We start from the raw sequence: 72089 nt of genomic DNA on the forward strand, positions 1-72089 counted from the left end.
TTCCATGTCCCTGAGTGGGGAGGGAGCAGAGATATGGGTGATCCATCCAAAAGGCTCCTTCCCCTTCTAAAACTACTAACCTGTAATTAATTGAGATATTATAAAACACAGCACATTAACACTGCTGCTCCGCAAGCTGTTATTTTTATTAATCACAGGCAGCTCTTCCCCACACTCTGAGTTAATGGGCACTGACTGCAGGTTTAGAAATTCATTTAGAGGGACATTCAGAAGGGGGATGCCATATCAAAACCACATAAAACTTCTCATGAAGTTTAATTGCAATGCACTTCCCCAGAGAGGCAGAGCTGTTATCAAGTAAGAGCAATTCTCACACGCACGCCGAGTTTGAAAATAAAACATAACACTGCTCATAACCATGCTGATGATAGTAGGAAAACTCAATTGCTTGAACCATTCAGAGGTAAAGCTTTCCTCCTTGTCCATGGGAGGAGCACCTCCTCTGGGCTTAGCAGGCTCTGTGTCTCGCCCACATTAGGAAAACGGAATATGGCAGTTTGTCCCCAGGGTTAGGGTAAGGAAGGTGTATCTTAGGTGTCAGGAGCCTTTGCTTCGCCCCTCTAAAGAGGCTTGTATGAGGAGCAGAATTTATAGTGACTCACATCCAGAATTCTCTTCCCCATCGATTCTGCTTACCCAGTCCCAGGGCAGTCTCACTTTTAAGAAGACACTGCGTGCTCTGTGCCTCTCATATTTTGGGTTAGCCAGTCATGTGTCAACAAACTCTCTTGGAAGAAGCTGAGTGGGAGGCAGTTTCCAGCGGAAACTTGCCCTGGAAGAGGTTAAAGGGAAGTTCTTGGAAGAGAGAGACAAGAGTGGAAGGGAGCAAAGGCAGCCGTTACCTAAGGAAGTGGAAGGGTGGATGCACAGCCCACAGAGCACTTCCTCCCGCCGCTTCCAGCCAGCATCACACCCACCCCGTGGGGCCAACAGGACTGAGATGAGGAAGGAGGAGCCGAGGCACGCAAAAGTGATGTGACTTGCTGTGGACCACGTGTTTAATGTGTAGACGGTCTAAGTCTGGAACACAGGCTCCTGAAACAGGACGGGTGAGGAAGCATCGGGCTCCTGGTCACCCCACAGCCTGTGCCCCACTGCCCTGGTGTCGTCACGGTCACCGCCTCTCTCTGCTCCTCCCACCACGCCTCTGGCGCTGCTTCCTCTGCTCCTGCTTTTGCTGAGGCTGCCTTTGAGCTCCTGCTTCCCCTATCTCCCTTCTTCCTGCTACTCCTCTTCTTGCTATGACTTGGCCTTTGCTTCTCTTTGCGAGGGACTCTGATGGCCATGGGGGCTTCCCTTGTAGCTCAGTTGGTAGAGTCCGCCTGCAATGCAGGAGACTCAGGTTCGATTCCTGGGTCGAGACGATCCCCTGGAGAAGAAATGGCAGCCCACTGCAATATTCTTGCCTGGGAAAATCCCATGGATAGAGGAGCCTGGTGGGCCACAGTCCCTGGGGTCGCAAAGACTCAGACACGACTGAGCAGCTAAACCACCACCACCACCACCACCACCACCACCAGATGGGTATAACAATTTTGTTTAATCATCAGAGCAACCCTACAAAGACATTTTTGAACTATGGGTGATCCAACTGGCTTACATCACACAGCTTGTAAGTGACTCAGTGGGAATTTGATCTGAATTTAGAGACCGTTCTCTGATCTATAAAGCAGGTGCTTCTCTGAAGCCAAAAGGAGGGGGCTTTCGTTGGCTTTGTATGACAAAGACTCTTCCCCAGGGACAAGCTGTCTGGAGATGTAGAATTAGGACTAGACGGGGGAGGAGATAGGGTAATCAAAGTCCTGGGGTAAAAAGAAGAATGTGTAAAGGGTTCACACATCTTGTCACTCAGATCCCAGCAGTAGGAAGGGCAGGGCAGGAGGTGAGAGAAGAGCCAGTCTCAGGAGGCAAGAGTGTTCTGGGGGGAGCTGGAGATGAAAAGGAAGGGAAAGGGAAGGAAAAAGAAAGCATTCTTATCTTCTAGGGCATCCTTGGTGGCTCAGATGGTAAAGAGTCTGCCTGCCGTGCAGGAGACAGGTTTGATCCCTGGGTTGGGAAGATCCTCTGGAGAAGGGCAAGGCAACCCACTCCAATATTCTTGCCTGGAGAATCCCATGGACAGAGGAGCTTAGTCCATGGGGTCACAAAGAATTGGACAGGACTGAAGCGACCGAGCACTCTCATGCCCACATAAGAGTGGCTGTTTTCAGAAACGCGAAGCTTTGCTGGTGTTCAGGTGCTTTGCTGTGTCCGACTCTGTGATATCACAAACCGCTGCATGCCAGGCTTCCCTGTCCTTCAGTGTCTTCCAGGGTTGGCTCAAACTCATGTCTGTTGAGTCAATAATGCCATCCACCCATCTCATCCTCTGCTGCCCCCTTCTCCTCCTACCCCCAATTTTATGCATCCTCAGGGTCTTTTCCAATGAATCTATAAATCTGATATCCCAGAAAAGCTACAAAGATTTTGGGGGTTTTGAGGCAAGAGACACAAAATCCTGCCACCGAAGGGGTAGCACGTGCCAGCGGTCCTCAAAATGACTTCTTATTGCTAGCTGTCCTAGTCCTTGCCCCCCACCCCTCTGCCCGAGGGAGGGAGAAGATAGACTTAGGGACCACATCCTGGAATGCACACCCAGAGAAAGAAGTTAGGGACCTCCTCGCTAAGCTCACCTCTCCTTTCTATGCATCTGTGAGCAAGACCCGAGCCAGGGATCTCACATCATCCATGGAGGACGGGCAGCAGTGCTCTGAGGCTAAGGCCAGGCACCTGGGTCAGACGGCCCCTAGAGACCCAGGGGCCAGGTGTAGCTTCTCTCCAGAGTTCTCAAGGCTTTCCCACACACATTTCTATGTCCCTCATTGCAACAGTGCTGGGCTTTGGCTAGGGAGGGAGTATTTTATCCACGTGGAGATGGGATCACTATGGTGTCACTGAGGCTCAAATTGTGAAGTGACTTTCTCAATATCCCTCTCAAGAGACCAGGGCCAGGGCTGGGATTCACATACTCACGTCTTCTGCTTTGCTTGTATGATGTTGCGTCTTCAAAAGTCATTCCCAGGAAGGCAATCCCCACTTCTCATTAACCCCAGGGTTTTATCTTAGGGGACACCCAAATGTATTAATAAATGGGCCATCTTAGCATCTCTCTCTCTCTTTTTATTTTACTGTTTCTTGTAAACTATCCTTCCAAGTCTCAAGTTGTGCAAATTCTCAGGAAAAATGCAATTTGCGTCCTACATTTCGAGTTTTGAATAAACATCTCACATCAAAACCTGGCTGGAAATGAAGACTTTCCTTGCCGATAATGCAAAACAAAGCCCAAGTTTAAAAATAAACAGAGCGCTGAGATGACAGTGGTATTGACAAGAATACCATAAACAAGCCCAGCTCTGGATCAGATGCCTCTTGCATGGTGTGCTACCTCTCACATGTTGGGGTTGTACTTTGTCTCCCGGCTTAATTAAAATCATGTATCTACCAAGGGCCATATTGCAAAAAGAATTTGTTCCCGAGGTGAGCATTGCATGCAGCCATCAAAACATCTGTGTTTCAACTTATCTTCCTTGGCAGCTTGGCTATATTTTGTATTCCTATTTGCAGGTTTTTTTTTTTTTTTTTTTTGGTTTCCTGTAAGTTTTATTTGGGACCAAATATTTAATTCTGGCCCACTTTTTAAAACAGTATTCTCATCATAAATTTACCATGTGGGTGGACTTTTGCATGGTACTTAGTCCACTGGCCCCACCATCTCTGCCCTGACTGCTCTTAGATTTTCCAAATGTTAGGCAGAATTGCTATGGACCCCCCTGACCTGTTGAATTCATCCAGCACTTCCCTTTGTGCTTTCAAGGTCTTCTGCATGAGACTCCAGCCTTTGCATTCCAAGAAACATGTCACATACAGCCTACTAAGGCGTATTCATCTACTTCATAAGTAACTACCAAGTAGCTACTACATTCTAGACACTGTTTTATACGCTCCTGCTGCTGCTGCTACTAAGTCGCTTCAGTCACTATGTGCAAAATGCTGAGAGACAGTCCTTTTTAAACTTTATTTTGTTTTAATTGAAGTATAGTTGATTTACAATGTTGTGTTAGTTTCTAATGTATAGCAAAGTGATTTAATTATATTCATTGGAAAGATTGGTGCTGAAGCTGAAGCTCCGACACTTTGGCCACCTGATGTAAAGAGCCAACTCATTGGAGAAGACCTTGATGCTGGGGAAGGTTGAGGGTGGGAAGAGAAGCGGGTGACAGAGGATGAGATGGTGGCATGGCATCACTGACTCGGCGAAGATGAGTCTGAGCAAACTCTGGGAGACAGTGAAGGTCAGGGAAGCCTTGCATGTTGCAGTTCATGGGATCACAAAGAGTTGGCCATGACTTAGCAACTGAGCAACAAATACATATATATGTGTGTGTATGTGTGTGTGTGCATGCACACACGTGTACGTGTATTTCAGATTATATTCCATTATAGGTTATTACAAGATATTGATTATAGTTCCCTGTGTTACACAGTAAATCCTTGTTGCTTGTCTATTTTATATTATAATAGTTTGTATCTATTAATCCCATACTTGAATTTATCCTTCCCAGCCTCATTTTCCCTTTTGGCAACCATAAGTTTGCTTTCTATGTCTATAAGTTGGTTTCTATTTTTATATAGATTTATTGGTATTATTTTTCAGATTCATTATATAAGTGATTATCACATAATACTTGTCTTTTTCATCTGACTTACTTAGTATTATAATCTCTGGGTCCATTCATGTTGCTGAAAATGGCATTATTTAATTCTTTTTTATGGCTGAATAATATTCCATTGTATGTATGTACACAGTCTTTATCCATTCATCTGTTGATGGACATTTAGGTTGCTTCCATGTCTTGGCTTTTGTAACTACTGCTGCTATGAACCTTCAGGTACATGAATCTTTTTGAGTTAGGATCCAAAGTGCTAGGTTGGTATAGGAAAGAAATGATTCCTTCACAAAGTGGGTCCTTTGAAGCTGACTTCCTGAAGGGGTAACATATGGATGGAACTTGAAGATCTAGCCTTTCAAAGACAGAGGTATGAGGCGTGTCATCCCAAAGAGGGTACTGTATGAATCTAGAGTATACGGATTTTATAAAAATACTAACCAATGGGCTAGTCTACATGGGACACCAAGGGTAGTTGAGGAGATACACTGACAAATCAGATGTGAAGGAAATCCTGGGGACGGAGTGTGGGTGGCTGTAAATGGCAAATAGGGGACCCGGAATGTGGTTTCACTGATACAGAGGGGTGACTGTACTTAATTTCAGAGTATCTTACACACCGATCCATTTAGACACCTTGCTATTTTTTCAAACCTGCCTGTCCTTGCCTATGCCAGGGATTCAGTCATGCTTTCTTTTGATGGAACACATTTTTTTGCATTTCTGCTCATGAATTTCCCACATTCCTGTGTCTCCTGACTCCACACTTCAGTTCAGTTCAGCTGCTCACTCGTGTCTGACTCTTTGCGACCCCATGAATCATAGCACGCCAGGCCTTCCTGTCCATCACCAACTCCCAGAGTTCACTCAGACTCACATCCATCGAGTCCGTGATGCCATCCAGCCATCTCATCCTCTGTCATCCCCTTCTCCTCCTGCCTCCAATCCCTCCCAGCATCAGAGTCTTTTCCAATGAGTCACCTCTTCACATGAGGTGGCCAAAGTACTGGCGTTTCAGCTTTAGCATCATTCCTTCCAAAGAAATCCCAGGGCTGATCTCCTTCAGAATGGACTGGTTGGATCTCCTTGCAGTCCAAGGGACTCTCAAGAGTCTTCTCCAACACTACAGTTCAAAAGCATCAATTCTTCGGCTCTCAGCTTTCTTCACAGTCCAACTCTCGCATCCATACATGACCACTGGAAAAAACCATAGCCTTGACTAGACGGACCTTTGTTGGCAAAGTAATGTCTGTGCTTTTCAACATGCTATCTAGGTTGGTCATAACTTTTCTTCCAAGGAGTAAGTGTCTTTTAATTTAATGGCTGCAGTCACTATCTGCGGTGATTTTGGAGCCCCCCAAACTAAAGTCTGACACTGTTTCCCCATCTATTTGCCGTGAAGTGATGGAACCAGATGCCCTGATCTTCGTTTTCTGAATGTTGAGCTTTAAGCCAACCTTTTCGCTCTCCTCTTTCACTTTCATCAAGAGGCTCTTTACTTAGAGCTCCCCTAAAGTGCTTCTGCGTGCATGCACGTGAGTATATGTACCTGTGTGCATGTTCAGCCTTTTACTTCCTATATCTGCCTTCAGTCTTTGAGATTCTTCAACATTCCTAGTCTGCTAATGGCCCTCTGGCTCATTCTTATGGCTTTGTTCTGGTTTCTTGTTTGAAATATATTTTCTGGCCTCTTTTGGGATTTTTCATGAACAGTAGAACTATAAAGAAAGCTGAGTGCCAAAGAATCGATACTTTTGAGCTGTGGTGTTGGAGAAGACTCTTGAGAGTCCCTTGGACTGCAAGGAGATCCAACCAGTCCAGCCTAAAGGAGATCAATCCTGAATGTTCATTGGAAGGACTGATGCTGAAGCTGAAGCTCCAATACTTTGGCCACGTGATGGGAAGAACTGACTCATTGGAAAAGACCCTGATGCTGGGAGGGATTGAAGACAGGAGGAGAAGGGGACGACAGAGGATGAGATGGTTGGATGGCATCACAGACTCTATGGATATGAGTTTGAGTAGGCTCCAGGAGTCGGCAACGGGCAGGGATGCCTGGCGTGCTGCAGTCCATGGGGTCTCAGAGTCAGACACGACTGAGTGACTGAACTGAACTGAGAGCAGTGACCAGTTCAGCCTCCCATCTTGAATCCACCACACATGTGGGTCCTTTAAATAGTTTACAGTCACCATGCTACATCCTCCCTCTCATTACCTTTTAATTTTATTGTTTAAATTAATGTTTTGGGGGCTATAGTTGCTTTATAACATCGTGTTTGTTTCCACTGTACAGCAAAGTGAATCAGCTCTGATTGTGTGAAAGTGTGTGGATGTGTTAGTTGCTCAGTCATGTCCGACTATTATTTATATCACTCAAACTGGAAGGATTAGGAGTTTAGTATTTACTAAGGCTTTAACTAGTCCAAGAACATACACCTGAAAGTGGAGAGGTTGGGACTTGGTTCTTGATCTGCCTGTGTTTTCATCTCACACAGATCGCCCTGTAATGTCTGAAGATATTAGAGATTACTATATAACCGAGATGTTCTGGGGGGATCAGTCATCTTTTCCCAAGTTGCAATTCACGGATTATTAGTCTTTTTTTTTTTTAATCATTTGTGATAATCAGCAAATGGTAAAGCCAAAAGAATGTTGAGTTAAAATGAGTTCACTTGAGTCTAGTGTTTGACTTAAGGAATGATATTTGGTGGAGGATTCTCTGTCTTCATTGTACTGAAGCTTTCAGAGCCAGTAGACATGGTTGATCATGTAAGACTCTTCTCTTGACTACCTCTCATGATTATCATGTGCTTCTGTTTCCATCCCTCTATCATCCTGGCTTCTGCCTGCAGCTTCTTCTCTGAGTCATTCTCTTTCTGTTTAAAAGGTGATGTTGCTCAGGTCTCTGTCCTCAGCTCTTTCTATGTCTATTGTTGTTGTTTAGTCCCTAAGTTTTGTCCAACTGTTGTGTGATGCTGTGGACTGTAGGCCACTAGGCTCCTCTGTCCATGGGATTTCCCAGGGTGAGTTGCAATTTCCTTCTCCAGGGGATCTTCCCAACCCAGAGATCGAACCTGTATCTCCATCATTGGCAGGAAGATTCCTTATCACTGAGTCACCAGGGACGTGCTTCTGCTTGTACACCCTTTTCCCATTTGATTTATTCTACTGATCATGGTCTGTTAATATCTAACTGCTCATGAATTCCCAGTTTCTATCTCTGCCCCTTATCTCTAATCTGAACTTTAGACTCACTTACTCCAGTGTCTAGTTAGTATATCACAGAACTTCTTTTCTCATTCAACAAAAGCTTATTTATTTACTCATTATGTTCTTTTAGACATTGAGAAGATAACAAATAAAGGATTTACATAACTTATCCATCCATGACTTATCAAGGTGGAACTTGAATCTTCATCTATGAAAACGTTTCTCCAGTTTGTCCTAATAAATGAACCACCAACCATCCAATTATCCTGGATAAAGACCAAGGACTTGTCATGATTCCTTCATTTCTCTCACTTCTCAAATCCAGTTCACCCACAAATTCTGTCAATCCTGTTTCCCAGCCTTCTGTCAATTTCATGTACTTCTCTCCATGTCCCTCATAACCATAACTAGTCCAGGAAGATCACCATCATCTCTTGGCCAGAAGACCACAGTAGACTCCCAGCTTCCTCTCTTAGACTCCTTGGTCCATTCTCCACAGCATAGCAAGGGTGACCTTGAAATATCATCAGACCATGTCACTCTCTGATGATAGCAATTGGTGTCTTTCTATTGCCGTTGGAATAAAATTATTCAATGTATTTACGTGGAGTCTTCTATGTAATGTGATCCCTAGACTTTTCTTCAAACTTGCTTCATGTCATTCCTTTTTCATCTGCAACCACATTAATCCACATGCTGGCCCTTGAATATACTAACACTCACACCTTGCAGGCTTCTCATATACCATGTCCTCTTTCTAGAATGTTCTTCCTTCTTCTATTTATTGCCTGGCTCCCTCTACAATTTGCAAGCTGAACTTTTTATCTCCCCAAAGAGAACTTTGATTATACTTTTTACCATCTGCCAGAGTATGACATTCTTTGTAGAACTTTTCACAATCTGTAATAATTTTATTGACTTTTTTGCCAATTTTCTTCATTCCTTTCCACTATATATAAGCCCAGTGAAGGTAGACACCATCTGAAGACAGGCAAAAGAGACTTTTGCTCAAATTCAAATGAATATATTCAAGAATGTTGTTATTTTTCTCCAAATAAAAACATGGATGATAACTTAGTGTCACTGTTAATACTAACGAAATAATTTAAGTTAAATATAGAATAGATTTCATCTAAGTATACAGACAATAAAATATTAATGCTATTCTACTTCTAAACCACAGGGTTGCATGAAGTTTAGGGAGATGTTTTATATGGTTTCTGTGTTTATATTTGATGACATTTATCCTTGCTTATGCAAACTTGAGTTAATCTTAGCCACCGATTCTTTCTGAACCCTTACTCTAGACAGACTCCGTGGGAAAAGGGAGACATGTAGGTCTTGGAGGAGCGTTCATCTGCAAAGATAGACAATTCCAGGCTCAACTCAAGAAGACAATAAGGATGTGGTAGCATTTAGATAGCGTATTCAAAAGCAGAGACTTTCTCTGCCGACTAAGGTCCATCTAGTCAAGGCTATGGTTTTTCCAGTAGTCATGTATGGATGTGAGAGTTGGACTGTGAAGAAGGCTGAGTGCCGAAGAATTGATGCTTTTGAACCGTGGTGTTGGAGAAGACTCTTGAGAGTCCCTTGGACTCTGAAGGAGATCAACCCTGGGATTTCTTTGGAAGGAATGATGCTAAAGCTGAAACTCCAGTACTTTGGCCACCTCATGCGGAGAGTTGACTCATTGGAAAAGACTTTGATGCTGGGAGGGATTGGGGGCAGGAGGAGAAGGGGACGACAGAGGATGAGATGGCTGGATGGCATCACTGACTCGATGGACGCGAGTCTGAGTGAACTCCGGGAGTTGGACAGGGAGGCCTGGCGTGCTGCGATTCTTGGGGTTGCAAAAAGTCGGACACGACTGAGCGACTGAACTGAACTAAACTGACTGAGCATTTAGTAAAGATAAAGAAAAATGTATATTTTTTGAACATACAGAAGAAAAGGTGAATTTCCTGCTTAAGATGAGAAGAGACTTCATGGTGGTGGTATTTTGCTGGGATGAAATAAAAATGGGTGAAAATGATGGTAGAATGAGAAAAAGGGAGAAAAGGCAATGTGTGTGTATGTTCTAGTCATGTCCGACTCTTTTGTGACCCGGTGGACTGTAGCCTGTTGGATCCTCTGTCCATGAGATTTCCCAGGCAAGAATACTGGAGTGGGTTGCCATTTCCTTTTGCAGGGGATCTTCCTGCCTCAGGGATCAAACCCGAGGCTCTTGCATCTCTTGCACTGGCAGGCGGATTCTTTACCACTCTGCCACCTAGGAAGCAAGATGAGAAAAGACTTCATGGTGCCACTTCATGGTGGTGGCAGCATTTTGTTGGCCTCCCAGAGTGAAAATAGTAGCAGAATGAGACAAGGAAAGAAAAGGCAATAACAAGAAGCAGACTTCACTGGCGTCTGCTTTACAGATCGAAAAGCACATTTCATATCTTGTTTGACTTAATAATCCTGGGAGCCAATGGGGCAGGGATTGTAGACAATTTTGTTACCATTGTGGTCGTCTGTTTGCCCATTTTTAACAAAGGAATGAAGCATCAGAGATTAGGCATGTTTTTCCCAAGGACACTTGGTTAATAGCAGTGAGCAGTCTTGCACCATAGCCTGTGAATTCAGGATTTAGAGCTCAACTCCATGCTAGGCAGTCACATGGGCTACCCTGGTAGCTCAGATGATAAAGAATCCGCCTGCAATGTGGGAGACCTGGGTTCAATCCCTGGGTTGGGAAGATCCCATACAGAAGGGCATGGGAACCTACTCTAGTTTTCTTGACTGGAGAATCCCCCTGGACAGAGGAGCCTGGCGGACTACAGTCCATGAAGTCACAAAGAGTCAGACATGACTGTGACTAATTACACAAGGCTGTCACGTGTATTTTGAGCTAAATGTAGGGCCACAGATACCTCTTTATTCGTATACTCATCCCAAGTGGAGAAATACTCTGTGATGATTTATTTTCTGAAAGACTGCTAGTCCTGACTAGCCAAAGCTGTCACCTGTCGAGGAGTCCCCTAAACCCTAAGGGGAAAAAGTTTTAACTTTCCAAACATTCTTAAAAGCGGGAAAAACGTTCACAATTTTTTTGCCTCCTGGGCTCACTGGGGCTGTGGAGTGGAGTGTGGACCTTCTGGGACAACTGGCTATTTATAAAAATGCTCACCTTCCCTTCCAGAGCTCTGTATGCTGGGCAACCCTTCCTCTGGGATGGAATCTTTTCAGCGGAGACAAGGGTTCTGTCTCCTGATTTGTTGGTGACCGAGTGTTAGCAAGACAACAGCACAACCTAAGCAATGCCCGGGGCTCCCAGAGAGGAAGTGTGGGCAAAGGGTGGCGTCTAAGGCTGCTCACTGCTGTAGGCACTCAGGATTGAGAGCGGCCATTGCTTGGACCTGGGACTAGTGTTTCTGGCCGCAGCTAAAGTGCTAGCTCTAGGAGATGGTTGACGACATTGAAAACAACGTGACCAGAAGGGCAGCGCCAGTGGAAAGATGAGAGGGACCCCTATTTCACGCACATTCGACAATCAAAAGGGCCTCTGAGACCTTCTCTCCCCAATATATATATGCTCCATCCCATGTGTTACCCTAATCCTTACTCTAACCAACCAGCCACCACATATGCCTACTTCCCACTGAACTTCTGATGCAGGGAAATATGAGATGTCAAGGCTGTACAGGTCCTACTGATGCAAACCTATAACCTGTAACTAACTCATAACCCAATAGGTCAATTTCAGAAAGACCAATAAGTACAAGTGAGATAGGAGAGCTTGAGAGGCTAAGAAGAAAAATTACATTTCTCAGCATAAGAAAAGGCCAGGCTCTTTGAAAGGTTCTCTGTCTAGTGAAGGATCCTGAGTGTTGGGGTCCCAGGTTCTCAGAAAACTTGCCAGGAGACAGAGGTATCACCAGGAAGAGTCTTAAGAAGGGCAGATCATGTGAGTGTTTGAGCGATGGCTAAGATTGGGTTTGTTTCCTCTGTTAGTGTGACTGTCTCCTCCTTACACTGTTGCTAACCCTGTGTTAATCTTGACATCTAGACTACAACACACAATAGCTTTTTGCTAGTTGTCCTTCCGGGAACGAGAGCCGTGCAGTGCTGCAGAGCGAGGGACCAAGGGATGCGGTTAGGAGGTAGAGGTAAGTGGAAAGATGGGGAAACAGCAAGGGGCAAAAAAGAGATCATAGGAATGTAGGCCTCCAGTGCTCTTGACTCAGAAAGACGTAGAAAGATTGGAGGAGATGGGAAGACTTCATAGAGTCTAGGGGCTCAAGGACGGCATGTAGCCTAAAGGAGCAGGGGTGAGAGGGCCATGCAACCCACCTCCAGGAAACTGACCTAAAGGGCTCTTTGTGGACCAGCTCAGCAGAGCCTCAATTCCGCAAAGGAATCGGGAGCTGACCAGCGAGTCCTTGCTTGCATTGTGGCCCCGAGGCGCCCTGGAGGCCAGTGCTGGCCATATCTCAGCCTCTTCCCAGTCCATCTGCACTCTGATCATCAACCCTCTCTTCTTGGGTTCTCTGCTCACCCACCAGACCCTTTCCAGCTGAATCTGTTGTGGTCTCTGAATCTAGGCATCCACAGGGCAGAGGACATGAACATGCAGAAGCTTTCATGCTGATAGTAAATTGGGAGAAGAGATATCCAGAAAAAGGCGTACATGGTCTCCACAAACTTAGGGAAGAGGGAATGGCTACCCACTCCAGTATTCTTGCCTGGAGAATCCCATGGACTGAGGAGCCTGGCAGGCTACAGTCCACGGGGTTGCGAAGAGTTGGACATGACTGAGCAACTAAGAACCTTCATACAACCTAACAGAAGGCTGAGCGCCACACTCTCCGAGGCATGCATTCATTCATTCTTCATAACGCCTTCACTCCTTCGGTCCTCACCCCTCCCCTCTGCAAACCGACTCACAGCCTGTGCGTTTCAGTCAGACCTGACATCTCAACGGAGCTGTTTCTCTGGGGCTCTTTCCTCCTTCACCCCTAAATCTCTATCTGTCCCTTTCCTCCTCTCTTTTCCTTCCCGACGGCAGTTTTTTTATTTCAGAAGAAAACTTATGAAAATTGTTGAAACATGCACTACAAAGTGAAACCTTATTTTTTTTTTTTAACATTTGGCGGAGAGCTTCTCCCCACCTCCCCCCAAAAAAGGGAGCCATGTCAAAGACGCTGCCTCCCCCCTTTGACATTCATGCAGTGCTCAGAGTCAGCTGGGGTCTCGGCTCTGACAAATTTGCATCTCTTTGAATGTGACGCTTGAAAAAAGCCGGAGCCGCTAGATTAAATTTTTTTTTTTTTTCCGTCGAGAAAATGAGAAAAGCCTCTATCTCTCTGCAGAGTCTACTGGGAAGATCTTTATTCTGATTCTTGTTAGAATTGTTTATCACCCTGACAGGCCAGACTCGGACGAGATAAAGGCTGCGCTCCATCACGGGGCCTGACAGTGGTAGGACATGCAGAAAAATGAAAGGAGCAGGAGAAAATATTATTAATAGATGCCGACTTGCTTTGCCTGCATGGCACGTCAGGGAAGGGAGAGGGGAGCCATGGCTTGATTGCAGGCCTATGAAGTTCTGTCCAAAAAAGAAGCTATTTTTCATTAAGTGATAGAAGGGCCTTTTTCATGTTCTTTCCTGAGGAGCTGATAACTTATGCAGTTTATTCTAACCCTGCTGATTTCTGTCAGGGGAAGAAAACTCCTGAAAGATGGCTCCAACTTGTCCTTTTCAGGAAAGGAGGCTGGTTTGACAGACACACCAGCCAGGCCAAGGGGCCCGGGCTGGACAGGCTCAAGGCCCTGAGTCTGGTTGGGTGTGTTGGATGAGTCTAGGATGGATGGGGAAGGGAAAGAAAGGCTAAACTCAAAGTGCGTTCAGCCTGGAAGGGGGCTCTCTCTGCCTTGTAAATATAGGACTTCGGCATGGAGGGTCTGTGTATGGATTCTCTGCCTAAAAATACACACTGGTACTTATCTATGTGGCTCCTTTCCCAGCCACATGGCTATTAACTATTGTATGAAGAATCTCCCCAGATGGCTCAGCAGGTAAAGACCTGCCTGCAATGCATGAGACGCAGGAGACGCAGGTTTGATCTCAGGGTGGGGAAAATTCCCTGGAGGAGGGTATGGCAACCCACTCTAATATTCTTGCCTGGAAATCCCATGGCCAGAGGAGCCTGGCGGGCTATAGTCCAGTATCACAAAGGGTCATATGTGACTGAGCGACTCAGTAAGCTACAAGAGGCGGCTCAGGCTCCTATACCAGTACCACAGGCTGTAAGCCTTGAGAAACAGACTTACTGTGTGTTTTTATTTACTGTCTCACGGCTCTGGGGGCTGGAAGTCTGAGACCCAGGTGTCAGCAGGGTTGGTTTCTCTGAAGGCCTGTCTCCTTGGCTTGCAGACAGCTACGTTCTCCCTGTGTGTTCACGCTGTCTTTTCCATGTGTGTGTACGCCCTATGTCTCTTCCCCTCATCTCATTGGATAGGGCCCCACTCTCACAACCTCATTAGCCTTCAGTTCAGTTCAGTTCAGTCGCTCAGTCGTGTCTGACTCTTTGCAACCTTATTAGCCTTAATCCCCTCCTTAAAGACCCTGGCTCTAAATCTAGTCACCTTTTGAAACAGTGAGAGTTATGGGGCTTCCCAGGTGGCTCAGTGATAAAGAATCTGCCTGCCACTGCAGGAGACTAAGGTTCGATCCCTGGGTCAGGAAGATCCCCCTGGAAGAGGGCATGGAAACCCATCCCAGTACTCTTCCCTGGGAAATCCCGTGGACAGAGGAGCCTGGTGGGCTCTAATCCATGGGGTTGAAAAGAATCAGACATGACTGAGCGACTAAATGAAAACAGGACTTCAATATACAGATTTGAGTATATTGTGCATGTTCAATATGCAACTGAATCCACAAGAGCTACACAGCGATTGCTGCCATTTTAGCTTTGGTGGATTCAGGCAGCAGAATCTGTGCAGGACATGATGCCCATACAGTCTCTATTGTCCTTAAGGAAATGCTTTCTTTTAGGTAAGGGGGGTTTCTACAGATCTCTGTGCTGATGCACCTGGGCACAAGGGGGGGAAAGCTGGAGGAGATGCTGACACAGGGCTCTGGGAGGTGGTGCACCCAGTGCCCGATCCGGGCAGCTGAGTGCCCCAGGACAAGTGATGTAAGACTCTGTGCCTATGTTTCTTCTCCTGTAGAAATGATGGCATTTCTACTGCCGCCCAAACTGAATGAGGTCTGAATGAGATAAGGAACATGCAGACACCCTCACTTAGGCTTCCCTGTCAGCTCAGTTGGTAAAGAATCCGCCCGCAATGCAGGAGACCCCGGTTCGATTCCTGGGTAGGGAAGATTCCCTGGAGAAGGGAAAGGCTACCCACTCCAATGTTCTGGCCTGCACAATTCCATGAACTGCATAGTCCATGGGCTTGCACAGAGTCGAACGCAGCTGAGTGATTTTCACTTTCAGTTAGGCTGGAGGGCCATCCGAGTATAAGGGTTGATCACCATTGCTGAAGGATGGTCCTGTGGCGGGTGTTCCCTCCTGCGCATTCCTGAGAGTCTGGGCGTGTGGTTGTCCAGTCATATGCTAGAAATGTTCTGCCCCCCCCGCCACCCCGGTTGAGGGAGCAGTTGAGCTCCCTTTGTAAGCTGAGTTCTGACCCTGAATTTCTTCTCTCATTGACCTGACAGCCAGAAGCCTGGCCGAGGGCTCTGTGAAGGCTCAGCTGGAACATCTCATCAACACCAGGGAACTGCTGGAATGTTTTAACTTTTACAGTTTTCAGTGAAGGCTGGGGAAACAAACTCGGTTAAACTGGAGGTGAGTGAAGTGATATATCTCTGTAGGGTCTCTATGCGATCCTTGGGAAAGCCAACAGCCTTGAGTATCTGGGAATAGACTTTGCCATAGAAAGAGGTGACTCTTGTGCTTTCTCTGCATCATTACCTACTTCAGACCATGACCCTTTTAGCTTTAGGGCCCTTGTGTGCAGAACAGAAATGATAATACTAGAGTTGTGTTCAATAAAGTATTTTCATTGCTTGGCATACCCCCTAAAGTACGATAAATACTCAGTTTACAATAGCCATAATGTTATCACTGCTATTGGTGATAGTGAAAATGGTGATGATGACAGAGATGGTTGTTTCTTTGATAATCAAGGACACAGCTCTTAACACGTGGCAGGCATTGTTCTTGCTTAAGTTCATCTAATACTTCAGCAACCTTAAGGAGCAGTTATCGTTATCATCCTCATTTTAAAGACGAGGACCTTGATGCTTAAGAAAGGTTGGTAAGCTGGTTCAAGGTCCCATGATCAGTAAGAGACTCTTTGACGGGCCAAGATGATAGTGGTGTTCATCGGAGAGTTGTGGAAGGTCTTTTATCCTACTGTGTGAAGGAGGTACCCAAGCGAAGGGTTGAAGAATTAATAGCAATGAGCAAATGGCCAAATGGCCAAATGGCCAAATGGTCTGAGCAGGGTTAGTAGGATCTAAGTAGTGTGTGCTTACTCTAGCATCGAGGTATCAAATGTTACTAAAGGGGAAGGACTGCAGTTCTCGGCTCACTGGGGACAAAGCCATGGGGGTGAGTCAGACATATTGGTAGAAACCATTTCAGCCCTTGTTGACATAGCAGCTACAGGATGAGAAAGGGAATCAAAAAGAACTGAAGGATCACATGTGTGAAGGATCCCAGTAAGAGAGAGTAAATGGTTCCTGTAGGGCTTACAGAAGTCTCTTGCTCATTCTTCAAGCAACAAGCTAAAAGCATCTTCTGAATAATGTCTTCCTTAATGTTCCCAGCATAGGAGAATGTCTCCAGCATAGGTGTCACAGCACAACGGAGCCATGTATTTATTGATCTGTGTGACTTGTATCCTTTATTCTCACCTTGGACCATTGGAGACTCTGCAGAACCCAGGACTTTGTCTGACATTGAGATGGGATCTTTGAACAGAACCATGGAAAATAAACAGTCTATGAATTCCAAATACACTGACGATGAATCCTAAACCGTTGGGATGAAAGAGTCATATCAACAGAGAGCAGAGTTTAAAATTTGAGAAATTAATTTTGAAAAAACAGCTTAAGATCTTACAGCTATGTTTTTTATATTGTAACACACGCATAAGCCATGTTAGGCACTGGAGTGGTGGGTGTGGAAAAGAGTGGGATGAGAAGATGTGGGAGGATATAAGTTCAGACCAGAGGAATCTTCCTTCTAGAGAAATGTAGCCCTGCAGAGTTACTCTATCTGTTATCCCTGAGAAATTCAAGGGAGAGGATGAAGTGGGGAATTGAAGGATGGAAGACTAAGGAATTGAGGCTTTGAGCCACAGAAGTGGAGGTATAAAGGATGAATGGGATTAATTTTGGCCTCAAGGGAGGAAGAATCTTCCAGGAAGAAAGAATATGTAAGCAAAGACTAGGAGGTGCGAGTGAACATAGGCTTGATGCTAGAAGACAGGCATTCCAGTTGGGGCTTTGCCCCTTGTTCAGTGGAGCTCACTTGGGCTATCTGCCTTCAGATTCTTTATCTGTACAATGAAGGTGGCCAGGTAAGAAAGTGAAGAGTGTCTTCCCAGTTTATTGAGTCGCATGATCCACGGATTGTCTTTCTTGGATGATCTGAACTTGAAGTCTGCTGAGAACAGATTAATTTCCTTCAGACACTTTGCGGCATAGTGAAAAGAGCTTTGGAGTTGGGGCTGTGGCTACTTTCTAATTCTGACTTTTCTTTCCTTACTTTTGGCCCGTTCTGTTCAGCTCAAACAACATAAATATGGCACTCACTGGGAACCAGGCTTTGGGTAACCTGGATACATCTGGGAGTGAAAAGGCATGCTACTCACAATTACGTTCACATAACAGATTCCAGTTGAAAAGAAGGGCTGTGCTGGGCAAACTAGAACATGGGATAATCCTAGTTACATGCCACACTGAATACTTAAAAATAGAGCTGAGAAAGAAGATTCCATTTCTTCTCTCAGAGAGCCTGCAGTACAGTTGGAGAGACAGGCATATTTATTCTTCTGTTTATTAATTTGCTAAATATTTACTTATCCTCTCAAAGCCTCAGTTTATGCATTTCTAAATTGAGACTGATACGGATTCCACCTTCATAGGATTGCTCTGGATGCTAATGGATACTATTAAAGACAAAAAATGTAAAACTTGGCACAGCATTGTGCAATGTGAGCATGCAACATATACATTTTTTTATTATTTAGAGCAGCATTTGGCATGAAGAAGATGGTCAACAAGCATTTGCTGAGAGAGTGAATAAGTAAAAGTTTGCAGCTGTTGTAATTGTCTGCAATGGGACAGGTACTGTCCTGGGTCCTGATATCATTTTTATGATAAGGTTTAACATGTATTATGGTATAGACAAGGGAAGCCCCAGCGACTCAGTGGATAAACTATATGCCTGTAATGCAAGAGACACAGGAGACATAGATTCGATCCCTAGGTCAGGAAGATCCCCTAGAGAAGGAAATGGCAGCCTACTCCAGTATTCTTGCCTCAGAAATCCCATGGACAGAGGAGCCTGGTAGGCTATAGTCCAAAGAGTTGCAAAGAGTTGGACATGACAGAGGACAAGGGTAAGATACTCTCTGGACTCTAAGGAGAACACTTAAGGTCACCTGAAGATGTCAAGGGATGCTTTATGGAGAAGGAGGTACCTGAGCTAGGGGTTAAAAAATTAATAGCCATAACCAAGACAGTTGGGGTGGGGAAGACAGAAAAAGGTGAGTATGTTCCAGGCAGAGAACCCAGCATGGACAAAGTCACGGTGGTGTGACAGAGATGCTTGGCAAGCTACAAATATTCCTGAATTTTAAATGCAGGGTCATGAGAAGCAACTGAAGGTGCAGCTAGAGAAGGGGCAGACACTATTTACGGTAGCAAAAAGACTTAGTTTTTACTCTGTATGGTCTGGAGGGTCAATACAAGATTTTGAGCAGAGAAGTAAAATGGCTAGATTTACATCTTAGACCACTGTTGAGGCTCTCCTATATCATCTACTATTAACATCTTGGTTTGCATTTGCAGATAATACAGTTCCTCCATTTAAACTGAAGCTGGTTGGTCTCTTGTTGAGGATACTTGGACCTCCTGTATCCAAATATGGGCTGTACCTTGAGCTTAGCCAGTTGGTACAGTGTCCATGGACTGTGCATCTCCTAAGGAGTTGAGCCATTGAGAGTGAGGAGGCCAGTGCTGATCCATTGTTTTGGAAGAGTTGGGATAGCCTGTTAGCTCTTACTGCCTAGATCCAGAGGAGGGCCCATGAATTCCAATCACAGCTACAGCATCCCAGGAGCTTGCCACCATGCTGATCTTCTGGACTCAATGACACTGTTGCTGCTACCTGCTGTCATCCCCAAGCTCCCACCCTGCCTTTCAACCTTGTGCAAGACCCTCCCCTTGACAGAAAATAGTGGGATCCAGGTGATAAAGAGAGTGAGAAATGCAGTTTTTGGGTTTCCAGATCCCTGCAATAGAGGAGAATATGGAAGGACAAGCATGGGACAGAGAGGCTACATAAAAATATATGGCACATCGCCCCGGTCACTCTTTCCCACAGAGGTATTACAATGCAGACTTATAGCTGGAGGACTCACAGTGTTAACTATTAACAGTCTGGACCACAACCAATGAAGTGCAGAACCAGACGATCAGAACTAGTCAGACGCTTATCACTGGAATATAAGTTCTCTGAGTGCAATGATTCTTTCAGTGTTACTCATCCCTCTGATCTGACTCCCAAGGTCCTAAAATGAGTTCTCAATCATTGATATTTGTTGACTGACTGGCTAACAGTCACATTTTTTTCCAATATATAGCTGGAAGTTAGAAAACCTTTTCATTATGAATTCTTATATGTGATTTGAAGACCTTCCTACATTCAAAGACAAAGATCATGCATCTGGTCCCATCACTTCATGGGAAATAGAAGGGGAAACAGTGGAAACAGTGTCAGACTTTATTTTGGGGGGCTCCAAAATCACTGCAGATGGTGACTGCAGCCATGAAATTAAAGGACGCTTGCCCCTTGGAAGAAAAGCTATGACCAACCTAGACAGCATATTAAAAAGTAGAGACAGTACTTTGCCAACAAAGGCCCATCTAGCCAAAGCTATGGTTTTTCCAGTCATCATGTATGAATGTGAGAGTTGGACTGTAAAGAAGGCTGCTGAGTGCTGAAGGACTGATGCTTCTGAACTGTGGTTTGGTGAAGACTCTTGAGAATCCCTTGGACTGCAAGGAGATCAAACCAGTCAATTCTAAAAGGAGTCAGTCCTGAACATTCACTGGAAGGACTGATGCTAAAGCTGAAGCTCCAATACTTTGGCCACCTGGTGCAAAGAACTGACTCATTAGAAAAGACCCTGATGCTGGGAAAGATTGAAGGCAGGGGGAGAAGGGGATGCCAGAGGATGAGATGGTTGGATGGCATTGACTCAATGAACATGAGCTTGAGCAAGCTCCCGGAGGTGGTGAAGACCAGGGAAGCCTAGCATGCTGCAGTCCACGGGGTACAGAGTCAGATACTACTGAATGACTGAACAACAACTACATTATAAATGTTCTTTAATGGCCTTGGTGTTCTATAAGGAGCCCCAAACCTCATAAGTTATGTTCTTGTTTAAATTTTGTGGATGTCAGTTAGAACAAATTTAAATACCTAAACAAATAAGACCCAAAATATAATGGCTCACATGTGATAACCTCCATGGTAGGTCTATCCATGTGGTTGGCAAGCAACTTTCCTCCACGTTGTGACTCAGGAACCCATGTCTGTTTTATCTTGTAGTGTCACTATCTACTAGTGTCTTGCTGCCATCTGCATCCAGAAACCAGGAGAATGAGGAACGCCCAATATTTCTTTAAAAAAAAAAAAATCCACGGAAGTGGTGACCCCCACCACTTTGGTTTATTCCATTGGTAAGAACTAGCCTCGTGGTTACACCTCCGCAAAGGAGATGTGGAAGAGCTAAGTGCAAACGAACCTGACTTTTCGTGACCAGCTGTCTCTCTGTCCCACAATGGGTGTGTATTGGTTTAAAATTTCAGAGATGACAAGCATTAAAAAAATAATTTTAATAATAGTTGTTACATTTCTTGGAGCGTCATAAGATCTCCTGGTTGTTTTTCAGGTTAGGTGTCCCTTATGTGTATTTTTTCTTCCTGGTAGGAGAAGGAAATCATATTTTTGAGAGTTTATTATTTTTTATAGCGTATGTGTTTATTTTGGTTGCACTGGGTCTGTGTTACTCTGTTCAGGCTTTCCCCAGTTGCAATGAGTGGTGGCTACTCTTCATTTCAGTGTGCAAGCCTCTCACTGCAGTGGCTTTTCTCGTTGCAGAGCAGAGACACTAGGCACACGGGCTTCAGTATTTGCAGCACAAAGGCTCGGTACGTGTGGTGCGTGGGCTTTGGCTGCCCATGGCATGTGCAGTCTTCCAGGACCAGGGACAGAACCCATGTCCCCTGCATTGTCAGGTGTATTCTTATCCACTGTACCACCAGGGAAGCTCAGGACTTATTCAGTCAGTTCAGTTCAGCTGCTCAGTCGTGTCCGACTCCTTGCGACCCCATGAATTGCAGCATGCCAGGACTTCCTGTCCATCACCAACTCCCAGAGTTCACTCAGACTCACGTCCATCGAGTCCATGATGCCATCCAGCCATCTCATCCTCGGTCGTCCCCTTCTCCTCCTGCCCCCAATCCCTCCCAGCATCAGAGTCTTTTCCAATGAGTCACCTCTTCACATGAGGTGGCCAAAGTACTGGAGTTTCAGCTTCAGCATCATTCCTTCCAAAGAAATCTCAGGGCTGATCTCCCTCAGAATGGACTGATTGGATCTCCTTGCAGTCCAAGGGACTCTCAAGAGTTTTCTCCAACACTACAGTTCAAAAGCATCAATTTTCAGCGCTCAGCCTTCTTCACAGTCCAACTCTCAGATCCATACATGACCACTGGTAAAACCATAGCCTTGACTAGACGGACCTTAGTTGGCAAAGTAATGTCTCTGCTTTTGAATATGCTGTCTAGGTTGGTCATAACTTTTCTTCCAAGGAGTAAGCGTCTTATTAGTGAACCTAAATTTTGCTCCGCAGTTCACATATAGTCATTTCATGTTCCTCACAGTAACTCCGTAAAATATGTTCTGTACGTGTCCTTCATAGATAAGATCATTGAGACCAACAGAAGTTCTTTAACATTTCCAAGGTCTCAGAGCAGTGGGACTGCAAACAGAGGACTTGAGTCTAAGTTTGCCTGAAGCCAAAGTCTGCCCTACTCATCCCATGACCTGCCACCTGATGGGATCCAGAAGGGTCTTCATCAGTAAGAGGCCATGAAATTTCCTGAGGAGCAAGGACACTGGGGACGTCTGTACATTAGTCAGGTTGAAGTTTTCCATATTCAGTGCACGAGAAAGTCTTCATTTCTAAATTGAAATGTGTTTTTTTCCAGTGTTCTCCAAATATGCAGCTTTTCTAGTTAATATTAAAAAATACCTTTGCTTGGGACATGAGTAAGAGAAATGTTTTCCTACTATAAGGGAAAATAATAAACAGGACCCCACAATGGCAGTCTGAAGCTCCTATACTACTAGCCCCACCAAGGGGGACAGCAGAGTGCTTGGGGTATGCAGAGTGAGTGGTGGAAGACTCGGTCTTCCAAAGCTCCAGCCACTATTTCCTCAAGCTGAAATAGGCCCATTGTTGCCTCATCTCCCAGTTTTTTAAGGGAAGCTGTAAGTCTAAATGCGCAATTCCAGTTTTAAATATTGGATCAAAAGGTGTTGGGGCGGGGCGGGGGGAGGTAAGGTTGAACAAGTCGCATCCAAGGGCTGAATTCAGCACCTGGGACAGCGGGAGTACAACCTCTGCTTCTGGGGACCCTGGGCTGTAGGTCCACACTGCAGGATTTCACTCAGCATTTCAGCCCCTGCTCTTTGTGCTACAGACAAAGCCCTAGCATTGCCAAGGACGTGCATTTCTCCAGTGCCTGTTTGGCATATCACAAGCAAATAAGGAACATGTCTAACTGCCCAGGTTCAGCCAAACCAAAGGACAAAGGCAGCAAGGCTTTCCCTGGACCCAGGGGGGCAGAGTGCAGTTCTCTCAGGCAGACGATATGGAAGTTCCCATCTCTGTCTAATTAGCAGCAGCAAAGAAACTCAGACATGTGCCCCTTCTGTGTTGGCAACTGATATGACAGAACTACATGAGGTGCAAAATACAGGCTCTGTGCGGGTGCGTGTGTGTGTGCGTGTGTGCGTGTGTGTGTGGTGCAGATATATGCTGCTGCCCAAGTTTCAGAGTGATTTCTGACTTGAAGTCGATGAGATGGGATATTATGTCTTTTTTTTTTAAATGTAACCAACAACAAACTTTGCTTGGTGTAAATTTAGCAGGGATGTGAGTTTGCCAAGGTGCAGTATGTTATTGTTGAGCTACTGTTTTGACAAAATAGTATGTATGTGTGGTTGCGTCTGTGAGTATAAAGGAGACAAGCAAAAAAATATATAGCTATATATATATATATATATATATTTTTTTTTTTTTTAAGGAAATGAATGCAATAAGCAAGGGACAGGAATTTCAGATTAGAAAGAAGCTGTTGAAGTTCTACCGTTGTCACCAGTCTCCAGGGAAGTTTATTTGTGAAGAGACATCCAAATTTCCAGTTAATTCTTAAAATATTCATCCAGCAAATATCTCTGGCACCTGCTCTGTGCTGGCACTGTGGTAGCCCTGACCATGTCAAGGTGCATAAGATGGATCCTTGTGCTCCAGGACCCCACAGTCCACGGGAGACAGCCCTGCAGATCCATAGGGAACTGCCATGCAATTCCAGAATTAACTAGAGTGGCCGGCATTTTTATTATTCTAATTCATGCAAAGCTGTTCGAGTAGGATCTGGCATGTAGCAGCACACACAATAAGTTAATAGGCACAGGGCAAGGTGTTTTGCACTAACGTTTCTTATTCTCATAACAGCCTCAGATTAGACTGTACTATAAAGGAGGCAAGGGTTAGCAAGAGGCAATATTGCAGAGTGATTAAAAGATCAAAGCCCAGCTCAGCCACTTACTACCTTGGCCATTTTACTTAATCTTGTTCTCCAGTGTGCTTGTCTATGGTTTAGAGCTTGCAATAAAGCTATTGTAGTCATTAGTTTTGTTGCATAACCATCCACCACAGAACTCAGTAGCTCAAATCACAACCGGTTATTATGGCTTGTGTGTCTGTGGTTCGGCTAAGATCTGGCTGATCTAGGTTGGGCTCAACTGAGTGGTCCACCTTCAGCTGCAGCATCAGCTCCATGTCTCATTCTCATTGTGGGTCTATGGTTAGGTAGGATGGCTCTGATCCACAGGCCTTTCATCTTCCTTGGGCAAATGGTCTTGCTAAGGCTGGTTCTTCTGGCAATGGCAGAGATGTACAAGAAGAGACTTTGTCTTACAAGTGTTTTTGACGGCTTCAATCACATCACAATAGTTGATGATCCCTTTGTCAAATAGAGCCTCATGGCCATGCAGAGTCATTCAGTGAAAAAGTGGACACTGTCTCTTGGACATGGCACTAGGGCACATAGTTCTGAGCAATAATTGAATCTACCAAGCTATCTATAAATTTGAGAATTATATGCAAAAAGCTAAGTAACATGCTGAATACAAACTTCAGTATGCAGTGAAAGATTGATGAAAGTAGACAATTGATCACTGATAATTCTTTTATTTATTTTATGGATGATTCAGCTGAGGCTCAGAGAGATTAGGTAACTCATCTGGGGTCACATAGTGCTAAGCAAAGTGCCATAATTCAAACTCAGATTTTCCAAGTCTCTTTCTTTTTTATGGAAACATATGGACCTTACTGGAGGAGGAAAGGGCAACCCACTCCAGTATCCTTGCCTGGAAAATCCCATGGACAGAGTTGCCTGGTGGACTACAGTCCACGGGATCAAACAGAGTTGGACACAGCTGAACAGCTGAGCGCGCAAGCACATGGACCTCTCTGGCGCTAGGAATCGATTTTTAAGGACTGCTCCCCGCCCCCCAGAAAAAACAAGGCTTGCTTTACAAATATCTCTGTTGGCCCTATTTAGGAAGGCAAGTCTCAGACCTTGAGAATTCAGAGTGTAAACCTAGAAGGACAAAGATCCACACCAGAGAACAAGAGCAGGAAGATAAATAACAGCAACAACTACCTTGCGCCGAGGTCCACGTGTACCGTCTCTAGGATCAGGGGATCACACCTTCAGGCGGAGCAGATCTTCGCTCTGCTCTGCCTGCTCATAGGCTCAGCAGCCTGACCTAATGAATGGAACTGGGAAATACTTGCTGGCTGCTAATGCTTTCCCTTCTGTGTTCAATCAGACTGGGAAGGAAGAGATTTTCTCTAGATCTCTTCATTTACTAAGATTTATTTCCCCCCTCTGATCTTTTCCTCCCCTGAGGATCGTGAATTTATAAGTATTGAATTTTTTAGAACTCTCTGAAAAAGTACTACGTTAATGCAGAAAAGAGTGATAAGTTCCCAGGGCACTTTGTACTGCTCTTTATCACGGCCCTTAAATATTGGCTCACAGGATCTCCTCAAGTGCTGGAGTCCACCTTCTGCCCTCTTGTCTCTCTGTCCCCTCAGTCCCTAGAAGACAAATTCCTCATAGCTTAACCAGGCCAGACGTTCAGAAAATGTTGGTTTGATGAGTGAGTGATGGATGAAAACAAATGTGATGAAAGAATGAATGAATGAGTCAATCAATGTTACATCAGTGAATACATGAGTGGATGAGAGAGTAAGTGGTTAGGTGAGGATGTGGGTGGCTGGATATATGACAAGGGGGTCCATGAAAGAGTGAGTGATGAAATGGTATATTAAAGTATTCATCCTTGGGATTTCCCTGGTGGTCCAGTGGCTAAGACTCTGCACTCCCTATGTAGGGGGCACAGGTTCAACCCCTGATCAGGGAAATAAATCCCACCTGCTGCGACTAAGAGTTCGAATGTTATAGCTAAAGATCCTGCATGCTGCAACTAAAGGATACATCATGTTGCAAGAAACATAGAAGATCCTGCATGCTGCAAGACCCCAACACAGCGAAATTAATTAATTAGCTGACTTAAAAAAAAAGTGTTCATCCTCTCTGAAGTCTCCCTTATAACTGGCTTTTGTCAGCTACCACATCTTGGTCAAGCAGATCATTCATTCCATCCACTTTAGCTCAGAACCTGAGGGAGGGAGGAACTCATACATTCTAACAACAAAGATGGTTTGAGGCATGAGATCTTGAGGAGACTGACATGATCACAGCAGTTCCCTCCCTGGACATGAGTGAATTGTCCAGAAACTATGTAAGAAATCATCAACTGGCACTTTATTCCCACGTGGCATTCTGGATGCCTAAGGAAACCTGGCAGGTTGGTGAACCAAGTCAAGCTCCACCAAACAGCAAAGGACTCTACACCAGTTCATGGACACCCTGGGAACCTCTAACCCACTGCCGTATTTACAATATTATAGGTCCTCATGAAATGTTTAAAAGGGGAATAGGTGAATGAGTTCACATGTCAGAGAATGCATAGGTGAGACAGTCAATTAATGAATGAAATGAGTCAGTGGAAAGGTAAATAAATAATGAACAAATGTGCCAAGAAACTGAAGTCTTGCTTGTCTTGTTTTGCATTTGATTCATGAAGAGGGTGGAGAAGGCAATGGCACCCCACTCCAGTACTCTTGCCTAGAAAATCCCATGGACGGAGGAGCCTGGTAGGCTGCAGTCCATGGTGTTGCTAAGAGTCGGACACGATTGAAGTGACTTCACTTTCACTTTTCACTTTCATGCATTGGAGAAGGAAATGGCAACCCACTCCAATGTTCTTGCCTGGAGAATCCCAGGGACGGGGGAGGCTGGTGGGCTGCCGTCTATGGGGTCACATAGAGTTGGACACGACTGAAGCGACTTAGCAGTCGCATGAAGAGGGGGCGATGCTGGAGTGGTTTAAGCAAGTAAAAGATGTCACCACGTGGTTTTAAAAATGGGAAAGGCTGAAAAAGAAAACTGTTTAGTATCAATATTTGGAATGTTCCATATACTTAAAGGGGGACATTCCAACCTGCCTACATTTTGCATTTTCTCAATAAGACTGAATTTATAATAGTAGTTATATCTTTAATAGACTGAAGTAAGAATTTAAATCACTTTGAATTATTTGGAATTGCTAATGGTTCCCTGCAGTGAAGGGAGCTTGAAGTGAGACTGACTTTATAGATGGCTTGGAAGGATGACCCTGACAACGGGCTGGGAGGTAGGAGCAAATGGGCGGTATGGGGGGCCTCCCGTTGAAGGATATAATGGTGATCACGGCTTAGTGATGACGAGACTGAGTGAAAGTCATTGCAGGGGGATGCACAGGCATCTACCTGGGGGTGGGTGACATGATGAGATTTACTGACCTACCAGATGGGGGAAGCATGGGGAAGAGAACAGAAGTAATTAACAGATGATGTCATCACCATTAACTAATCTTCCTTCTCAGGTCTGTGTAAAAAGGAGAGCAACATCAATCTAGACATGAAATGTGAGCTCTGTCCCCAATGTCACTGGTAGAACAGATGAGTGTCTCATGGCTAGACTGTCCCAAGTCAGCCTGTACTTTCCTAAGGCTCCTCATAGAAGGGCCAGGCGTATTCTAACCTGGATATCTCTTAACTATCTCAAATGTACCTAGGACCTCTTGATGATCTGAAATAGACTGTAAAATGGAAGTATAGTAATTCTCCTACATACGAACATATTCTGTTCTGAGAGCACATTCATAAGTCCGATTTGTGTGTAAGTTCAACAAAGTTAGCCTAGGTATCCAACGAGTGCAATTGGCTACATAGTACTGTACTGGAATAGATTTATAATACTTTTTGAACAAGTAATGCACAGAAAATAAACACAGCGAATAAACGTTTTAAATCTCACTGTACAATACCATGAAAAGCAGAGCAGTGCCAGCTGGATCTCCACGGCTTTCACACTTGGTTCTGTCCATCCTGGGCTTGAAATAAAGACACCGTACCACTGCAGTCCACATAGTTCTGTACAGTAAAGTCCTCAAAAGCACATCCACTTGAAGAGGATGAACACACATGACAGTGTATGCCAGGCCAGACGTGTGAACTTACATGATTGAACACGCAAGCTTACAGTCGCATCTTTGAAAGTCTGCAGCTTGAAAGTCCATATGTAGGGGACTCACTGTATACAGAATTATTGCTGAAACTGGAGAATTCTTAGAGAGGCCATTTGTTAAAAATACAGACTATATTGCAACCTTAGGGTGCATAATTAGTGGAGTAATGCCCTCAACTAATGTTCCTAATTATTTTGATGATAATCATCTCACACAGTATGGAAATGGTCTATGGATCCCCACATAATAGTGAGTTACACCTTTAAGAAGCACTTCTCAAATGACATAATGAAGCTAGTCTGAATTTACTAGAAATACGAAGTGCTTTGGAGTTGGGGAGAGGCTTCAGATTTGCCTCTTTGTAGGAAGGTGACCCTAAAGCAGCTGCTCGTGTTCTCAGGGCTTTAGTCTCCTTGTCAATAAAATGGGCATAAGGAGAGTGGGCTGTTATTAGGGGCCCCAACGCCTCCTGGGCTGTTGTGTACACTGAGTGAGGTGGTAGATTTAAACACTTATCCCTGGGACTGAGACACAGGGGGTGATGAATAAATACTTAGTTGTAGAAGTGCCAAATGATGTTCTGTGCACAATTTTATTGGAACTAAATAAAAACAAAAAAGACAATGATTTTGTGCATATGGATTTGAGGACCCCCTTAAAAAGACTTTTATTCGTTCCTCCTTAGGCATCCAGCCAGCTATAATTGAGAATCCAGGTCTTAATGTGTCTTGCTAACATTAATTATAAGTCATCAATTAAAAAAATCAAGATAATTCTACTTACACTCTGAAGATTATGAGTATGTGAAGACTGGATTGTTGAACCACCTCCAGGGTCAACCTTGTCTCTAATGGAAAACTCAATTTTTATTTGGATTTTAAAATGTCTCCAATTATCTAGTCAATATTACATGAATATTCAAAGACTGGTTTCATCTCATCAGAAAGTATATTCTCCAGGCCCACTCTTAAGAATCTACATACTTATAAGAATACAAATGAAATTGGGTCCATAAATTCTCCATATGTAATGTATGTATGTACATATGTAATGTATACACGTACACATGTAAAGTGTGTGTGTACACACACATACAATGAGTGTGTGTGTGTGCACATGTAATGGATGTGTGTATGTAGTGAATATAATCCGCCTCTTGATGAGTGTTTCTGTTACCCAGCCAGCTTGGTTTGGACTTCTGAAATGGAGACAATCCAAGATGCTCTCTTCTTCAGCATTTCCGCCTTGAACTTTGTTATGAAAAACAGAGGTTTAATTTAGAAATGGCCAAAACTTTCCATTTGTATGTCAGCCTGGAGGAACTCAACTTAAAAAAGAGTATTTAATAATACAGAGTTGAAGGGGAAAAACCAGTTGAAGGACTTTGTGGTTAAGCCTGCAGCATTTGTTAACATTTAAATTCTTAGATTGCGTTGCATTTTTTTCCCCCTAAGTCACATGGCAGTGAGTAATCACCATTAATCTTCCATGCTCATAGCTTTTCCCCTTCCCTGAAATAGTACTTCACAAGGATAAACATGACACCCATTTTTGCCTTCCATTCATTTTTGTTCTTTTATTAGCAGAAGAAGGAAATGGCTACCAAGGACCAAGTTCTGTAGGTTGGGCACTGTGCTAAACAATTTATGTGAATCACAGTGATTAATTCTGGAACCTGACAACATCTTGGGGATGAAGGGCTGTTATTCCCTAATTGAGAGAAGGAAACTGGAGTTCAGAAGAGGGAAGAGATGTGTCCAGAGAAACTCAGATAAGAAACAGGAGTGTGTACTGCCAGTGGCCATGTGTGAAGAATCGGAGCCATTTAAAGATGCCGCAGAAAATATCCTGCATGCCACGGCCAAGGAACCCGCATGCTGCAAGAAGACCAAAGGTCCCTTGCGTCACAACTGAGACCCAACGCTGCCAAATAAATGAATACATATTGTAAAAAATCCAGATAAAATTTGAGTTTTGCAGTAGAGGCAAGTTTGGCCAGTAACCCATTTCTCCAGGTACAAACTAATCATGGCAGTGATTGGTCTTAAAGACTGACAGCTGACAGGAGGTTATGTAAGAAGGTAGGGTAAATATTATGAGGATATCTGTGACAAACAGGATCTGAGGCACCATCCATGATTCCTACCGCTTGGCATTTACATTCTGGAGTGATCCCCATTTTTGATTGTGGGCAGAACCTATGACTTGCTTCAAACCAAAAGAAAACCACAAAGGTGGTGGGACATCACTTCTGTGATTTCATTATAAGACTGAAATGTCTGTCTTTCTGGGAGACAGTCCATTTGCTGCCTTTGAAGAAGCAAATTGCCATATGGTAAGCTGGCTTACGGGGTTGTGGGCAGCCTCCAGCCAACATCCAGCAAGAAACCAGGGCTGATAGTCTGACAGCCTGTAAGAAACTGGATGCTGCTAACATGCCGTGGGAGCTTGCAGGCAGATCCTTCTCTAGAGAAGCTTCGATGAATGCGACCACAGCCTTGAAGGACAGCGTGACTGCAGTCCTGTGAGACCTTGCAGCAGAAACCCCGACTGAGTTGGACCTAGACTTCTGACTTACTGAAACTGAGATGATAAATGTGTGCTGTTTTAGGTAATTCAATTTGTAGTAATTTTTAGTGTAACCGTAGATAACTAACAAGACATCTTTTGAAACCACACTGCGAAATGTACAATTCTTTGGAAATCATGGTGATCTTATGAGAAGACCGGTAGATCTGTGTGTGAAATGACTCTCACTGAATTCACACAAGCCCAGTGGACACATTCCGGTATCCAGCTTAGGTGGCCTCTGGGGGATGGTGGGCCTTCGATGCTGTTGATCCCTCTCTGTTGAAGTATCTTCATTTTTCTTCCTTGGTGGTCCTCACCACTTGAACTTCGCTGACTATTCCTCTTCAGCTTTGTTTGTGACTTGCTTTCTCTTTCAAACTCTCACACATAGATCGTCTCTGAAGGTTTGCTGCTGGCTCTGTTTCTGTTCTCACGCCAAATGCTCATGGCGCTCAGAGCTGCATGCACGCTGCCCAGCCCCAGATCCATTCCTCTTGCCCCAGGATTTCCCCTGAGTTCCTGACTCCAGTACCTCCTGGGTTTCTCAGTTTGGATGTCCTGCAGATACTTCAAACGCCACTGTCCACCCCAATTCCTTATCTCAGTGAGTGATGCCTACCACTTTCTATCCATCCATTCAACCACTTGGGCCAGAATATGATAGCTATCATATTAACTTTCCTTCTCCTTGAAAGAACCACTGACTAAATCCTGTTAATTTAATCTCTGAAATAATTCTCAACCTACACTCCTCTCCCATCTAGCCCATGATGTACTTGGTTCAGATTTACATGGATTCAGAGGAACCACGGAAAACTTCTCTAGGTGGTCTTTCCAACTTATTTTCCTTGCTGCTGCTGCTGCTGCTAAGTCGCTTCAGTCGTGTCCGACTCTGTGCGACCCCATAGACGGCAGCCCGCCAGGCTCCCCCGTCCCTCGGATTCTCCAGGCAAGAACACTGGAGTGGGTTCCCATTTCCTTCTCCAGTGCATAAAAGTGAAAAGTGAAAGTGAAGTTGCTCAGTCATGTCCGACTCTTAGCGACCCCATGGACTGCAGCCCACCAGGCTCCTCCATCCGTGGGGTTTTCCAGGCAAGAGTACTGGAGTGGGGTGCCATTGCCTTCTCCTGTTTTCCTTAAGTCACTCCATATATTGCTACCATAATGTAGCAAAATAAGAGAAGTCTAGAAAAATTCATCAAGGAGCACCCTAAAACCTAAAACTGCCTCTTTCATATTTTATCACAGGAAACACTGACCATGAAGCTGATGATGTTCACAGACCTTTACTTGAGGGGGTCCTTCCAATGTCCCTTCTTTCTCATGTTAAATAAATATTTATTTTTATATCCAACTGTATATTCATGATTATGTATATTTTTTCTTAAAGAAAGTCCCTAAAAATACTGCTTATAAAATGTCTTTGGTTCTGGATTACCCCTGTGATTAAGGTTAAACTCCTTAATGTGACCTGGATAATGTGACCTGGTTCATTAAGCTTATCTGACACTCCTTGTCTCATATTTTATCTTAAGTGCAACAAATTTAATTTTTTACTAAATACCATGTTGGATCGGGAAGATCCTCTGGAGAAGGGAATGGCTCCCCACTCCAGTATTCTTGCCTGGAGAATCCCATCGGCAGAGGACCGTGGCGGGCTATAGTCCATGGGGCCGCAAAGAATCAGACATGACTGAGTGACTAATACGCTATTTCAGCCTCCATGTCTTATGCTGGTCCTTTAGATGGCAACATCTTTCCATCTCTTGTTGACTTATGCCAACATAAATCCAACTACAACTTCTATTGGGTAATTTCTCCTGCTACAAGATTCAGCTCAAGCGCAAACAGCCTGAGTAGTTTTTGGGTCCCTCACGCCTCTGCCAGTGGGTCTCTGTGCTTCTGCAATACCTTGACCTTTCTCTTATCTCCATGGTGACTAAATCTACTGTGTGCCTGACGTAGGTGTAAAACAGGAATTTGTTGAGCTGTTGCTGAATTACCATTCTGTAACCTAGGCAAGTTACCTGACCTTGTCACATCTCCGTCTCTATCCTTGTAAACAAGGCTGTTACACCACCTTACAAACTGTAGCAAGATTTCAAATAGGTTATGTAAAATGAAAATATTCAGTATATGTCAAGCCTTATAGGTAACACAAATAGAATTGCATGTATTAAAATATTTTTAGAATCACAGACATCTTCACCTTAAATAACACTGTACGTTTAAATGAAAACTAAATTCTTGAAATCAGATCAGGAAAACAGTAAAAATTATATAGTGGCTCAAAGCATGGACTTTGGGGGCTAGTTGGCTTGGGTGTGAATTTTGGAGTCACCATTAACTAGGTTGTATGACTTTAGTTAAAAAAAGAATAGTGTCCTCTCTGTGCCTCAGTTTCTTCATCTGACGATGGAGACAGCAGCAGCGCTGCTGTGGTGATGAAATGCATTAGCACACTTTTACCTCTCAGTGGGGTCTCTGGCTCTTGGGGAATCCTCACTAAATGCGAACTATCACTATTGCTAACTATGACTAATAGAATTTCAACAAAGGCCTTTTTGGTATCACAGTGAAATCAAGACTTCTTGATGGCTAGTTAAGCACAGACACTCAAGCTGCACAATCCCATTACTGACAGAAATTATGGCCATATTTGCAATTGTTGAGAATAATGATAAGACATAGAAGGCACTGGGATATCACTAGTAGATTTAATCCAAGAAATGGAGAGTTACTGCTCAAGGGAGAATGTTGATGCCTGTCTCTTTAAATATTTGAATCATTCACATATATAAGCATGGCAGCCAAACTAATAAAACATGAATAAAATGTTGTCAGATGGATTAATAAACAGAGAGTAACAGAGAGTAGAGAAGACAAATGCCAGAGCAGAAATTTTTTCAAACTCAGCGGAACTGGTTTTTCCCATGGCAAACCTCTTCTGGATGCTACAGTTTTAGAAAACCTATTTCCAGAAAAGTACTATTGAGAATTGCATGTCAGAAGTAACCTGCAGTCTGCTTTAAGGATTGAGATAGGGTGAATGAAGAACAATAATACAGAAATGAAGAGGGCAGTGTCAAGTTCTATTTCTAGCTCTATGGGAACCTAGTGTAAACAAAAGATACAGATGTAAGTGTCTATCAGCTTATTGTACAATCTATCTGTATCTTTTGTTTACATTATGTCCCCTGCATTGGCAGTCGGGGTCTTTACCACGAGTGCCACCTAGGAAGCCCCATAGAGGGTAACTACTAGTCGAAAAAAGGCAAGGCTACCTCTGCGAATAAACACAAAGAAAAGAAAAGAGAAGTGTCACCTCATAAAGCTAAAGAGTTCTAGTAATAATTCCCTAAATTGATGGATCTGTAAAGATAGTCTCAACATAATTCATGCATTGGAAAAGGAAATGGCCACCCACTCCAGTGTCCTTGCCTGGAGAATCCCAGGGACAGGGGACCCTGGTGGGCTGCCGTCTATGGGGTCGCACAGAATCAGACATGACTGAAGCAACTTAGCAGCAGCAGCAACATATATAAAGCCAAAAATGTCAACTTCAAGGACTCAACATTATGGGAGGGGATTTTTAACATGCTTCTCTTAGTAACTGATAGCTATGGTTAGTATTGCCTAGACAATCTGGGTTCAGGTCTTGACACAGGCACTTATTTACCTGTGAACCATAGGCTACGAAACTTAGGGAGTGTTCCTAAGTTTTCTAATCTATAAAATGATAAAGATTCACTTATAAGATTTTGTGGAAACATATATTAATATAAGAGAGCATTTGTAAATAGATCTTATGAAAGACAGCTCTATATGTCAGTATTACTTTTTAATTGAACCAAAGGGCGCGTACAGGCTACTCTAGCCAACAATTGTAGAATACATATGTCAAACACACAAAGAACACATATAAAACTTGACCATATACTAGTCTAAAAGCAAATCTCACTCACCCTACAGCCTCTGCTCCCAATGTAAATAAATTAGTATCAACATCAAAAATACATCTAAAAATTTACTATATCTTTGGACATTTAGAGATACAGTTTTAAACAAATCATACATTAAAGGAGTGATTATAATGAAAATTAGAAATATTTAGAACTGAATATTAATTTAAAAACTTTCAAAATATGTGTGATACAACTAATGCAGTATGTAGAGGAAAATTTTATATTTCCTTTTATATATAGAAGATTATTCTATAAAAGATAAAAGTTTAAAGGCTAATGAAATTATTCTCCAACTTAGGAGGTTAAGAAACACACTATAACAGAGAGAGGAAATTACAAAAAGGAAACTACATTTGAAAAAAAGTGTTTAAAAACGTAAAATTAAAATGGATGGAATAGAGAGAGTTGATAGAGTAAAAGCCTGATATTTGAGGAGAAAAAGAAAATACAAGTGATATAGAAAGAAGACAGTAAAGAGAAGTAACAGTGAAAAAGAAAGGCTATATTACTACTAAGCTGAAGACATTGAATGATAATAAAGATATTATAAATAATTTCACAGTGATAAATTTTAAATTTCAAGTACAATGGAAACATTCTTAGAAAAATATGATTTACTAAAACTGACTCAAAAAGAATTAAACAAAATATGAATAGCTCTATAATGAGTAAGGAAATTTGTTCAAATTAAAAAAATCTTCCCTCTCCCTCTAAACACTCCAGGCCTAGAAGTCTTTATCAACAAGCTTTACCAAAGAGTCAAGTAACAAATAACTCAATTTTACATAAATTATTACAGATTAAGGAGTAGAAGAGAGTACACCTCAACAAATTTCCGACCCGAGTAACCTCAATACCAAAATCCCACATTTTATGAAAATAAAAACTATAGACTAATTTCCATGTGAACATACGTGAAAAAAATCCTAAATAAAATACTACCTTATATTACAAGGATCATTCATTATGTCCAAGTAGGATCACTTTCAGGAATGAAATTAGTAAAAGAATTTAGTAAACTTTCCAAATTCAATCTACAAAACTCAATGACATGTTCATGCACAGACAATAAGTAGATAGTGTAACTTTATAGATATATTGTTATTAATAACATCAAGAATATAAAGAATTTAAGAATATATCTAGCAAAATATATTTAAACTCTTTATGAAGAAAATTAGAAAAGCAATTATTATGAGGAAATCTATAGAGATTGAAATAACATGGATCTACGGATTGGAAGATTCAGTGTGATACATATGATAACTTCTCCAAATTGGTCTATAAAGTCACTATAATTTGAAGACCAGGTTTTGTGGATATGTGTATATATGTATAGGATTTGACAGGCTTATTCTAAAGTCTATATGAAATTGCAAATGGCAGATAAAGGAGGATCCTCTTGAATGAGAAGAACAAAGTTGGTTGGCTGGTTTTTGCATATATCAGTAATTACTTTAATGATAGTAATTAAGGCAGGATTATATTGTTCCTGGGTTATCCAAACCAACCAATGAAACAGATTAAGAGTCAGAAATATAGGAATATGTGTGTGTGTGTGCTTGTGTATATGTGTTTATATTATGTGCAGAAATATCATAACAGATCATTGGAAAATAACACATTTTAAATACACAATGGAGGAAAACTTATAATCTGCAAGAAAAATGTGAACTCTACATCATAATATATTAATAGATAAAAGCGAACTTCAGGTTAAAAAATACTTACATGTGAAAGGCAAAATTATAAATGTAAAAGAAAACATAGGATAATGAATTAAATGAATTCATGTGAAGAGTGTTCTTAAATAAGTCACAAAATGCAAAATCCATGAAAGAAAAGGAATAGCTACAGAAAACAGAAAAACAAAGGGAAATCTTTAAAAATGGAAAAGATATTTATAACATATATAATTGAAAATGATTACTAAACAGGATAAAGAAACTCCACAAACCTGTAAAAAAGTATAATAAAGAAAACACAAGTGATCTAATAGAAAAATGGTCAAAAGATTTATACAGACACTTCCCCAAACCAGAACTTCAAATGGCCAGTGACACAGGAGGAGATGTGCACTGGTAAACAGGGGAATAAAAATTAGAATAATAATGGGATATATTTCATACCCACCAGAAGGGCAAAAATTCAAATAATTGATAATAATAAATTTTCAAAATGACAGGGAGCAAAGGAGACTCTTACATTTTTCAAGAGGGTGAAAATTGGTAAAAAATGCTTTGCAAAGCCATTTATCATTATCTATGAACAACTCTGCTCAATATTCTGTAATAACCTAACTGGGAAAAGCGTTTGAAAAAGAATAGATACTTGTAGATGTATAATTAAATTACTTTGCTGTACACCTGAAACCAACACAACATTGTCAGCCAACTATGGGTTGTGCTGTGCTGGGCTTAGTTGCTTAGTCGTGTCTGACTCTGAGACCACATGGACTGGAGCCCACCAGGCTCCTCTGTCCATCGGATTCTCCAGGCAAGAATACTGGAGTGGGTTGCCATGCCCTCCTCCAGGGGATGTTCCCAACCCAGGGATGGAACCCAGGTCTCCTGTATTGAGGGCAGATTCTTTACTAACTGAGCCACCAGGGAAGCCCCAATCAACTATACTCCAATATAAAATAAAAAAGTAAATAAATAGAAAGAAAAGGTACACACCATAAACCCAACACTTTTTTCTTGGGATTCACCCTAGAGCTCTCTCTATATGAAGAGCTGGAGTCCATAGAAACTTGACCTACCAAAACACTGGCAAGAACCCAAATACACGCTCGGAGCAGACTATACAAGGGCATCATGTCCTGGTCACACAACAGAAGCTTGTTCAACCGCGAACATGAAGCACAGAGAACTGTAACAACAAGGATGAGCCTCAGAAACAATAAGGAGCTAAAAATGCACAACAGACAGGCCACAACCACTGCAAATATCATATTGTCCAGAGAGCCCATTCGGGACGATTCCACTCATAGGAAACTCAAAAACATGTAACAATGAACCTTAATTTGCAGGCGAGTGGTAAAGCCCTGAAGGAAATAAAGAAGTGATAAAAAGACAGATGAGGTTCATCTACCTGATCAGAACAGACTCAAATGTGGTCTTTTTATGACCGAGTAATATTCCGTTGTGTATGTGTACCGCAGCTTCTTTATCCATCCATCTGTCAATGGACATCTAGGTTGCTTCCATGTTCTAGCTATTGTAGATAGTGCTGCAACGAACAGTGGGATCCATGTGTCTCTTTCAATTTTGGTTTCCTCAGGGTATATGCCTAGGAGTAGGATTGCTGGGTCATATGGTGCTTTTATTCCTAGGTTTTTAAGGAATCTCCATACCCTCTTCCATAGTGGTTGTAGCCGTTTACATTCTCACCAACAGTGCAAGAACCTTCCCTTTTCTCCACACCCTCTCCAGCATTTATTGTTTGTAGGCATTTTGATTATGGCCATTCTGACTGGTGTGGGGCAACATCTCATTGTACTTTTGACTTGCATTTCTCTAATAATTAGCAATGTTGAGCATCTTTTCATGTGTTTGTTAGCCATCTGTATGTCTTTGGAGAAATGTCTGTTTAGGTCTTTTCCCCACTTTTTTATTTGGTTATTTGCTTTTCTGGCATTGACTTGTATGAGCTGCTTGCATGTTTTAGAAATTAACCCTTTGTCAGTTGTTTCATTTGCTATTATTTTCTCCCATTCTGAGGGGGGATGAGGCGGGAGATGAAAGGGAGGTTCAAAAGGGAGGTGATACTTGTATACCTATGGCTGATTCATGTTGAGCTTTGACTGAAAACAACAAAATTCTGTAAAGCAATTATCCTTCAATAAAAAAAAAATAATTGTATAAAAAAGACAAATGAGTTGTTCCAGCTGATGACAGGAGGTGTCAGGATAAGGTGCCCAATTGGGTGGGCTGTACAGGGGTTCTGTTGTATTTTTACTTTTTATAGTTTATATACACTTTGGGAAAAAGTATTGGGCTGACATCTTGCAGAAAAACCCGAATGAACGTTTTGGCCAGTCCAGTAGTCATTCATGTGTGCATGCGTGTTCAGTAGCTTCAGTTGTGTCTGACTTTGTGAACTTATGGACTGTAGCCCACCAGGCTCCTCTGTCCGGGGGATTCTCTGGGCAAGAATACTGGAGTGGGTTGCCATGTCCTCCTCCAGGGGATCTTCCCAGCCCAGGGGTTGAACTGATTATTCATATATAGTCATAATGTAGTATAAGGTGGGTATATGATGATGGAAATTACTCCAGTTTTGATGAGTACACTGTAGATGTGGGAGGCAGATAGATTTCTGTCTTGCGACTCTGGAAGGCAGGGATTTAAGGGAGGTTCATGGTGAGGGAGACCATCTCAGCTTGTACAAAAAGGAGGCAGAGGTGGAATTTTAAGTGGGGAGGGACCTAGCATAGATTTGGCCTTTTAGAGTTGCTGGAACTTGGACAACTTTTAAGCCAAGGTAAAGATCTGGTGAAGCTCAGGGTCAAGTAAATGGCCACGAAAGTTGGCTTTGCCCCTTGCATCTGCTGACTGTCTGGCTGTGTGACCTTGGAGGAGAAATGTCTCACCCTGAGGCTTACTGGGCTTCCTCGTGATGGAGTTAAGAAATCTACATGCCTCTTAAGTGTGGTTTTGAGGGCTCGATAAAGGAACGTGTATATTGACTAATCAGTCATGAGTATTGCCCACTGTTTTATTGTGGTGGTGGTGACTGCTGCGAGGGCTGATGGACCAGAAGAAGAACCGAGACAGGAGGAGCAGGTATGAGGATGCAGGTAGGACAAGAGAGAAACTCAGAGGGTGGGGTGGCTGAAGCCCAGTGCCTGGATGAGACCAGGGGGTTGCGTGGCTGTGGATACACAGGTCATGAGAGGTCTTTCCTGCCAAGCTAAGAAGGTTCAATACACTATGGAGACAAACGGTCAAGGGAAGCCACTAAAAGGTATCTAGCCGGTTTGGAGCACGTTCCTGGAGGGAGTGCGATGTGTCTGAAATCAAAGCCCCGTGCCTTTGCGGCTGCGTCAGCCCCGGGTGGCCTTTTTGTTAGAAAGATGCTACCAGATGCCTCTGCCTGGAGGGTGACTTGGGGGACACGGATGGGGCAGGCTCTCGGGAGGCTGTCCTTGCCTTGGCCGCACAGGTATGAGAACTGGGTGCGGCTTCACAAGAAAGGACGAGAACCACATGCAAGCCGGCGGCGTCTTTGACAGCATCTCTCCGTGGCTTAGTCTCAGAGCTTATTTTAAATGCAAAAAGGGAAATGGGGGCGGCCCGGCGAGCTTGGTGGTGGGGAGGAGGCAGAGCTCAGATCTTATCTGGACTCTTGGCTGTCATCGGAGCTGTTCAGAGCAGGTGTTTCAAAGCCTTCTGCGGCATGATCCTGCATTCGGGCCCTTGGCGGGTACACACACAAAGTGGGCATGCATTATTCAGGTGGCATCACGCGCCTGCTCTGCACCGCTCGTCAGAGCGTTTGCAACGTCGGTCCCTCCTTCCCCAAAAGCCCATTGTTAAGAATTATAAACAAACAGGATGGAAGCCTTTACAGTCACTTCACTGCTGGCGAGATCCACAGTCATAACAGGAAATCATGCGCTTGCTGCAGAAAGATTCTAAGAGGCGGCATGAATGTCATTGACCTAAATTCCAGCGCCCCAGCCTTTACCTGCAGAACTTTTCAGCAAAGCAATGCTGGTGAGAGGCAGATTGAAAGGATCTGCAACTATTTCTTTCTTTCTGTTTTATGAGAATTCATTGCCATGAATATCTAGTGACCCTGAAACCTACTTCCAACTTTTCAATCGGCTCCCTCAAGGTTGACTTAAAGGTACAGAAGAAAATGCAGCGGATGCTGGCTTGTTATTTGTGGAAGCTGCGATCAGTGAGGTGACCACGGGGCCCAGCGCTGCCCTCAAGGGTCCTGCCCATCTGCGAAGCCAAAGGGGCAGTGCCCATACCCGCAGTCTTTCAGATCTGGACCCAAGTCTGACGTGGCTAACTCACAGTACCTCACTTGTGCTGGTTATTTCTATGACAAGCACATCTGCGACTGTGAATTATTACCATTTTGGGGGGTGGGGCAGTTCTGTGGTCTTTCAATTTTCTTAGCACTTTGCATTTCCTAAAATGACTTGCCCAAGAGCTCATGCAGTTGCGTAGCTAGAGCTCAGAGTTCGTTCCTTGGGCCTGTTTTCCTCCTACTTCAATAATGTATCTTCAGGGGCTATTTCCTTCATTACGCAGTCATCAAATCGCTATTTATAGCATTACTACTGCATTCAGGCCTAGTACTGAACACTATGGAGACAGAACTTAATCAAATGTAATTTCTGAATGCAAAATTCTCACTCGCCGTAAAAGAGCAGGTAAGTCGTAAGCTAGATATGACACACAATGATAAATGCTACAATAGAGATTCCAGAGGATTCCAGAGAGGAGTCGTTAAGACCAGGGTAGGACATCCAAGGAAAGCTTCCTGGAAGAAGCAACATGGACACTGATTCACAAATCTGGCTTTCATAATTTGAAAGAAAAAGAAGGATGTTCTGGTGAGTGGCCATTTGGGTTTGAGACAGTCAGACATGACCGAGTGAGTGAACAACAATAAAGCATGTTCCAGTTGCTCATTTACTTTGGTGGGGAAAGGGTTGTTGTTCAATTGCTCAGTTGTGTCTGACTCTTTGTGACGCCAGGCTTCCCTGTCCTTCACTATCTCCCACAGTTTGCTCAAACTCATGTCCATTGAGTTGGTGATGCCATCCAACCATCTCATCCTCTGTCACCCCCTTCTCCTCCTGCCCTCAATCTTTCCCAGCATCAGAATCTTTCCTGATGAGTTAGCTCTTTGCATTAGGTGGCCAAAATATTGAAGCTTCACCTTCTAATGAATATTCAGGGTTGATTTCCTCTGGGATTGACTGGTTTGATCTCCTTGCTGTTCAAGGGATTCTGAAGAGTCTTCTCCAGCACCACAGTTCAAAAGGATCAATTCTTTGGTGCTTAGCCTTCTTTATGGTCCAACTGTCATATCCATGGACAGGGAAGCCTGGCGTGCTGTAGTCCATGGGGTCACAAAGAGTTGGACACGACTGAGGGACTAACTGAACTGTCTCATCCATACACCATGGCAAATGGCAAGAGGTAATAACCATGCTGGGTAACATACTAGATGGGTACCAAGACTGATTGATTTCCACCACTGCAGCTGAAGAACAATCCTATAAAGTAGTCACTAGAAATGCCTTTTGAAGTTTAGGCAACAGAAGCTTATGGTTGTGGGTGACTTGACTCACAGGGCTAGCTGAGCAAGAGAGAGATGGGAGCTTTGATGATCTGAGCCCTGCAGTCTGGCCCAGGGTCCACACAGTTAACCACCATCCCCTCTGCTGATGAACCCAGGGCACTGGCCACACCTCCCTTCATGAGGGATTCTGCTTCCCGTTCCTTTGTCTTCTCATCCAGAGAGGATGAATGGGTGTGCCTTTCCCTCTGATGTGGGCATCAATGCATTTACCTCCTCCTTTTGCACCTTGGACAGAGATGCCCTGGGTAAAGTGTTGGACATTGGCATCACAGGTGTGAATATTGCCCTGGGCGTGTGCATTTCTACCTGGATGCTTCCTCCATGGCTCAGAGACTCCTGGACCCATTTCTTCACTGTGTCTGGAGGGTCATTCCTCCACTTGGAACTCCCAGGCCTTGCCACCCACTGGTGATAAAATGAGAGGGATGGAACGTCAGTCATTTTCTTGAAAGACTCGTGCCACATGTACTTGGCAAGAACGCTGGCCGAGGGAAGACCAAAGACAGTCTCCACTTTTCATCCAAATACAGTGACTCTTGGGGGATACCTATCTTGCTCCAGCAAAGTGGGCCCTCAGGGCGGCTTTGCTGGGAGAAAAAGAACATGTGGCAGGACCGTAGCTTGTCTGGATGAGTGACAAGATACCCCTTCTTCTGGCAGACACAGCCCTGCCCCAGGTGCTTGGCCTGGGAGGCAGTGCTCTGGGCGAAGTCCCAGGAAGTACCTTATCCCCACTGACACTGCACAAAGGGACATGGTGGCCATAGTGCCCTGCAGAACTACTCAGATCCGGTCCACAGGAGACATGGGTTCGATCCCTGGGTGGGGAAGATCCCTGGAGGAGGGCACGGCCTTCCGCTCCTGCATTTTTGCCTGGAGAATCCCATGGACTGAGAAGCCTAGCAGGCTACAGTCCCTAGGGTCAAAAGGAGCCAGGTGTGACTGAACGACTACGCACACGCGTGCACACACAGGATACTAGCAGCACGATACTGGAGTAGCTGTGGCCTTTCCTCATCTCTGTGTCTAGAAGTGAGCCTCTGCAGCCTTGCTGAGAATGAAATCACATACTCGTCTCAAGGGCTGCGTAAGACACCATGCTGCACTCCCCAGCACTGGTCCTATGAGAGCAGGCTCCTGATGAAATAACCGGAACCTTCCTCCGTGATCACAGCAACAGACAGTGGTATGCTTTCCTGCCAGAGCCTCCAAGTGCAAGAGCAAGACTTCCTGCAAACTAGTGATCTCCGCCACCAGCTCCCTTTCACGGAGGCGAGAAGTGAGGCTCAGAGCGGGCAAGTGACTTGCCAGGGTCACACAGCAGATGGCGGGGCTGAGCTCCTACAGAGCAACTGCCAGGATCTCCCCTGTGCATCTCTGACAAATTACTTAATCTCTCTGTGCCTCAGTCTTTGTACCTGTAAAATGAGAAAATGAAGAGTTATCTACCCACTGGCCACAACTTAGTAACCAAACAGCAACAATGACCCCTCTTAGAGAGTGGTACAACCCCCCTGAGTTGATAAAGGTAAGCCTGAAGGTCTCATAGACCTTTGAACATTATTTTATGTGCCTGGAATGTTCTTCCTCCATTTACATTTCCACCTTTCCCCCACTCTCACTTTATTTTTCCCATCTTTGTTTATTATTGTTAATTGCATTTTTTCCTATCCATTCTTAGGTCTGGGTTCAAACATGATTTTGGAAGGATGCTATCTCTTATTTTTTAACCACTGTCATTTGCCGTTTGTGATCATATGCAGACTCTGGTACCTATTTGATTAACATGTGACCCCGCCACGCTAGCCCACTAGTCTTTGCACCCATGAAAGCAGGGACCGTTGATGGTGTATGCTCACCATTATATTCCTGAGCCAACCATAGAGAAAACCCTCAAAATACAGCAGGGTAAATTTCCAAGTGCATGAGATTCCTCTGGCTTTTTGAAGGGCTGCCGAAGTGAAGCCGCTGCTGGACTGATGGATGGATGCTTGCTTCCTTCTCTCTCTAATTGCCAGGTTCTGAGAGCAGGGTTTGCCACATCTCTGGTGGTTTCCCCTTATCTCCTTGTCCATGTTGTCCCAGCTGCTTATTAAAGTAAAATATGGTGCACCCAACAAAATGACTGTGTTCTGCAGGATGCACCAGTCATTAACCTGCAAAGTTACTTTCCGCAGCACTCCTGCATGTTCCTTGCTGCGTCTGTGCACTGGCCCCTTCCCCTTCTGTTTATATCTGTGTGTTGCTTATGCTGTTTTAATCTGCTCTGTGTATTTTGACTTTATTAATTGATTCCATCTGATTACATTAATCATGAGTAATTGAGATGTAAAATAGTTTTCAGCTGAAGTTTTCCAACCGTTGCTGCGATAAGAAAGGGTCTCCATCTCTAAAGGCCAAATCATGTTAGAAACACAGTTTGCCCTTGAACCGGCGATCAAAATAAATCAGATACGTGTATATGTGTATACACGTGTCTGATTTATTTTAATTTTTTACATAACTGGAATTCAACTATGCATTTTGTTCCACAATTGACTTTCACCAGTAGATTTCCAAAGCCTTTCTGTGTCGGAGCTGTCTTTGTAAGCTGTCTGGTATTTCATATTAGGTGTTACTGCTGCTGTTGGTTAGTTGCTAAGCCATGTCTGACTCTTTTGTGACCCCCATGGACTGTAGCCTGCCAGGCTCTTCTGTCCATGGGGTTTTCCAGGCAAGAATACTGGAGTGGGTTGCCATTTCCTTCTTCAGGGCATCTTCCTGACCTAGGGATCGAACCCACTTCTCCTTCATAGGCAAACGGATTCTTTACCACTGAGCCACCTGGGAAGCCCTTTATTACATCACACTGTGATTAATTTAATGAACTTCATTTAGCTTGATAGCAATTTTTCACTATTACGCAGACACATAAAAAGCTACAACAAGCAGCCTTGTGCATAGGTCATATAATACCGAGGAAAAATTCCTAAAAGTGGAATTCCCAGGTACATTGCTCTGCCTGCCTGAATCTCCTTTTTATTTGCTACACACACACGTAGGTTGTCTGTTACAGTTATTCACTTTACTCTGAAGGTGTGCACACTGCACATGGCCTGAAGTTGGTGCACACACCATAGAAATGCTGTGAAGAACTCTTCTCTGAGCCCTCCTATGCGATATACAATGTATTTGCAAAGTTCACCTGTTTTCACCCGGGTGCCTAAGAAAACAACAAACCTTCTTTTTGAACCCTAGTTACCTCTGCCGTATATCCATCTCAAAAGCAGGATAAACGGCTAATTTGCGTTTTAGCTTGTTCTGCTTTAGAGTGGTAAAGATGTCCATTTTTGTTAATCTAGGGGCATTCTCCTTCTTTTGAAAAATTATAAAAGCAAACAGAAGTCGATCTTTCCGCTGCATCTCTTAAGGGAGAATGGCCCTTAAGCTGTCAGGCGCGGTGGTTGGAAGTTTAAACTTAGGAGCCAAAAGGGCAGGTGACACAGCCTTTATGTCTCTCTGTTGTCATTTCTAGAATCTCTGCCTCATAAGAAATCAGATTGGTACCAGGACAGTGAACACAGTGGTTCTTCACGCAGAGGTTGAAAATCTGATTCTGGATTCAGGCAAACTGGTATCCAAATTCTGCTCAGTCACTTCCAATATAGACAATTTTGCGTGTTAAGTAGCTTCAGTCATGTCTGACTCTTTGCGACCCTGTGGACTGTGGCCTGCCAGGCTCCTCTGTCTGCGGGATTCTCCAGGCAAGAATACTAGAGGGGGTTGCCAAGCCCTCCTCCCGGGGATCTTCCCGACCCAGGGATCAGGCCGGAGTCTCTTATGTGTCCTATGATCACAGGCAGGTTATCACCAAGAGCACCATCTGGTAAATTAATAATTCTCAGACACCTAATCCACAAATGGAAAATATAACAGTACATATATTACAGAGCTTTTATAAGAGCTGGAAAAAATGTGATATATAGATTGCTTTGTGCCTGGCAGGTAGTGAGCACTCAGTCACTGTTAGCTTCACTTATTCTTGTTGTCAAAATATGGGGACAAAGAAGCCTTATTGTCACACTTGGGATGGGAGACGGAAGTTGAGGTTGTGCCATGTGCAGTCGCTAAGTGGTGTCTGACCCTTTCTGACTCCATAGACTGTAGTCTGATAGGCTCCTCCGTCCATGAGATTTCTCAGGCAAGAACACTGGAGTGGGTTGCCATTTCCTCCTCCAGGGGATCTTCCCGACCCAGGGAGGAAACTTGAGTCTCTTGTGTCTCCTGCATTGGCAGGCAGATTCTTCCCTGAGCTACCTGGGAAGCCTTAGAACGTGAGGCACTCCACAAATAAAGCCACCTCTCGTTTACATTTCACAAATGCCCAACCAGGCTGGGTGCTGAAAATTCATTATTTTGCAAGGGATTTTTATACAAAAGTATGCGAGAAGTGTTTTCCCTGTAAGAGTGGCGAATCTCATTTCTTCTGATTGACGGTGAAATTCCTTGAGAAAATGATAAAGTCTTACATGGTGGAAGGTGACTCACTCACCTAGTTGGTGACTGGAATTGGCTATGTCATCTCCAGTACAAAGACCACAGCTTTGCTGAATTCAAAATAGACTAAAGCTGGTAAACCCAAAGTGAATGGAACAGATTGTTTAAAGTGACTTTCCCTTATCTGTACAACACATGCATACGATAATGCTGTTGACATTTTTGTCAAGGAAATGAGATGTGGACCCTTAGCATCACTTTAGACGGAAGTCAGGGGGAGGAGGCAAGCCAGCAGGCGTGCCAGAATCCGAGCATCTGATGATAAGACAGACACAGTGGCTGCCTTACGTGTTCTCGGCACCAGGTGAGCTTGGAAGAGACAGAATGATCTGTTCAATCCTGGAAGGAAATTAGAGGGACCACATACACCCTGGAAAGTTAGCAGTGCAAGGGTGCTTGAAGATGATTTTGTTTGCCTTTCTTTCTGTACGTAGTCAAACAGAAAAGGGTCTAAGCCAAGATCAAAGGAAGACCTTTTAGTGGTGTGTCCCCCCTGAATGATGCGGGTCCTGTTAAAGTACCAGGGTATATTTTGCCAAAGAATGCCTTGCTCGTCTGCAGGTTGGCTTCTGTTTCTAAGCCCTCTCTGTGGCTATTGTTTCATCTTCTGTGCCCAGTTGCTCTTGGCGTGAGTTCCAAGTGTGCTTTATGTAAGGCAGGTTCAAAGAAAGGTCCTCCATGCTGTTAATTCACTAAAGCATCAAACTCAGGGTACTGAGAGAAGAAGATGAAGTTCTTGCACTGGCCAGCCACTTGTCGTTCTTGGACAACAGCACACTGAGTCTGAGCAGGAAGTAGAAATGAACATAAATCCACAACCAGGCACATATGGTGACACTGGAAAAGGGCAAGGACAATTTCTAAAGCAACCAGTGAGAAAAGTTGGATTATCTGGAAAGGACGAACAGTTAGGTTGACAACAGACTTCTTGTCTCCCACACCAAAAGCCAGAAGACAGCAGAATATCCTCAAAGCACGGAATGAACATAAGTCTCAACCTAATGCTGCTGCTGCTGCTAAGTCACTTCAGTCGTGTCCGACTCAGTGCAACCCCATAGACGGCAGCCCACCAGGCTCCCCCGTCCCTGGGATTCTCCAGGCAAGAACACTGGAGTGGGTTGCCATTTCCTTCTCCAATGTACAAAAGTGAAATGTGAAAGTGAAGTTGCTCAGTCGTGTCCAACTCTTAGCGACCCCATGGACTGCAGCCCACCAGGCTCCTCTGTCCATGGGGTTTTCCAGGCAAGAGTACTGGAGTGGGGTGCCACTGCCTTCTCCTCAACCCATTTCTAGAGATAGCCATATGCTGATTTAAGAATGAAGTAAGACAGGTCAGGCAAGCAATGTTCGTGAGAGGTATCGCTTAGGGACTCCTGCTAAAAGAGCTATCTGAGGGTATACACATGGGTGAAGGATGCTGGAATTCAAGAGGTATAGGAATGTAAAAAACAATACTAGGCAAAAAGATTTATTCTGTATATAGATTTATAGCAAACAATAATTGACATAAGGATGTATTTGAATGGGTTTAGAAATAAGAGGAAACTAAAATGTTAGACCACAATGTCATGAGAGAGGGAATTAGATATTCTATAGTTCTTGTAATATTCAGAAGAATAGTCATGTTGACTAGATTTTGTTAAATGAAATATGTATTTTAAATGTGAATAAACCATCAAAGAGGGGAGAATTAAAAAATAAAGAAAACCCAATGAATACATTAGAAGGTAAAATAAAGAATTAAAAAAAAAAACTTGCCCTATGTTTAAAAAAATAAAGTTATTGGATTAAGCTTAAATTTGTCATTAGTCCCAATAAATATAAATGAACTAACTTTTCTAGTTATAAGAAAGATATGCATTGGGTAAAAACAAATACTTCTGAGTTATATAATATCTTCCAGAGTTATACATAAAGATAACAACATGGAGTTGTTGAGGGTAAAAGAATTAGGGAAAAAGATATAAAAATAAAGAATTTATGTAGAAAATCCCAAGGAATCTATAAAATATTTCTAGAAATAGTGGATTCAACAAGGTCACAGGATATAAGACAAACATAGACAAATTAATTCTATATCTATATACTAGAAATGAATGTATGGAGAGCAAAATTTAAAATATAATGCCATTTATAATCCCTCAGAAAAATGAAATACTTAGGTGTAAATCTAATAAAACATGAACAGGCAAACGTTGGCACGTTGGCACCGGGAGCAGCGTCTTCAGGCCGGCGCGGGCGGGCGGCGCTGCCCACGAATCCTAATGTTTCCCGGGCACTGCACTGAACGCGCCTCGTCCTGGTGTTGCTCCCTCGCTCAGTCGTGTCCGACTCTGTGCAACCCCATGGACTGTAGCCCACCAGGCTCCTCCCTCCATGGGATTCTCCAGGCAAGAGTACTGGAGTGGGTTGCCATTTCCTTCTCCATGAACAGGACTTGTATGCTGAAAACTACATAACACTGAAAAAATAAATCAAAGGAAATTTAAATAAATGGAGAGACATACTGTGTTCATGGACTGGAAGACTCAACAAAGTAATGGTATCAGTTATCCACGTATTGATGTGTACATTTAATATAATTTTTCTCAAAATCCAAGCAAGGTTTTTTGGGTAGATATAGACAAGATTATTCTGAAATGTATATGGAAAAGGGACTAGAATAACTGAAACAATTTTTTAAAGGGTAATAAATTGCAAATAATCATTCTACCTGATTTCAGGACTTATCCCATAGCTATAGTAATCAAAATGTTGTGGTGTTGGCACGTAGATCAATGGAAACAGAGAATTAGACACATAGAGAAATGGAACAGAGTAGAGGATTCAGATATTGACCCACACAAATATGTTCAATGATGTTTGATAAACATGTAAAACCAGTTAAATGAGGGAAGTACAGCCTTTTTAAAAACGGCATTGGAGCAAGTGGGCACCCAAAGACAGAGAACAGCAAAAACAAAGACTTAAAAAAAGAACCCTTTGACCTAAGTTTCATGCTTTCTAAAAATTAAATTAAAATGGTTAAAGGATTTACATGTACAATCATAATAGCTTTAGAAAAATTAAAGAGAAAAGAAATGTGCAGGATGTAGGCAGGCAGAGAGTTCTTCGGCTTGAGATCAACTGTAAAATCCCTAAAGGAAAAAATGGGTAAGTAGGACTTCATCAGAATTAGGAAAAGCATTTTCTGCCAAAGACACTGCTAAGTGAATGAAAAGACAAGCTACACAGTGGGAGAAAATATTTGCAAATCACATATCTGAGAAAGGACTATTTTCTGGAATGTATAAAGAACTCTTAAAATTCGACAACAAACAAACCAATTGGATAACTTCGAAGACATAAAGAGCGCTTCATCAAACGATACACATATAGCAAATCAGCCCATCGAAATATGTCAGAATCATTAACCATCAGGAAAATGCAAGTTAAAAACCTAATGAAATATCACTACACACCTATCAGAGTGGCTAAAATATAGTGTGTATTTGTTAATCCCAAACTCCTGACTCATTCCTCCACTCTGTTATAGATAACAAAGGTCCTACTGTATAGCGTAACGAATTACATTCAATACATTTTAACAACCTATACTGTAAAAGAATGTATAATGAAAAAGAAAAAAAAAATTATGAATCACTTTGCTGTATACCTGAGACTAATACAACATAGTAAATCAACTATACTTTAGTAAAAAATTAAAAATAGAATAAAATAAAACAGAAAAAAATATAGTGACAACACCAAATGGTGATGAGGAGGTGGAGAAACTGGATCACTTAAATGCTGCTTAAATGTCCCATTTAAACGGGAATGTAAAACAGTACAGCCACCCTAGAAAACAGTTTGGCAGTTTCTTAAAAACCAAACATCCAACTACCATATGACCCAGCAAACACATGCCTGGGCAATTTAGCCCAGAGAAAAGAAGACTTAGGTTCACATACAAATCTGTACACAAATGTTTCTAGCAGTTGTATTCATAGTAGCTAAAAACTGGAAATTACCCAGATGTCCTGCAATGAGTGAATGGTTAAACTTGAGTTTGTATATGCTACAGCTTCCCCTGTGGCTCAGCTGGTAAAGAATCAGCCTGCAATGTGGGAGACCTGGGTTCGATCCCTGGGTTGGGAAGATCCCTTGGAGAAAGGAAAGGCTACCCACTCCAGTATTCTTGCCTGGAGAATTCCATGGACTATACAGTCAAAAAGTCAGACACGACTGAGCGACTTTCACTTCACTCATGTATATTCTATGTAATACTGCTCAGTGAAAGAAAAAAAAAAAAAAAAAGAACTAACTTTTGGTACAAACAGCAACCTGGATGCATCTCTAAGGAATTATGCAGAGTGAGTTGGATGAGTTCCTTTTGTATTTTGGATATTAACCACTTATCACCCTTGGGGTGATAGGAATTTTCTGTATCTCGACTGAACCCATGTCAATATCTGAGTGGTGATGTTGGCCTATAGCTTTACAAAATGTCAACATTGGGTGAAACTGGGCGAAGTGGTCTTGGTTTCTGTCTTCGTTATCTCTTACTCCTGCCTGATGTAAACCTGCAAGTATCTTAAAATGAAAAGCTAATAAAACAAACAAGCAGACAACTTCCACGTATGTTCTGTTTATAAGGGACATACATAAAGAGAGTGATACAGAAACATTGAGAATAAAAAGGCTTTTAAAAAATCAGTAAAAAGCAACATGCAAGGGAAAGCAGGAATAGCAATATCAATATCAGAAAAAAACAGACTTTGAGGCAAAAAAAGCATTAGGGAAAAATAATTTTATCAGATAATGTTTAAAATGACAATGAGTCTTTAGGAAGATATAACAATCCTAAACCTGGATATATACCTAGCAATGTATTTTCAAACTATCGAGAAGAATGTATACACTACACTTTTTTATCTAGTCATCAGTCAGTGATCATTTTAGGTTGTCTCCATGGCTTAGAAACTGTTCATTGTGCTGCAATGAACATGAAATGCAGGTACCTTTTTGAGAGAGCAGTTTCATTTACATTTATTCATTTATTTATTTTTAATTGGAGGATAGTTGCATTACAATATTGAGTTGGTTTCTGCCATGTATCAACATGAGTCATCAATAGGAATATGTATGCCTGTCCCCTTAAGGGGTGCTAGGTGGCATCTCATTGTGATTTTGATTCACATCCCCTTGATGACTGGTGATGTGATGCACCCTTTCATGTGTCTGCAGGCCCTTTGTATGTCATCTTTGGAGAAGTGTCTGTTCAAATCCTCTGCCCATTTTTTAATCAGATGATGATCTTTGTCACTGAGTCACTCAGTCACGTCTGACTCTTTGCAACTCCATGGACTACAGCACACCAGGCTTCCCTGTCCTTCGCCATCTCCCGGAGCTTGCTCAAACTCATGTCCATTGAGTCAGTGATGCCCTCCAACCATCTCATCTTCTGTTGCCACCTTCTCTTCCTGCCTTCAATCTTTCCCAGTATAAGAGTCTTTTCTAATGAATCAGTTCCTCTCATCTGGTGGTAAAAGTGTTGAAGCTTCAGCTTCAGCATCAGTCTTTCCAATGAATATTCAGGATTGATATCTTTTAGGATGGACTGGTTGGATCTCCTTGCAGTCCAAGGGACTCTAAAGTCTTCTCCAACACCACAGTTCAAAAGCATCCATTTTTTGGTGCTCAGCCTTCTTTATGGTCCAACTCTCACATCCGTACCTGACTACTGGGAAAAAACCATAGCTTTGACTAGATGGACCTTTGATGACAGTGAAGATTTCTGCTGTTGAGTTGTATGAGTTACTTTTATATTTTGGATATTTGGATATTAACCCCTTTTCAGATATATGTTTTGCAAACATTTTCTTTCATTCCTAGGTCATAGCACAGCATTTTGATGAGAAAAATTCAACCATACCTGCTTGCTTAATTGTTAATGTCCCTGTGAATTACTGATCCTATCCATGGTACTGAGCTGCCATGATGGTCTATTTCAGAGGCTCCTGAATGCTTCTCTGTAGGTTAGAGGTAGTTTGCAAGGTCATTTTTACCAGTCTGCAGCACATGAGAAAAATCAGAGTGAGATGCAGTACGACTTCATGGTGGTAACTTTCTTTGTTTCAAAGAAATGCCCTTTTCATTCCTGTACCTTTAAAAATGTCCTCTCTCCTACAAAATGATGCTGTTAGTATTTTTATGTTTATTTTTGTTTTTCAGATTCTTAGTGGATGAAATTCCAAGTGTATAAAAATATACTTAAAAAGTTGTAGATTGCGCTTGCAATCAGAATGCAAAAAAAAGCCCCGCTGTTAGAACCTGAATGAATTCTGACTCTTGTTTTTACTTACCCTCCTCGCTACACAGATCAGAGTCTGTGACATGGGGTGTTTTTTGTGTTATATACCATGACAATTTGTTCCAAATTCTTTTACAAATGTGGTCTTCTTTCGAATAACCTTGAGGCTGGTAATTTTACTACACCCATTTAACAGAAACTGTGTCTCAGACATTTGGGGGGAACTGTTGCTGTCTCAGATTTTTCATATTTATCATTCAACAACATGTTCATGCCACTTTTTCAAGCAAATTTACCCTCCCCTTCCATTATCTAAGACATATTTGAACTGGACTTTTTTTATGAGTTGATGCTCTCCAAATCTTTGGGTCAGAGGTCCCACAAAAGTATACCTAGGTTAGAAAGGGTAACTAACATGATTTATCTGGTATGTGTGTGTGGGGGGCATAGTTTCAAGGTCTCTGCATTAAGATCCCGTCAATATGCCCCCTTAAATTATATGCTTAAGAAAAGAAGATTGCTTTAATAAAAATAGATCCTACACGGCATGTTATTCTTCATAATTGGACGAGATCACAAAGAGCATACACTTACAAGATAATCTGAAAATGAATGGCCAAATAATATAGTAATCACCAAATCCTTATTACTTGAAGCCTATACGCGCCAGGAGGCCCTTTCTCCCTTGATGATCAAGCCTGACCCCTATTAATTTTAATAGGAGTTAAGTAGTCACATCAAGGGAGGAATCAGTGAGTACTCTCAGCAAACCAGCCCCGAAGATTAAGACCTCCACTTTTGGCTTTCTGCTGAAAATGTGACACATTGCCTGATGCTTATCTGCTTTTAATTGTGTGTTGTGCATGTATGTTTTTCTCCCTTCTTTTTGCAGAGGAGGCAATTTGCAAGTCATTGCTCTATGCCTCCCTACAAGGAAGAGATAAATTATATGAGAGGCTGTGGTGTTTGGCTTGTTTGATACCCTTTGCTGATAAATTGAACTGAACCTTCATAATTAATACCCAATCTTTTCTGGTTGACTCCGTTGCACTAAAGCTTGAGGATATCTGACTGTAATGAAAAATGATTGTTGTGATGCACTCTGCCTTTTTCCCTCTTTTTATCTCTATCGTCAAAAATATGCACGGAACAAGTCTACTGGAGGTTCTGTTGGACAGCATCAGGAAGATCTCTCGTTTTTATTAAGCAGCATCTTCAAAGATTCAGCAGAGACAGACTTGCTTCTGTGAGCTTTTTAACATGTAAGTGACATTTCCCTGCGTTTAAATATGGCTTTGTTAGGCTGCGCTTGCAATCAGAATGCAAAAAAAGCCCCACTGTTAGAACCTAAAACCAAAGAGAAATAGATCCTCCTTTAGTTTCATTCTTGAAATAGAAGTCAAGGGAAAGCCAGAATCAGAGAAATCAAATTAGATTTAAAATTCCTGTGAGCTCTCAGAATGCAAGATCAGGATAAACATTCCATTCTGAACAACCTAACCAAACAAAGCAAGATATCAGTTAATAAGATTTTGTGATAGATAAGTGAGACTGTGCATTTGTGCTGGACTTAGGGTTGAAGAAGTGTTTAGAAAATCAGCTTACCAGCTCCCTGACTTCTCATTTAGAGGGGATGAGAATAATTCAGGCCATTTTGCAGATGAGGAAATTGGTTCAGTAAGTAGGCATGACCTCTCAAGGCAGACCCAGGGTCAAAATATAGGTCTTCTCACAGCTGTTGCCATTTAATAGCAGGCTCCCCAACATTTTAGGGTGATTTACAAGACATAGGGAAAAGACAAAATGAGGCAAAAGACAAAATGAGGAAATAGACAAAAGAGAGAAGAGATGAAGCCTGCATCATGCTGCCTGTGAGCCATTCCCAGTGTCTTCCATCTTTCATTTTTTAAAAAACCAACTGAATTTTTTAATTTAATTTTTAAGTTAAATAAAAATTAAAACTAGCTGGTTTTTATTTAATTTGTTCATTGCTGTTGCTAAGTTGCTTCAGTCGTGTCCAACTCTGTGCGACCCCATAGACGGCAGCCCACCAGGCTCCGCCGTTCCTGGGATTCTCCCGGCAAGAACACCGGAGTGGGTTGCCATTTCCTTCTCCAGTGCATGAAAGTGAAAAATGAAAGTGAAGTCGCTCAGTGTCCGACTCAGCGACCCCATGGACTGCAGCCTACCAGGCTCCTCCGTCCATGGGATTTTCCAAGCAAGAGTATTGGAGTGGGTTGCGATTACTTATTTGTTTATTGAACTATGGTTGCTTTACAGTATTATATTAGTTTCAGGTATACAGTATCAGTTCAGTTCAGTCGTTCAGTCATGTCTGACTCTTTGTGACCCCATGGACTGTAGCATACAAGGCTTCTCTGTGCATCACCAACTCCCAGAGGTTACTCAAACTGATGTCCATCAAGCTGGTGATGCCATCCAACCATCTCATGAACTATAGCCCGACAGGCTCCTCTGTACATGGAATTCTCCAGGCCAGAATACTGGAGTGGGTAGCCATTCCCTTCTCCAGGGGATCTTCCCAGCCCAGGGATCAAATCAGGTCTCCAGCATTACACGGGGGTTCTTTACCATCTGAGCCACCAGCGAATTTCTTAGTCCCTTATCCCTTTTTTGCCCCTCCTTCCTTCCCTCTCCTAACTGGTAATCACTAGTTTGTTTTCTGTATCTGTGACTCTTGTTTTTATTTTGCCACACTCATTCATTATATTTTTTAGATTCTACATGTAAATGATAACAAACAGTATTTGTCTTTCTCTGTCTGACTTATTTTAGACACTAAGCATAATATTCTCCAAGACCATCCATGTTATTGCAAATGGCAATTTATCATTTGTTTCTAGAGCTGAGTAATATTCCATGGGCTTCCCTGGTGGCTCAGAAGTTAAAACGTCTGCCTGGAATGTGGGAGACCTAAATTCGATCCCTTGGGCTTCGTTGGGATTCCATTGGGCTTCGTTGCATATTGGCTCTGCTCAAGTGGTGTTAGCGGTAAAGAATCTGTCTACCAACGCAGGAGGCACAAGAGACACAGGTTTGATCCCTGGGTTGGAGCAGGAAATGGTAACCCACTCCAGTATTTTTACCTAGGAAATCCCATGGGTAGGGGAGTTAGGCCCTATAGTCCATGGGGTTCAAAGAGTCGAACACGAAAGAGCAAGCACACGCGCACACACACACACACACACACACACACACACACACCCCACATCTTTACTCATTCATCTGCTGATGGATACTTGGACTGTGTCCGCATCTTGGCTACTGTAAATAATGATGCTAGGAACATTGGGGTGCTTATATCTTCTTGAATTTTTGTTTCTTCCATACCTGTTTTGGAATTGCTGGATCATACGGTAGTTTCATTTTCAGTGTTTCGAGGAACCTCTATGCTGTTTTCCATAGTATCAGTATACATCTACATTTCCTCCAACAGGGTGGAGTGTTCCTTTTTCTCCCCACACTTTCCAGTATTTATTATTTGTAGACTTTTTGATGATGGCCATGTAGACTGGTGTGCATTTGTACCTTGTAGTATTGATTTGCATTTCTCTAACAATTAACAATATTGAGCATCTTTTCATGTTTTTATTGGCCAACTCTATGTCTTCTTTGGAAATATGCCTATTTGTGTCCTTACCCATTTTTTGATTAGGTTGTTTAATTTTCTGATATTGAATTGTATATATTTTGTATATTAAGCTCTTATCAGTTACATCATATGCAAATATTTTCTCCCATTCTATAGTTTGTCTATTTGTTTTGTTTATGGTTCCCTTTTCTGTGCACAATATTTTAAGTTTAATTATATCTCATTCCCTGGTGGCTTAGACGGTAAAGCATCTGCCTACAATGTGGGAGATCTGGGTTCGATCCCGGGGTCAGGAAGATCCCTTGGAGAAGGAAATGGCAACCCACTCCAGTACTCTTGCCTGGAAAATCCCATGGACTGAGAAGCCTGGTAGGCTACAGCCCATGGGGTCACAAAGAGTCGGACATGACGGAGCGACTTCACTTTCACATTCCTATCTCATTTATTTTTACTTTTATATCTTTTGACTTCAGAGACAGATCCTTAAAATATTGTTATGTTTTATGCTAAAGAGTCTTCTGCCTATGTTCTCTTCTAGGAGTTTAATGATTTAAGCTCTTATATTTAGGTCTTTAATCCATTTTGAGTTTATTTTTGCATATGATATGAGGAAATGTTCTAATCTCATTCTTTAACATATAGTTGTCCAGTTTCTCAGCATCACTTCTTGAGGAAACTGTCTTTTCTCAACTGTATATTCTTGCCTCCTTTGTTGTAGATTAATGGACCATAAATAGATGGACTTATTTCTGGGCTTTCCGTTTTGTACCATTGATCTCTGTGTCTTTTTTTTTTTTGGGCCAGTATCATGCTGTTTTGATTACTGTAAGCTTTGTAGTATAGTCAGAAGTCTGCAAGGGTGTTTTTGTTTTTGTTTATTTCCTCAAGATTACTTCCCACTGACTTCCTAAGGGCAATCCCTCCACTGAAAGTGAAAGAGAAAGTCGTTCAGTTGTGTCTGACTCTTTGAGACCCCATAGACTGTACTGTCCATGGAATTCTCTAGGCCAGAATGCTGGAGTGGGAAGCCATTTCTTTCTCCAAGGGATCTTCCCAACCCAGGTCTCCAGCATTGCAGGAGGATTCTTTACCAGCTGAGTCACAAAGGAAGCCTATGGATATTCACCATGTCTGTTCCTATGTCTACACTGCTAATCCAGGGTCTGACTCCTTTTCATACTCAACAGCCCTCACTACCAACACAGTACTATTCCCCCGCTCATTAAGAGGGACCAGAGTGAATTCTCAGGGCCTGGAGGGGACAGCTTTTTGGAGGGACCTCGGCATCTTGAGAGTCACAATTGTAGGTGTTGAGATGTTTCAGCTTTTGCAAGGCAGCAGAGTTTCTGGAGGGACCACAGACAGATTCCAAAATACATGTGTCTGAAAACCCCAAACTATTGTTCCTAGATGTAGACCATTATTTTTAAGTGCCCGCTGTTTAGGAGTTCTGTGGGAAAATCAAACTAAGTCCAACTGAGAGTTTACATTTTTAAATGCCTTCCATGAATCAAGTAAGCTCATGAAATGCTGCCAATTCCACAACACGAAACCAGCTATCAAGTCACCCACCCATGCAACCTTCGTTGGTCTAATACTGAGTACCTACTTTATGTAAAAATTTTGCCCACTGATTTTTGGAGCTTACTTTTGGAGATTCCTTATGGATGGAGATAAGAAATGGCAAACGTGTTTGAAATGCACTTTCAGCTGTTGATAGTTTCTATAGGGGAATGTAAAGCAGGGTAAGGAAAGAAACAGTGAGCAGAGGCTCAGCAAAGATGTCACTGAGGGGGAGCCTCTGGGCAGTGACATGATCAGAAAGAGTGAACTATGTAAAGGACTGGGGAAAGAACATTTCAGGAGCAGGGCATGAGAAGGTAAGAGAATTTTAGGGGTACAGGGTACATGACCTTGAAACATAGCAAGATGACCAACAAGAAAGCTCTCCGTGACCTCTGAGCTGGAGGGCATGCATCCATGAATGTTGTTATTCAGTTGCTACATCATGTCCAACTCTTGGCAACCCATGAACTGCAGCACATCAGTCTCCTCTGTCCTCCACCATCTCCCGGAGTTTACTCAAATTCATGTTCATCAAGTCTCTACTTATATCTAACAATCTCATTTTCTGTTGCCCACCACCGCCCCCTTCTCCTTTTGCCTTCAATCTTTCCCAGCATCAGGGTCTTTTCCAATGAGTCATCTCTTCAGATCAGGTAGCCAAAGTATTGGAGCTTTAGCTTCATCAACAGCACTTCCAATGAATATTCAGGATTGACTTCCTTTAGGATTGACTGGTTTGATCTTTTTGCAGTCCAAGGGATACTCAAGAGTCTTCTCCAGCACCACATTTCAAAAGCATCAATTCTTTGGTGTTTGGTTTTCTTTTTGGTCCAACTCTTACATCTGTACATGACTACTGGAAAACATCCTCAACTGCCACTAACCAGCCTCATGATTTGGAAAAACTGCTTCTTCTTATGTTGTTTCCCAGTCTTAGAAATAAGGGGATGAACTGAAAAAATTCTGGGTCACTTTGACTAAAAATTCTGATTCCAGGTGAGGATGACCCTAACAACTTGATAATCCTTCCGTGTTTTTTTTTTTTTTTTTCATTTTTCCTAACCCTATTTTCTATTCTTGGGCTCCAATGGTGTTTTCGGAGATTCCAGATGTAAATAATGAAGAGACACCTTGTGTATTCTTGATGAAGTATCCTTATCACAGATAAAAATTTATTCTTCAGAATAAGACCAGAATGTTGTGCAATGACAGGGAAACATCATGAAAAGTCTCTTGCTGTAATAAATGGATAGTGATTATTCTGCAGAAGACAGTTCATGTGGTGGGAAAGCTCCTCTGCCAACTTCCTGTCCACGTTCAGTTGAGAGAGCTGTGAATCCTAACTACTAGACCATCAGGGACTTATTTAATTTAGATACCATATTGGAAAGAAAGCCAGAATGTTTGGGAGAGAATACCTGTATTCTTGTTTTATAAATATATAGAAGATATGGGTATGAAAGATCAGAAATTCAAGAATTGTTTCAGAAAAAAAAAAAGCTTCTACTCCTTTTGAAAAGAAAAGCAAAATAAATTTGTGAGTTATTTAGTAATACATTATTGTATCTATTAAGTCTATTAAATAAAATATTGCTTTTTAAAAAAGTTGAAATGTAGGTGATTTACAATGTTGTGTTAGTTTTAGGCATACAGAAAGTAATTCAGATACATATATATATTCTTTTTAAGATTATTGTCCATTATAGATTATTATAAAGTATTGAATATAATTCCCTGTGCTATACAACAGATCCTTATTTGTTTTATATACAATTGTGTGTATCTGTTAATTCCAAATTTCTAATTTATACCTCCCTCCCCTGTTCCCCTTTGCTGTGTGTGAGCTCAGTTGCTTCAGTCATATCTGACTCATTGCAATCCTACGGAATGTAGCCCACCAGGTTCCTCCATCCACAGGATTCTCCAGGCAAGAATACTGGAGTGGGTTGCCATGCTCTCCTCCAAGGGATCTTTCTTGATAGCCATAGATTTGTATTCTATGTCTGTGAGCTTATTATGTCTTGCAAATAAGTTCATTTGTGTTATTTTTTTAGATTCCACATAGAAGTGATATCATATGACATTTGTCTTTCTCTTTGTGACTTATTTCACTTAGTATGATACTCTCTAGGTCCATCCATGTTGCTGCAAGTGACATTATTTCATTCTTTTTTACAGCTGAGTCCTATTCCATTATATATATACGCCACATCTTTATCTTTCCATCTGTTGATGAACATTTAGGTTTCTTCCATGTCTCGGCTGTTGTAAACAGTGCTGCTATGAACATAGGGGTACAGGTGTCTTTTTGAATAAGAGTTGTCATCTTTTCCATATATATGCCCAGGAGTGTGATTGCTGGATCCTATGGTGTCTCATTTTTAGTGCTTTAAGGAACCTCCATGCTGTTTTCCATAGTGGCTGCATCAGTTGACATTACTGCCAACCATTTAGGCTAGTCTTTTTCTTCACATCCTCTCCAGAATTTATTATTTGTAGAGTTTTTGATGAAGGCTATTGTGACTAATATGAGGTGATACCTCTTTGTAGTTGTGATTTGCATTTCTCTAACAATTAGCTATGTTGAACATTTCTCCAAAGAACCCGTACAGATGGCCATCAGGCACATAAAAAATATTACTTAAAAAAAATGTTTTGGAGATTTGTCCTAAAACTGTCAGTTGCAAGAATGCTTACAATTTGGAACATTTGTTAGTAGCTGAGTTTGTGGTAATAAAAGGGCTTCTGTTGAAAGACCATTGATCTTACGGTTAGAAGACAAGATTCAGGCTACAGCTCTTCATTTTCTAGCTGTGCGACCTTAGTCAAGTTACTAGGCTAGTCTGAACTTTGACTTAAGAGCATAAATTAAGGGCATTACACCTGTCCAATTTACTTCATAGAGTGAGAAGTGAATGAAAACACATGTAAATAAAATTGCTCTGTTAACAGCAAAACACTGGCAAATATGAGGAAGAATTTAAAAAGGAAGGAAGAAAGGATTGAAAAAAATAGAAGAGGAAGGAGGGGTGTTGATGGAAAGAACTTACTTTCACACATTTTAATCCCAGTTAGAATATGGTCAGACTTAGAGGATTTTAGCAGCGGTAGGTAGGACCCCAAACCCACATTCTTTCTCCAGCATGTTCCATACAATTCCCACAGCTTCTCATGCCCCTTGGATCTATTTATTGTCCCCTTTGTCTCCAGTTTTAAGAGGTAAATAATCCTCAGAAGGAAGCATATTTTATTGACATTAGTCATAATGGCCAGATTTCTTCCATGGTTTGTCATTAATGCCCCTGACTAAAAAGATTTTGCTTTTTCTGATCCTTCTTAAAGACATGGGATTCACTCTAGCTCACCTCAATGCATAAGAGATATTGAAAATCTCCAGTTTAACAAGACACATGTACCCTTACGTTCAGGGCAGCATTCTTTACAATAGCCAAGACATGGAAACAATCTAAACGCATATATACAATGGAATATCACTCTGCCATCAAAAAGAATGAAATGATGTCATTTGCAGCATCATGGATGAACCTAGAGGTTATCACACAAAGTGAAGTAAGTTAGAGAGAGAAAGACAAATATCATATGAAATCATTTACATGCAAATTCCAAAATGTGATATAAATCAACATATCGATGAAACAGAAATGGGGTTAGCAGAGGCAAGCAATTATATAGAGAATGGATAAACAAATGACAAAGTCCTACTATATGGCACAGGGAATTAGATTCAATATCCTATAATAAGCCATAAGGGAAAAGAATATGAATATATATATATACACACATATATGCTGTTGTTCAGTCACGAAGTCATGTCTGACTCTTTTTATAGCCACGGACAGCAGCACACCAGGGTCCCCTGTCCTTCACTATCTCCCAGAATTTGCTCACATTCATGTCCATTGAGTCAGTGATGCTATCTAGCCCTTTCATCTTCTGCTACCTTCTTCTCCTTCGAAAAGCATCAGGTTCTTTTCGAATAAGTAGGCTCAAGTATAACTGAATCAACTTTCTGTACTGATGAAGTGAAATCAGTCCCAAAGTAGCCAGAACCTGATTCGCAATTACAGCAGTCATGGTCATCAAGAAGAGCCGGTGCAAGAAACACTGGGAGCAAGCCAAACGCTGGGCTGCGAAGCTGTGAATAACCAAGAAATTCCACGTGCAGGACCAAGAGTAAAGAACCAGATCCAATGGGACATAATGAAGAAAATGAGGGTGTGTGCTTGTGAGTTATGATTTGGGCTTCACATAAATTTGGTTTCTCTTGGAGATTCCAAGTGCTCCCTAACCCCAGAATCAGTATTTGCCTCTAAGGATGAAAATCATCACATCCACAACACAATGGGCGGGTTGAACCATCTGTGGGCACAAACCCAGCAAACCATAAATTTTCACTGGAGCTTGGATACAGCTCAACCCAGATCAAAGCTTCAGCAATAGTATCTAGGAGTCACGGCTGGAATAAACTTATCCTTTAGGAAGTGCGTGCCTGTTGGCTTTGTCATGTTTGTTGTTAAGTCGCTAAGTCATTTACGACACTTTTGCGACCCTATAGACTGTAGCCCGCCAGGCTCCTCTGTCCATGGTATTTCCCAGAAAAGCAGTATCAGGCTGTCCCAGCCGGATGTCAGAGCCACCCTGTCTGGACCCAGTGGCTGTTCTTTTTCATGGAGCTTTGAGCTTCAGTAATTTTCTTGGTGGGCTTCCCTGGCGTCTCAGATGTTAAAGAATCTGCCTGCAGTGCAGGAGACCTGGATTCAATCCCTGGGTTGGAAAGATCTTCTGGAGGAGGAAATGGCACCCCGTTCAGTGAGGGAATATTTTGGCCAGCTTGGGCATTTTGTCACTGGCAGGTCAATTTCTTATCTAAAGTGAGTCAATGAACACTTTTGGTAGTAATATATCTGTCTTTTGGAGCTGGGGTATTGTGAGTCCAGGCATGAAGCATTTCTTCCAACCTGATCGAGTTGCTTAATGTGCCAAGGTGAATGGCGATTTCTGGTTCTGGACCATAATGCAGTCATGATTAGCTTGTTTTAGAAATGTCTTTCTATAACTATGTGCTTTGCTCTCAAATGACAGCATGCCACAATCCTGACTGCTAGGGCTGGTTCAGCTCTGTGTGAATTCCTTATGGCCAGATCAAGGACATGTATGTTTAAGCTAAACCTTTTTCATAGGAAGCACTCAGCAGAGAATGAATGAATGAATGAAATGAAGTTTGCTCACTTCAGTCTATCAAGGTTCCAGTTCTGACGGCCTATTTTTTATGTGTGAAATATTTTCTCTAAAGCTTCATTCCCACCAAAATAAACATTGGTACAAGAAAGAGTTTTTATAAGCGTTTTGCTGTGCTCAAGCCACACGGCCGTTTATTAATGACACTTCCAAGCTCCATTCTTGTGCTCAGACTGGCAAGGGGGAGTTCTGTGCTCACAGAATGTAATTCAAGAACCAATAAAAGTTGATTACATACATATGAAACGTATGGACTGGGGGTAGGAGTCCTGGACGGATTACAAAGCGGGTGTCATGTTTCATCTTCTGCATGGGGTTTTATGGGAGGCCCGCATGAAGCCACAGATTTCTACATCGTCCCTTTCACTAAACATCATGTAAACAGAATCATGTTCTCATTCGAAAGTACATCTGCAAGATCACAGTTCAGAAAGAAGTCCAGGTTTTCTATCAACTTTAGCTCTAACTGGAGAATCTTATGAGAAACTCAGTAATTAATTAGGAGGTACAAGAGGTCATCTTTAACTATGAACAATTAAAATAAAATAGACTATTAGTTCCCTGATTGGAGATGTGGCAGCTGGAGGTACACGATCTTATAGAATGATGAGCCTTTTTTTTTTTTAACTTCAAAATAAAGCCATATTTCCCACTCTCCTTGCCCCTAAATTGTAACATCTACTGATAAGTATTATTGAGAAGCCTTTTTTTTTTTCAATAGCAAAAGAAAATGCCTGGATACTTTGCTAGTTTTCTCAGGAGCCTTGGCCACAGAAATATCCAAGCCTTGTTCCGGTCCATGTTGAAACACAGCTGCCTCTGGGTAGCCACAAGGCAGCTGTTTGCCAGCCCCACAGCACAGCTGGTTTTGAGCAGGAAATGAGGGAACCCTTCTCTGGGGAAAACTACAGGGAGGTTTTGGTGAGCAGAATGCAATTACCCTGGCTGGAAATGTGCCAGGCGAGGATGGTTCATGTCTGACTGTTGCAGAGGCATCCTGGGACCCTCTCCCATGTAGATTGTGCTTTAAGCAGAAGACAGAATGAGAATATAATTATGATCATCTTAATGACTATAAGGTAATTACGATGATGTTAATAACTATAATGTTTTTCAAGAAAACTTCTTTCACTTTCCAAAGTTGAGAATGCAAATCAGTGGACAGGAGGATTGAAAACAATAGATTCGCAACAAATGATACACCGGTGGTAATAACTTGATCAACTCTTTCAAAATGACTGACAGGTATGTATCAATTCTGTAGTAAGTCCTGGTGACTCTCCTACTTTGCATCATAAATTCTTTCTGGAGCTTATCTTTACTTTAGAGTTTTACAAACCCCTTTAACAGTCATTTCCTCTGCGCCATCAAGGAAGTTTAAAAGTGTTTTGAAAAGATGCATGTTTTTATTATCCCCAATTTACAGATGAGAAAACCAAGGCTTAAAGAAATGAATCATTTACAATCATACATTGCTAAGTGTAAAAGTGATTACACTACATTTGTCCTTATCCTTTACCACTTTTCCAGAGAAACTTGAATAATACACATCATTCATCCCCCAGAAATGCTAATTTATGTTTCTCAACATATTTTTAGTGCCAGATTTTAAAATTATGTAAGATGTAGTTTTGAAGTTGGAGCCATCAAAAAGTTCAATCATGACTAGTTGACTAGAAAATATATCTGATAATAAAAATTCAGTTCAAAAAATGGATTACATAATCCATTTTGCTAAACATAGCCTGCAAGAATCTAATGAGAGTCAACTCTGAAATCAATCACTCAAGAAGCTAAATTGTTAAAGTTCTTGTGAAGTAGTTTCCTGATAAATGGCATTCTTTGATGGAGTGTCTGGGTAAATATGGTGCATTCGTGATTGATCCTCCAGAATCTTGAGTTATTTTAAAAAGAATATTTCATTTTTATATTGATATGTGGTTGCAAAGAATGAAACGCATGGATTCGAATTCCAGCTCCACCATTCTCTGAATGACCTTGAAAATGGCCCCTCATTCTGGAGTAAGACATCAGGAGATAGAATAAAATTGACATTACATGCAGAGTTACGAGTGATTAAATAGTATATATGAAAATGTCTACAATGACATCTCCACACAGTATCTGCCCCAGAGCTTATCAAAATCCTTTCCAACAGCTATTTACAGTTCTTTACCTTCAACTGAAATAAAATACAAAAATAATTTAAAGGACATGCTTCTCAATACATATGTTAATTTTCATGATATTCCCTTGAGATTTAATTTGGATATTTACACTGAAGACAGAGTGGACTGAAGACAGAGTGGACCAAACTGTATTCGGGACTTGGAGATAGAAAAATTCATTAACAAACAGAACAGAAATGCAGAAGGAGACTGTATCATATAATCAGAGGTCCAAAGCATCTGAGTTCTAAAAAGTCTAGGCTCTTTCTAGTTGATTGAGTTTTTGCATTATCCATGTACTTACCTAATATTTGTTAATGCCTGTTAAATGAAAAATGATATGTTAGGTGATGAGAATATAAAAATTTTAAAGCAGAGATAAGATAAAATGGTATACTTTTTGATCTCAAAAAGCTCGCAGAATGACTGCTAAACAGATTTGGGGATAATGTATTTTCATATAATAATTATATGTATGAGTAAGTGATGGCAACTTAAGATTAATCCTCTTGGAGATGTTAGGTAATTTCCTAACTAGCATCTTGAAGCATCACTGGTTTTTGGTTATAAACAGCTGGCTGTGTTGGGAAAGAATAATACTGGGTAGTAGGCCTTGATTCTTAGATGTCTTCATTGTTTTCAGTTGCTCAGTTGTGTCCAGCTCTTTGTGATCCCATGGACTACGGCACACCAGGCTTGCTTCTCCTTCACCATCTCCCAGAGTTTGCTCAAACTCATGTCCATTGAGTCGATGATGCCATCTAATCATTTCATCCTCTATTGCCCCCTTCTCCTCCTGCCATCAACCTTTTCCAGCATCAGGGTCTTTTCCAGAGTCTTTACAACATTTCAAATCAGGTGGCCAAAGTATTGCAGCTTCAGCTTCAGCATCAGTCCCTCCAGTGAATATTTAGGGTTGATTTCCTTTAGGACGGACTGGTTTGCTCTCCATGTTGTCCAAGGAACTCTCAAGACTCTTCTCCTGCACCACAGATGTCCTAGACCTTGCTTATGGGTTGATCTCTAGCTCAGCTTGTAGAATTCCTGCACAAACCCAGGAATCTTATGTGTAAACAAGGCAATATTGTTTTCTGATATAAACATTGGGATATCAGGGCTGTTTGATATATGTGAGAAATTAATGGAACATTCCGTTCCAAGTCTCCAATCCTATGTAAGTCCTGAGATGACTATGCAAACATGCTTGTCCCTCTTTTCTGTAATATCCCCCTATTGTGTGACTTTAACCAGAAGTATGGGTTAATTTTAACTCACTCCAGCATTCTTGTCTGGAGAATCCCATGGATAGAGGAGCCTGGCAGGATACAGTCCATAGGGTCTCAGAGTTGGACACGACTGAAGCGACTTAGCACACATCCATGGGTTAATTTTATGAATCCATCATTACACTTTGTAATACAGACAGTGTTCCATATTAAGACTAGAAGGGGAAAAAAATCTTCAGGGCACTGCCAATTCTGAGCTGTCACCTCCAGCGTCTTGTCTCTTTCTCATGATGGCAGATGAAAGGAAATGAGAGGGAACAATAGAACAGGAAGGGAGGGAGGACCAAGAGAATGAAAATCACAAATTTGGAAGCTTCCTGAACACCGTGAATCCTTTGTCCACAATTAGACATCACTATTTTCAGCATCCCCATCCCAGGTCTCCTTCCCAATTAAATTGGCTGCATGTGTCAACGAGTTTCTATAGAAACATGTTTCCACCTCTCAACTAAGCTGTGAGGACCCACCTATAAATGTAGGATCTAAATCTCTTCCTTTTCATGGTGCAACTTATGACCTTTAGGAAAATTTGCAATATTTATTATCCATTTCATTGAAAACAGGAGTCGTGTCTAATTCTTGGAGCATTTTTGGAAGTTGAAGAAATATGGTCTGGCTTAATTTGCAAATGATTCTGTTGACTCTCCGGTAATAACATGTACCAAGGGGAACAGGAGACAAGGAACTTGAGTTTAGGGTGTATTCTAGGAGAGCCTATGTCTGATCTTGGGAAGTTGCTGATACTTTTAGCTTTCCGAGGACAAGATTGGACTCTAGGTATCATTTAGCAATATGACTCATCAGTCACGGTAACATCTTTGGCCCTGATGATTCAAAAATTATTATTCACCCAACACATTTTTTACAACTTTCTTCATTTCATGAGAAAGTTTTCGTCTGCAAAAGTGATGGGCATTCACTCTTCCTTCTCACCCTATGAAATGTTGGAGCATACAAGTGTTTCCTTTCATTCCCTTGAAGAAAGGAGATGTCGTATGGCTTCTCGGCATTTCCATACATGAGATTAGTCCTCTCATCATAATAAACTCAGACAACATTGAAATGAGTAACCAGAATGCTCGTACACACATGAACACACTCACAAACACACATACATACACACACCACTGGAGGTAATGAAGTGGTTGGGGTATTTCTCTATCTTTCCAACCCTTGAACATCTTAGGGATCAAGATTTAGCATGTGACTTCGTATTTCTGTGGTGCCCTAAGGACCAAAGAACAAGAGGAATGAGAAGGGTCTTGGAAAGAAGGAACCAAAAAAACCCAGACCCTTATCACCCCTTCCTGCCCCCATGTTGTACTGTTGAAGAATTTTTGAGCCCTCCTAAGTGGTATGACCTGTCTCCCCTCCTACGCCATGTAAGGAAACAATATTTGTCTTATTCATCTCCCACCCAGTATACAAACTGTATCCAATCGACTCGCAAGACCCCTACACCACTCCTTGTCCCCTGGCTATAAAAACGAACCAAGGACCCACATTCAAGCTCTGCTGTCCATGACTGTCAGGAAGTTGGCCTGTGGTACTGGCAGTGACTCTCACCACTGCCCCACCGCCCCCTGCTAACTCTAATAAACTTTATTCTGCTTTCCTTCTGCCTCGTGTCTGGAAATTCTTTTCCAACCCGCACATAGACCACAATTTCTATTAGGATATGGTGAACTGGGAAAATTAAATATGACCTGGAATGGAACTTATATAGCACACATAATTTACATGACTTCTTTTGTGCCAGTAAGAGAGAGCATGTTCAGAGGCAACTGGGCCCTTGAAAAAGCCATCTAGCTACTTCTCACTTCCCGATTCCTTTCTAATAATCCTTTCCATAACCCCCAAGGATGGGGAGTTTGGAGCCTGCCTTTAACATCAGGCAGTAAGCCACACCCCTGCGCCCTTACCGTGAGAGTGCACCATATTTTTCATTTCTTCAACTTGCATTGGCAATCTGTTGTAGCATAATTTGCACATTTACACATTTTAGAGAGCAAGGCACAGTCATGCAACTTAATTCCAAAAAACATAAGCACTGAAGGCTGCCTCTGCACATTAGCTTCGCAAAGCATATGAATGCCTTTGCCGAAACCCAATCCAAGGCACAGGCTTATTTGAAATCAGCGTCAAGAGGTATTTGCTGTTTGTCATTTCCCAACCAAAATTTCTTGGAATGGTCATTTACGGCCCTTTTGGGTTGACCTTTAAACGTTGGCTTGAGGTTGGCAAGCCTTGGTCCTGGGCTCAGCCTACCTTTCAGATCTATGGGTTCACTAGTATTCTGCAGACACCAAGAATTCTGCTGAAGCACTTGCTTCTAAGTGTCAGGGAATCAGATTTTGCCCAGCTCTTCAATGAAGAGTTATTTGGCTGATTGATCCTCCCACACTGTTTCTTTCAAATGGTCTTGTACAGCTCAGTGGAAAACAGAATTGGCACCTCTTACCTGGAACAAAACCTTTGGAATTGCACAGAATTGGGTGCAGATCTCACCTCTTCCCTTTCTGGGCTGGTGTCCTCGAAGGTGGACTTCATCACTCTGGGACCCCATTTTTATCAACAGAAGGGGAAAGAATTCTTCAAAAATCTTATGGCTAAGAATTGGTGAGAAAACACATGGGAAAGAACGCTGGCACAGTGATCTCTCCATTGATAACTGCTCCTCTCCCTCCTCAATGCCAGTGGGAGGTGGGGCTCTCACTAGGAAAAGGAAAAGGACAAATCATTTACAGAACAGAGTGTGCCTTGCGTCCCTCCAGAGGAAGGTTCTTCTGAAAGACACTGTTTGTGACCCCCTCTGACAGTCCTCTTGGTATACAGAGTAATTGAGTTTCCCTCCTATTCAATTGGGCTGCTTCCTTAAAAGTAGTGATTAAAACAGATTTACTGGAGGGCAAGATGACATTTATATGGACTAGAGGCATTTTCCTGTTCATTTTGTTTGGGGAGTAACCTTTCAGAAAGGGTAGATTTAATTTAGGGAACACTTCATTAAGCCGGGGACGGATCACTAGAAGGAAAATTCTTACAAGGAAAAATGCCATCCTCTCAGAAGGGTGTGCTCAGTTTTAACAATCTGACAGTTAAGGGAATTGAGGATTTGGGGAGGGAGGGGTGTGCTTCTTCTGGTTGGTGGTACTTGGACTTCTCTCCCTTTTTTTCTTGCATTTCCCCTGCCTTTCGTTGGTTTTAAACAGTCAGTGGTGTAGGAACGCCTATTCATTATTGCCGGTCAAAATAAACAGAGCTGTATACATGCAGATACTTTGGGTGCTAATTTGTGTGTTGAATTTATCTGAAGAGCAATGATCTTTTCTCTGATCACAAAAATTCACCTTCTGTTATTAGAGCTATTCAGAGATCTTTTAGGATGGTGGTATGTCAACTCTTTCTTAGGCAGAAAGTTGAGTTATCAAGCAGAAAACTTCAAGGAATAAGACAGACCTCATTCACTTGGAAGACACAGTAGCCTGGGGGAATAACATTTATACAAAAGCAGCAGTGCTCACTAAATCTTTCCTTCTTGACCCTTATAGAGCAGAAAAAAATATATTTTGTCGATGATCTCTGGGTGGTCTTTGGCAAGGCTTTTGGTGTGAGAAGATTTCTCCTGTGTGTTCTCATTGTGTTGTTGGTTTTGTTCCTTTGAGCAGTTTTCTCGCTACCTCTCCAGGTTGTTCCGTTGAATATTCTCTTATGGGTCTAATGGCAAAATCTCAAAAAGACTGTTTGAAACCAGGTTCTCAAACCTCTCTTTCATTCTGCTTCTTGAACTCAGAGTGCTGTCCAAGTGCCAAGGGCATCATCCACCTTCTCCCTTTGGCATAGTACCAAGCCCAATAATGTGAGGTCCTTAAAGATGCACTAATCCAATCACGTTCAGAATTTAGCACAAACTGCTTTAAATTTTATGCAAAAAAACTAGTATCACCTTTGTTTCCATGGAATGTTCCCTGGACTAGAAAGACTTCCAGGGAAGCCCTTGAAAGACTTTAGTATCTTAACCTACCATGGAAAAGAAGAATCTGAAAAAGAGTATGTGTAGATAAATAGATATTGATATTGATACTAAGCAAGACCCTGTGGGGCTCCTGAGCACAAAAGCCTTTCTGTGTCCCACATTTCTTGACTACAGGAAATAGGTTTCTTTCAGCCTGCTTGACCTTCCCTGAGTTCCAAGGGACAGGTTCAAACAGATGCTAATTAGAGAAGGAAGGGCATGCAGAGACTAGAGAGGAGCAGTCAGGAAACAGTGGCACAGCCTTGGGGCAGAGTCCTGGTTTCCCCTCAAGGGATACACAGGACAATATCTTTGAGCTGTTTTGCAGATACTGAAACTCCCACTGATGGGAGAAGTTAAGTACACTGCCCACAAGCACGGAAAAGCCAGACTAGTTGCAACCAGAAGGTTGATGATACTGACTCCTCCTTACCTCAACACCAATTAGACTCAGAAGGTAAAGGGTCTGCCTGCAATGCAGGAGACCGGGGTTCGATCCCTGGGTCAGGAAGATCTGGAGAAGGGAATGGCTACCTACTCTAATATCCTTGCCTGGAGAATCCTATGGATGGAGGAACCTGGAGAGCTACATCTATGTGGTTGCAGAGTCAGACACAACTGAATGACTAACATTTTCACTTTGACTTCAACCAATCAGAAAAAAGTCCATGAGCTGATCACACTCTTTTTAAACTATTACTATACCATTCCTCACTACTGCCTCTAGGATAGGACACACAGTTTTAGCCCACTATAGCCTGCTTTGCCTGGCAAAGCAATAAAGCTATTCTTTTTTACTTCACCCCAAACTATGTATCCAGAGCTAATTTTGAGTCAGGTTACTGAGGCCAGATTCAGCATCAATATGGCTAGCTAGCCAGCTAGCTAGATGTATAACTAAGTCACTTTGCTGTACTCCTGAAACTAATGCAACCTAATAAATTAACTATACTGCAGTTTGAAAAAAAATAGGTTTTCTAAAAACAGTCTACTATGTATGATAATGTATTACAGCTTTATAGCATTCATTGATTAGAAAGCATTCTAGAAGTATACTTTGAAATATCTTGATGAATTAAAATGTTTTTAAAATGAATCTGTTGGTTGGTATATGTCTAAAAATTATTTCAGGCCAAGGTTACCATTTTTTGTCATCGTTCTAATTTGCAGACATCTTAAAAAATCTTGCAACAGAGGAGATGCTGTGAGACAGATACTCATATGCTCATTGCAGGAGGGTAAATTGGTCTAATTTTTATGAAAGGCAATTTGCCAATATGCATCTGGAACATTAAATATGTTAGTACCCTTTGACCTAGTAATTCTA

Source organism: Capricornis sumatraensis, chromosome 19 (genome assembly GCF_032405125.1).
Source record: "Capricornis sumatraensis isolate serow.1 chromosome 19, serow.2, whole genome shotgun sequence".
NCBI classification, from domain to species: Eukaryota; Metazoa; Chordata; class Mammalia; order Artiodactyla; family Bovidae; genus Capricornis; species Capricornis sumatraensis.